This window comes from Pristis pectinata, chromosome 9, assembly GCF_009764475.1.
Source record: "Pristis pectinata isolate sPriPec2 chromosome 9, sPriPec2.1.pri, whole genome shotgun sequence".
Classification (NCBI taxonomy): domain Eukaryota; kingdom Metazoa; phylum Chordata; class Chondrichthyes; order Rhinopristiformes; family Pristidae; genus Pristis; species Pristis pectinata.
Genome location: NC_067413.1, coordinates 94,756,210 through 94,807,164, shown reverse-complemented (window position 1 = coordinate 94,807,164; position 50,955 = coordinate 94,756,210). Strand labels below are relative to the sequence as shown.

General features: G+C 41.7%; 1 protein-coding gene across 1 annotated transcript; it reads left to right on the top strand.

Moving 5' to 3' along the window:
• The first annotated feature begins 7,962 nt into the window (after positions 1–7,962).
• dscc1 (DNA replication and sister chromatid cohesion 1) lies at positions 7,963–50,738 on the top strand. Its single transcript, XM_052023352.1, has 9 exons — positions 7,963–8,166; positions 12,295–12,463; positions 22,796–22,930; positions 23,608–23,698; positions 26,109–26,247; positions 39,601–39,653; positions 41,490–41,647; positions 44,899–45,047; positions 50,092–50,738. Exons 1-9 carry the CDS (start codon positions 7,997–7,999, stop codon positions 50,195–50,197), a joined length of 1,170 nt encoding a protein of 389 aa, XP_051879312.1. The 5' UTR covers positions 7,963–7,996; the 3' UTR covers positions 50,198–50,738.
• Positions 50,739–50,955: the final 217 nt, after the last annotated feature.

The following is a 50,955-nucleotide window of genomic DNA, read 5'->3' as shown; positions in this document are numbered from 1 at the left end:
TCTGAGCGACTGACTGAGAAGAAGGAAAAGTGACGTGCACTCACTGCCAGAGCTCAAACACTTTTGTTGGAATTGGAGTATCACCCACATCCACTACCTGAGACTCTACCTAACTGCGGAGGAAACGTGACCAGTGAACTTGCAAAGCTGGAGGCCACAAGTCACTGCTCGCCTAGGTTGCTGTTTCAGTGGTCTGCAATGTTATACTACTGATATGATATTATGTAATAGTCACTTTTATATTCCCCCCCTGTGCTTCCCACTAAGATGCCATGGAAGGTCACTGACATTTTCAGGACAAAGCACTGTACATCTGATGTGGTTCTGAGTCTCCTGCTTGAGGACATGAGATACTGGCGTGTAGGTGTTACTACAGAGTTACCTATATGCTGAGAATGATCCAAGATGGTGTATATTGTCGATGTATTACTTTTATGAGTTGCATGGCCCAGAGTGCTTACACAGAGCTGTCTTTTACTAACTTGTGAGGCATCTGTGCCTTCTTCCAGGAACTGTGTTCTAATTAGAATCTGACCAGCAATAAGCCAGCCCGAATTCTCCTTGGAAAGAGTTGGCAGTCATCCTTTTGTAGCTTCTGCTCAACAATCCTCAACTCCCCAAGGTTGGTTTCCTGGTCTTGTTAAGAGTCATACAGCATGAAAACAGCCCTTCTGGCCCACTGAGTCTATGGCCACCTTTAAGCACCCATTCACACAAATCCTACAATAATCCCGATTTATCCTCCCATCAACTCTCCCCCCAGATTCTCCCACTTACTTACGCACTAACGGCAATTTACAGTGGCTAATTAATGTAACAACCAGCATATTTTTGGGATGTGGGAGGAAACCCATGCAGTCACAGGGAGAATGTGCAAACTCCACACAGATAGCATTGAGATCAGTATTGAACCTGGATCGCTGGAGCTGTGAGGCAGCAGATCCACCTGCTGTACCACCATGCTGCCCTGTGCTGTTTGAGTTTAGTTTGCACATTCTTCTGATGACCACATGGGTTTCCCCTGGTTCTCTGGTCTTCTCCCACATCCCAAAGACTTGCATGTAGGTTATTTGGATACTACAGATTACCTCTAGTGTGGGAGAGTAGCAAAAGAATCTAATCTGATGTCCATGTGAAAGAGGCTAAGTTAGAGGGTTGCAAAGAAATAAGAGAGGAATATACTGATGTGATTGTTCTACTGGACGTCAGCATGGACCTGTGTTTCAATAAATAAGTAGATCTGAAACTAAACCAGACTGATTGAAACCTTAACGTTGTAGTTGACCCTGAGATGCACTTGTACAATATAACTGGCATTACTGGGCCATCACCAAGGCCACTTGATTCCACAGAAGTCACCGCCTCACATTTACCTGTGTAGCAGAAGACTGAGTGTCAAGTATCTGATAGGCTTTGGAGGACACTCTGCTAGAGCGACAGTGTGGGGGAGGGGGAGGGGAAGGAGCACGATGAAGGAAACTCACGTGATAGACACCTGATGAGAACATAGCTGAGTCAGCTTTCGAGCTATGTGATTTGACCATGAGAAACAGTATGAACAAGATAAGGATGTCTGGGAACGGCCATTCTGTGAAGGGACTGTATGATGAGAAAAGATGGACAGGCATCCTTATAATTAAGAACTCTCTTGCCTGATAAGGAAAGAAGATGTGTTTGTTTACCCAGTCCTTGGATGAGTGACAACTTGAAATGATTGACTTCAGAATCGTGGTGTCTTGGGCTGGAGTAAGAAAAAAAGTTAGCGTTTAGAATATTGGAGGAAAAATCGTACAAAAGAAGGACAGTCCAACACATCGAGAGTGATAACTCAGGAACAACCATCGCAAGATGGAAGGCCCTGAGTTCGGAATTTGGAGAAGGCTGTAACCCTGTTGCAGTGAATCTGGCCAGTTTTATCTCACACAGGTAGCATTTAAATCCAAGCCATGAGTCTTGTGACTTAATATAAGAGTGATAAATTGGAATAGTAAATCAATTGTGAAGTTGTTATAACTCAGTGGTATGTATACATGCTTAAGTAACTCGAGTGCTAATAAAGATTAAGTTGTACCAAACCTTCATTTAAACACTTTTTGTTCAACGTGTCAGTTGATAACCTAAGAGGTAATAGGATAAACATCTATTATAAAACCCTTGTCCATGCCTTTACCTTCAGACATGCCAATTCTATTTTAATGCACTTGTGTCTGGTCTCCCATGTTCCAACCTTCCAAAACTGGAGTTCATCCAAAAATCAGCTGCCTGTGTCCTCACTCATGCAAATCTCATTTACCAGAAACACTGGTGCCTTCTGACTTTGGTTGTCTCCTAGTCTGGGAACATTTTCATTTTGAAATGTTTGTCCTTACTTTCAAATTTTTCCTTGGCCTTGACCCTCCCTACCTCTAAAATTTCCTCCAAGCCTACAAACTTGCATATTCTTTATCTTAATTGGTTCAATATGCTGACCTCCAGAACTCCCCCATCCCCCATCCACCCCCTACCCCCCACACCCCCCCCCCACCCGAAATATGTGTCTTACTATCTCTACCTGAGGCTAAAGCAGCAGAAAATGAATGGTTTATTTGTTTAAACGCTGCAGAGTAAGATTTGCTGCAATGTTTACTTCTGATTGTCAGGTAAGAAAATGATTTTATTAATGTGTTAACGCCCTCATGGCTGTACCTCAGTATGTCTTTTCTTAGTAACTTTATTTGGCTATCAAAACAAGGAACATAACAAACTGCTCCTTGTTTGGTAGAACAGTAAAACAAATGGCACAAAATTAATGGCACAAAATTAAACAATATTATTTGCATTTTCCACCACACAAGATGCAAAAGTCCTCAAGCACACTAGTGGACCCTGTGCATTCTGCTCCAGGACTATTTAGTCTCCGACAAGGCTATGGAAGAAAAGCAGGCAGACAATGGCAGTAACAGTCATCTGGTTAATATTTCAATTCACAATTTTTGGTTTACCAATCCAGTTCTACTCTTTACACTAGCCAACCATATGTCAGCAACAATGAAGGTATCAACTCAATATTTTTGAATGCAGAACACAAGATAACATTTTCTGGTCACCTCACTACAGGAAGGATGTGGAAGCTATAGAGAGGGTGCAGAGGAGATTTACAAGGATGCTGCCTGGAATGCGGAGCATACCTTATGAAAGCAGGTTGAGGTTGACGGCCTTTTCTCCTTGGAGCAACGGAAGATGAGGGGGGACCTGATAGAGGTATATAAGATGATGAGAGGTATTGATCGGGTAGATAGTCAGAGGCTTTTCCCCAGGGCTGAAATGGTGGCCACAAGTGGACATAGGTTTAAGGTGCTGGGGAGTAGGTATAGAGGAGATGTCAGGGGTAAGTTTTTTTTTACTCAGAGTGATGAATGCGTGGAATGGGCTGCCGGCTTCGGTGGTGGAGCTGGATACAACAGGGTTTTTTAAGAGATTGTTGGATAGGTACATGGAGCTGAGAAAAATAGAGGGCTATGGGTAAGCCTAGTAATTTCTAGGGTAGGGACATGTTCGGCACAGTTTTGTGGGCCGAAGGGCCTGAATTGTGCTGTAGTTTTTTCTATGTTTCTAACATTCTGAGGTTCAGAACATTGGTCTAAAACTTCCTGCCAGCTGTGAGCCACCCATACCTACCAGTGACCTAGGTAGTAAGCACAAACTTACCATTTGCAGATTGGACAGGTTGTAGTGGTTGGATGTTGATCATCTCAGCTACAGGACATCTCTGCAAGAGTTTCTCAGGGTAGTGTCCTAGACCCAGCCATGTTCAGCTGCTTCATCAATGACCTTCCTTCAACTGTAAGGTCAGAAGTAGGTATGTTCACTGATAATTACACCATGTTCAGCACCATTCGCGACTCCACAAATAATGAAGCAGTCCACATCCAAATGCAGCAAGACCTGGACAATATCCAGGCCTGGGCTAATAGATGGCAAGTAACATTTGCTCCACACAAGTGCCGGGCAATGACGATATCCAACAAGAGAAAATCTAGCAATCACCCCCTGACATTCAATGGCATTATCATCACTGAATCCCCACTATCAATATCCTGGGTGTTAACGTTGACCAGAAAATGAACTGCAGTAGCCATTACACAATGTGGCTACAAGAACAGGTCAGAGGCTAGGAATCCTACAGTGATTAACCCACCTCCTAACTCCCCGAAGCCTGCCCACCATTTACAAGGCTCAAGTCAGAAGTGTGACCCAATACTCTCAAATTGCTTGGATGAGTGCAATTTCAACAACACCCAAGAAGTTCAGCACCATGCAGAACATAGCAGCCCACTTGATTGGCACCCCATCCACAACTATTCACCTGCTCACCACTGACAAACAGCAGCAGCAGTGTACCATCTACAGGATGTCCTGCAGCAACTCATCAAGGTTCCTTGGAGACCACCTTCCAAATCCACCACCTCTCCCAGCTAGAAGGACAAGGGCAGCAAAAGAATGGGGAACACCACCCCTGGAAGTTGCCATTCAAGCCGCACACCATCCTGACTTGGAAATACATCGCCGTTCCTTTACTGTCACTGGGTCAAAATTCTGGAACTCTCTCCCTAACGGCATTGTGGGTATACCCACACCTCTAGGACTGCAGTGATTCAAGAAGGCATCTCACCACCACCTTCTCAAGGGCAATTAGGGATGGGTAATTAAATGGTGAATCAGCCCATGAAGCCCACATCCCTTGAATAAATTAAAGAGAGTATCAGCCTCCTGACCAAAGCAGCCCAATCCTCAATGGATAGCTCTGAGTTGAGGCAAGGCCTTGTGCATGTACTACATGTAATTTGAAGATCGGGGTGGTGTTGAGGGGAGGGGGAACAATCTTTGTATACAAAACAGCTGAAGAAAAACTGACAGCCAGATTAACCATGCCCCCTTCTACCAATCCTCACTTGCCCCAGTTTAGTCAGCTGTCAATCTGTCAAACACTTGAATGTTCTGAATGTCACTGACACTAAAAGAAACATTCAAAATCAATTAAAAATATATAATTAAAATGCAGAACACCAAAACACTTAAAAATAATTAACAAAACTATCTCCTACACAAAATCCACAAGCAGAGTTGCCCTGGCAGACCCATTGTTTCAGCCTGCACTTGCCCCACGAAACTTATTTCTTCCGACCTTGACTCTGCTTTTTCTCCTGTGGTTCAGTCCTCTTTACACTTATACCCATGACACTGCTGATGCCCTCCACCATTTTGTCTATTTCCAATTCCCCGGCCCCATCAGGCTCACCTTTATCATGGAAGTACAATCTTTTAACACCTCCATCCCGTATGAGCTTGGTTTGAGGACACTCTGCTTTTTTCTTGAACAGAGGCCCAACTAGTTCCTCTCTACCAACTCACTCAATCACCTGGTTGAACCTGTTCTCATATTGAACAACTTCTTCAATTCCACTTACTTTCTCCAGCTAGGCCTTTTTGTGGGATATGTGGAACTATCTTTGCTTCAGTTTTACCTGGGCCTGCTCCCACAAATCTTTTCCCAGTACATTGATGACTGCATTGATGCTGCCTCTTGCACTCATGGAGAACTTGACAATTTTAATACTTCTGCTGCCACTTTCCACCTTTTCCTCATCTTAACATGGACAATTTGACTCTTCCTTTTCTGGATCTCTGTCTCTCCTAACTACTAGCATCCATTACAAGTCTGCCGACTCCCACAGCTATCTCAATTACTCTTCATCCCACCCTGCCTCCTGGAAAGACTCTAGTTCATTCTCCCAGTTCCTCCATCTCTGTTGTATTTGCTCCAATGATTAGACTTCCTATACGGGTGCCACTGAAATGTCTTCCTTCTTCCTGACTGTGGCTTTCCCTCTGCAATTGTTAAAAAAGCCCTTGATCACATCTCATCCATGTCCCGCTCCTCTGTTCTCACCTCTTCTCCCCCATGACAGAACAAGGATAGAGTTCCCCTGGTCCTCACTTTCCACAACACCAGCCTCCATATTTAACAGGTCATTCTTGGCAGTTTCTGCCACCTTCAAAGACATTCCACCACCAGACACATATCTTTATTAGTCACATATATATCGAAACACACAGTGAAATGCATCTTTGCATAGAGTGTTCTGGGGGCAGCCCGCAAGCGTCACCACACTTCTGGCACCAACAAAACATGTCCACAAATTCCTAACCCATACGTCTTTGGAATGTGGGAGGAAACCAGAGCACCCGGAGGAAACCCACGCAGACACGGGGAGAACGTACAAATTCCTTACAGACATCAGCCAGAATTGAACCTGGGTCGCTGGCACTGTAACAGCATTACGCTAACTGCTACACTATCATGCCTTCCCCTTTCAGCATTTTGTGACTCCCTGGTCCACTTTTTTGTACCCACCAACCACCCTGCTTCATACGCACTTTCCCTTGCAACTACAGGTGATGCCTCAAGAGTGCAACATCCATTATCAAAGATCCCCACCACCCAGACTATGCCATCTTTTCACAGCTACCATCGGGTAAGAGATACAGAAATCTTAAGTCCCACTAGGTTCAAGAACAGTTACTTTCCTTCAACCATTCAGTTCTTGAACCAACCAGCAAAATCCTAATCCCTGCAGTTTAGCAACACTTTGCACTAAAATTGACTTCTTTTTTGTTCTAATTATGTTCTTTCTTGTAAAAACTGTGTATAATTTATGTTTAATTTGTTTTTCTTTCTGATGCTATGTGCCTGTGAAGCTGCTGCAAGCAAGTTTTTCATTGCACCTGTTCATATGACAATAAACTTGACTTTGACTTTGTCCTTTCACCTCTTCCCTACCCACCATCCAGGTTCTTCCAGGTGAAGCAGCAGTTCACTTGCACTTCTTCCAGTCTAGCATACTGCATTCGGTGTTCACAATGTGGTCTCCTCTGTATTGGAGAAACCAAATGCAGATTGGGTGACTGCCTTGTGGAGTACCTGTGCTCAGTCTGCAGGAGCAACCCCAAGCTTCCTGTCCCCTGCCATTTTAAATGTCTGTCCGACTCCCACTCTGACCTACCATTCTTTGGCCTTCTGTACTGTTAAAGTGAGGACCAACGCAAGCTTGAGGAACAGCACCTCACCCTTCAGGACTGATGCAGGGTTTCAACCAGAAATGTCAGCAGTTCCTTACCCCCCCCCCCCCCCCCAACACATGATGCCCAACCTACTGAGTTCCTCCAGCAGATTGTTTGTTGCTCCAGATTTCAGCATCTGTAGTCCCTTGAGTCTCCTGCTATCAGGTAACTCGATTTCATTCTGTAACAGACATCTGTGACATTGGATCAGCTTTTTTCTTTTTCCCTCTAGGAGTGGAGGACATGCCTTGTCTGACCTGCTGGCCATATCTTCCTGATCTGCACTTCACAACTACATTCTTTGGTCTACGTTCTTACTCTCTAACAGCTCCCATTCAAGTCACTTTGTTTACAGCTTCTCTCCATGGCCACCTTGGTTGTACTCTGTCGGAGACACCCCCCTCCTCTAACCTCCCTACAGCTTCACAACCTTCTTCTGCTTCCTTCCCAGTTCTGTGGAAGAATCAACTTCAAATCTAACTCTCTTTCTCTTCCCACAGATGCTGCCTAATCTGCTGAGCATTTCCAGCATCTTCTGTTTTCATTTTAGGTCCCCAGCAGCTGCAGCCTTTTCTGATTTTCATCTCCTAAATCCGGTTCAGTTGATCGTTGTTATGTATTTTCTCATAATTCTGAGGAGTGCCAACATGCACAGGAGGGTCACACTACAATATCTTCCTCTCTCTCAACTGAAACCACAGCCGACTAGCGAAGTGGCGCGCTTTTCTCTTGCGGAAGTATTCAGTTGTCCCGCCCTCGAACTTGATTGGATGCAGCCTTCCATGCCCGGGCCCGGCTCCATTTCCTATTGGCTCTGCCGGACGTCACTCTCCCGCAGAGGGGCTGAGGGCGCGTCGTGCGGCCGTGTCTTTTACTTCTGTGGCCGCCTGAAGCGATGAGGACTTTGGAGGAAATTCAGGCCACGTTAGAAGTGGCGAAATTGGTCCCGGCCGATCTCCAGCCGTCGGTGCAATGTATATCGTTCAGTGAAAGTGTCAGTTCGGGGGATTACTGCCTCATGGAACTGGACGAAACGCTTTGTAGATACATTGAATCTGGGCAGAGGTAGGATTCATGCTGTATGATGCTGCAGAGTCTAATCTTCCTAATTCCTCCCTGACAGTGAGAAATTAAAAACAATTGGGTTTGGGTAACTGAAAAACAAAAGCTGCAATTGCTGGAAAATCTGAAAGAAAAACACAGCAAGTTGGAAATACTCAGCAGCTCGGACAGCATCTGCGGAAAGAAAAAATGTCGAGATAAGATTTCTTTATTAGTCACATGTACATCGAAACACACAGTGAGATGCATCTTTTGCGCAGAGTGTTCTGGGGGCAGCCCGCAAGTGTCACCACGCTTCCGGCGCCAACATAGCACGCCCACAACTTACTAACCCACACATCTTTGGAATGTGGGGGGAAACCAGAGCACCCGGAGGAAACCCACGCAGACACGGGGAGAACGTACTAACTCCTTACAGGCAGCGGCCGGAATTGAACCCGGGTCGCTGGCGCTGTAATAGTGTCAAGCTAACCGCTACGTATTTCAGCTTTGCAGGGTTATTGACCTGATAAGTTAACGGTGTCTATTGTCGCCAATGCTGCCTGATCTGCCGAATGTTTCCTGTGCCTACTGTTTTTATTTAGCACTTAGGTAGCATCAATCACAAACTCAAGAAGCCTGAGCAAGATCGTACTTTCCCAGTTATGGTTGTGGAAAACAGGATAGTCTGCTTGCAGATCCCACTAATGGCAGTGTGATATCTTGAAAATCCTTCGAACATGACACATAGAACAGTACTGCACTGGAACAGGCCCTTTGGTCCACAATGTCTATGCTGCCCATGATGCCAAACAAAACTAAACAAATCTGACTGCACACTGGAATTGGTTTATTATTGTCACATGTACTGAGGCAGTGAAAAATTTAGTTTTGCAAGCCCTCTATATAGATGATTTCAAAACATAATTACATTGAAGTAGTACAAGGGAAAAGCAGTAACAGAATGCAGAATATGGTATTACAGTGACAAAGTGCAGTGCAGGTGAGAAAATGCATGATCCATATCCCTCCATTCCTGCATGTTTATGTGCCTGTCTAAATGCCTCTTAAATGCCATTATTGTGTCTGATTCGACCACCACCCCGCAGCACATTCCAGGCACCTACCCCTCTCTGTATAAAACAAACTTATTCCGCATATCTCCTTTAAATTTTTCCCCTCTCACCTTAAAACTATGTCCTCCAGGATTTGACATTTATTAAAGTTGAGATTATTGTTGTATGCACTAGTACATGTATGCACAGGTGCAATGAAAAACTTACTTGCAGCAGCATCAGAGGCACATAGCATCATATAAGCAGCATTTACAAGAAAAGCATAAATTAAACATAAATTATGCACAATTTTTACAAGAAAGAATACAATTAGTACAAATAAAAGTTCATTTTAGTGCAATGTGGTCATAGTGTTGCTAAACTGTAGTGATTAAGGTTGTGCTGGTTGGTTCAAGAACCAAATGATTGAAGGGAAGTAGTTGTTCTTGAACCTGGTGGTGTGGGACTTCGGACTTCTGTACCTCCTCCCCGATGGTAGCTGTGAGAAGATGATGTGGGCCTGATGGTGGGGATCTTTGATGATGGAAGTTGCTTTCTTGAAGCAGCGCCTCCTGTAGATACTACTGATAGTGGGGAGGGATATGCCCACGATGTATTGGGCTGAGTTCACTACTCTCTGCAGCTTCTTGTGTTCCTGTGTGTTCAAATTGCTGTACCAGACATGATACCTTCAACAGTACATCGAAGAAGTTTGTTAGAGTTTTTGATTAAGAGATTTAGCCCTTAACCTCCTAAGAAAGTAAAGATGCTTGCACGCCTTCCTTGTGATTGCATCTATGTACTGGGCCCAGGACAGGTCATCCGATACGTTAACGCCCAGGAATTTAAAGCTGCTGACTCTCTCCACCACCGATTTCCCCCAATGTAGACTGGCGCATGTTCACTCTCCTTCCCCTTCCTGAAGTCAACAATCAGTTCTTTAGTTTTACTGACGTTGAGTGAGAGGTTGTTGTTGAGGCAGCACTCAACCAGGTGTCCCACCTTGCTCTGGTAAGCTGACTCATCACCACTTGTGATTCGTCCAACAACAGTGGTATTGTTGGTGAATTTGTATCTGGCATTGGAGCTATGGTTAGTCACACAATCATGTGTGTATGGAGAGTAGAGCAGGGGGTTAAATACATACCCTTGAGCTGCACCTGTGTTGATGGTCAGTGAGGAGGAGATGTTGTTACTGATCCTCACTGATTGAGGTCTGCCGATGAAGAAGTTGAGTATCCAGCTGCAGAGGGAGGTACAAAGGCCCAAGTCTTGTAGCTTGATGGTGAGTTTAGTTAGGATGATTGTGTTGAACGCCAAGCTGTAGTCGATGAACAGCAGCCTGATGTACGTGTTCCTGTTGTCCAGGTGGACCAGAGCAGAGTGAAGAGCCAGAGAAATTGCATCTGCTGTTGACCTGTTGTGGCGGTAGGCAAATTGAAGCGGATATGGGAAAAAGACTCTATCTACGCCTCAATTTTATAAACATTTATCAGGCCTCCCTTCAGCCTCCAACACTCCAGAGAAAACAATTCAAGTTTGTCCAACCTCTCCTCATGAGCTCATACTCTCTCATCCAGGCAGCATCCCAGTGAATCTCTTTGGCACCCTCTTGAAAGTCTCCACGTCCTTTTCTGCAATGGGGCGACCAGAAACGGCACACAATATTCCGTGTGCTCTAACCAAAGTCTTCTACAGGTGCAATGTGATTTCCTGAGTCTTATACTCAATGCCCTGAGTGATGAAGGTAATTAGTGATGTTGAAAGAGGGAAATTTCCCAAAATATTGGGTATGACCTTCCTATTCTAATAATTAATAGCAAAGGAATGTTTACTTTCACAGGGAGAGAAGACCAGGCGCTGGTTAAAAAATCATCTGAAGGATGGATCTTGGGCAAAACAGTATTGCTTCAGCAATGAATTGCTGTCACACTTCTGGAGGGGGATTTGGACTCCAGCCCATTGCTTTCTGACTGTAAAGTGAGGAATGCTACTGATTGTACCATGACTGACACTAGAAGCTTATTTTTTGTTGTCATGGACTACATGGAGGTGTATGATGACCCTGTCTATAGTTCCCATGAATCCTTTTTGAGATCCAAGAAGAGCATTCAAAGGTTAAATGAATGCTCCCATTAATTGTGGAGTTAACATTTTGGAGGAAGAAACAGGAACAAAATCGTAGGTTGTGTATTTCTGTAATACTTTAAACATCAGCGCAAAATATCAAAAAGTGCATCAGACGATCAGTTCTAAACCAAAGCTGATGCCAGATCACATAAGGAGATAGCCAAGCATATGATGTAAAGTTTGAGGAAGAGTTGGGTTTTAAGGAGTGTCAATAAGGAACAAAATGGAGTAAAGAAGCAGCAATGGTTGGGAAGTAAATACCATAGCCTCGAGCCTTGTGGGGAAAGCAAGGACACTGATAGTGGAGTGATTAAGTTTGGGGAAGATCAAGAAGGTGGATGGGTGAAATTTATAGATACGAATGAGAATCTTAAAACTGAGGCATTGCTCTACTGGGAGTCGATGTATGCTGTCAAGTACAAGGCTGATCGTGAATGCAGTTGATCCAAGTTAGTATATAGTTTAAGAAAACATTAAGTTTGGACAGAGGAAGACCAGCCAAAGTGCATTGGAATAATTGAGAAAGGCACAGAAATGTTTCAGCACAAGATAAGCTAAGGCTGGAGCAGAATTGGTCAATGTTATGGATGTGGCACAGGTGGACTTAGTGATGGTATAAAATGCAGTTTAAAGGTAACTTCAGGGTCATATATCACACATGCATTCCAAACAATGTGATTCAGTTCCAGACTTTGCTTGGGAGGAGTTTTGTTTTATTAACATCAGTGTGGATGGGAGTTGGTGAAGGAACTTTATCATTTTGACCACCAACTCTTTTCCACAAATACCTGAAATAACCTATAGCCCATCAATGCAGGTTCTGACTTTCTAGGCCTCTCCTGCCTTGGATAGCTGATGAGTATACACAAATTTTATATTTTGATGTTTCCAAATAAGTTAGAAATGTTTGATTGAATACCGTTCAGACATTGTTTAATTAGTTTTCCATGTTGTTTCTTGTTTTTAGCTTGATTATCCGAGGTGATAAGGATGAACATGCTGTATTGTGTAGTGAGGATAAAACCTATGACTTGAAGGTGGCTGATACATCGAACACGCTGCTCATTATACCTGATTGTAAAACCCCTGATCAGCTTCCACCCAACACCAGCGTACAACATGTGATGCACTGTCAGGTGAAACTGTTATATAAACAAAAACTTTATGAAGGAAGAATTAACTGCATGCAGATTGTGAAACAGGTGTTTCTTAAAAAGTATCGGTCTCTAAGTGTGGATATTGATGGACCAATTCTTTTTTAATTTTTTTTCCCTCGTTATCCAGAGATGGTGGTGGGATGGCCAGTGCAAGCAGCTTGAAGTAACTGATGGGATGCTGGGCCTTTTCAGAGGACATTTTATGCTTTTCTGATTTTCATTTTTTGCATGTTTTTTCTTTTGCCATTGGTTTTCTTTAACATTTTGCTTCAGTGGAAGTTTGCATTATCAATCTGCCAGAGGTGGGAAAGCAGTCGTGCCATTGAATGAGGCTGACTGAGCAACTCGAGGGCCTTTGGTTAAAATATACCTGTATGACAAAGCTTTAAGGTCACCATCTTAATATCTGCTCTGTTAACATTTCTTCTGTTATGCTTCTGTTAAACATGTTGTAGTGTTAGAAAAAGCTAACGTAAATGCAAGTTGTAAGTCACGGTATCTCAATGATGTTGCAAGTTTTCAGTGATTATAGAGTGGCAATGTAGAGTTAATGAGCTCTTGTGTACTACAACTACTGCGCCAGCAGTGGAGAGGCTGGCTAATGATGTCATTGGGCAGGTGCCAGTCAAATAGATTGGCTTGCCTTGGACAGTATTCAGGACTTATTTGTCATAATACTCATCCTTTCAAGTGAATGTTTACTTCATCACAGTTCTGACGACTTTGATAAGGAAGAAAAAGCTTTGAGATGTCAAGAGGTGTTGTGGAAGAGCAGAGGTATTTTGGTTTATAGGCTTGTAAAATATTAAAACTACATCTTAAGTAGTTAAGTCTTGAAGATTGTATGGATGAAGAGCTACTCTGAGGTCAACCTTTATTCAATCTCAGTACAAGCATGAATGGCAGTGGGGAATAGTTGGGAGAGTCTTCCTTGATGTACTTTTTTTCCCCAACTCTTAAATACAATGATAATATGTGACAAGGTGATTAAAAACCCATCAGATGAGACTCTGACCATTTCTGAGCATTTTAGACTGGTGGCTGCAGAGCTTTCTGGGAGCTCCGATGATCCAATGCCTAAGTTATAGTCAGAGTGTCCCTCTTGGTATTTCCACATTACATTGGTGCCTAACTTTTAAATGTATTGTATCCCCGATACTTGATCCATTCATGGCTCAGCTACTTCCTATCAATGGCTGCTGTTAGCTATCTGGCACATTTCTCACCTATTTACAAACATTCATCCTTTGCTACCTTTATGTTTATCTCATCAGTGTTTCCTGGTTTGGAGTCTGTATCAGCCATCAAATACACATCTGTATAAATCCCATTTTCCAGCTCTTTGCCTGTAGCCTTCTATGTCGTAGTGTTTCAGATATTGTCCTGTAACTAAATACTCAGATGTTATGAGAGTACCTGCCTCCACCACCTTGTTAAGCATATGTTTCAGCTTTCAACCACCCTCTGGATGAAAATTTTCTTCCTCAAATTCTCTTTAAATCTCTTGACTCTTATCTTGAACCTATGCCCTCTGCTTACTGATTTTAAGGGGAAAAGTTTCTTGCTGTCTACCCTATTTATGCTCCTCATAATTATGTATGCCTCAGTCAGGTCCCTGTCCAACCTTCTCTGCTCCAAGGAAAACAAACTCATCCAATCTACTCTCTTCAAAGCTGAAACACTCCATCCCAGGCAATTTACTGCTGATTCTCCTCTGTACCCTCTCCATCGCAATCACATCTTTCCTGTTGTTTGGGAAACAGAACTGCAGCTGTGACCAAACCAATGTTTTATATAGTAGCACCATAACCTCCCTGTTCTTATTTTCCAACGAAGTATTCTGTATGCTTTCTTGACTACCACGTTGCTGTCTTCAGGGATCCTTTAGCATGAACAGTAGCATTTCTTCTGCATAGCCTAGTCTTACTAGTCTTCTCAAAATGCATCACCTCTCATTTTTCAGGATTAAATTCCATCTGCCATATCTCTGCCCATTTTACCAATCCATCAATAATGTCCTATAGTTTAAGACTATTCTCCTTGCTATCGACAACAACATCAATATTCATGTCGTCTGCAGACTTGGTAATCATCCCAGTCATATGTCCCAGCACCAGTCTCTGTGCCACACAACTGGTCACAGACTCCACTGGCAAAACCAACCCTCGACAGTCACATCTGCATCCTACCAGCAGGATGATTTTGGATTCAGTTTGCCAACTTGTCTGGATCTCATGGGCTATTACCAATTGGACAGTCTCCCATGTGGGACTTTGTCAAAGGCCTTGCAGATATCTATGCAGACTACATCAACCCTATTACCCTCATCAACCCTTGGTTACCTGTTTGAAAAATTCAATCAGATTAATCATACAGAATCTCCCCTTAACAAAGGCATGTTGATTCTGCCTTCCGAAGTACGGATTAGTGGTATCCCTCAGAATTTTTCAATTAGTTTTCTTAGCACTGGTATTAAACTCACAGGAACGTAATTACCTAGCTTATCCTTGCTGAACTCCAGTCATCTTGCACCTCCCCTGTGGCCAGAGAAGATTTGAAACATGCTGATGCTCTGACAAAAATCTTCTTTACCTCCCAAAGAAATCTGGGATATAGTCATCAGGCCCTGGGGATTTATCCACCTTTTAAGCCCATTTAAAACACCTAATACCTCTTCCTTTTCAATGGTAATTTGTTCTAGAATTTCACCACCTTCCCTGAATTCTCTAACCACACTGACCTTCTCCATAGTTAATATAGTTGAGAAATATTCATTTCGCATCACACCTACAACCTCTGGCTCCACAGACAAATTGTTACCTTGGTCCCTCATACCCCTACTCCTCTAGGAATCCTCTTGTCCTTAATACTGTATACTTACTGTCACCACCATCATAAACTTCATCAGCAAGTGTTTAGAGGACTGTACCAAAGAGGTCAATCCGGGTGTTCCCAAACTGGAAACCATGGATGAACTGGGAGATCCATTCCCTACTAAACTCCAGGACTGCAGCATTCAAATCAGTTAACCTTGACCGAACAAGAAATGGAGATATGACCTTCTTAAAGCTCTCAGGGATGCCAAGAGACAATACCGGTCCTAAATTGAGTCCCAGACCAGCCGCCAGTTGTAGCAGGGCTTGCATGCTATAGTGGGCTACAAAACGAAGTAGTAGAACATCGAGGACAACAGTGCGTCCCGTGCTGATGAGCTTAATGCATTCCATGCACGTTTTGAACAGAAGGGAAATTAAATGTCACCATCCACCCTGACTGCCTTCAGTGCACCTGAACTCACAGTCACCGTTGAAGATATCAGATCAGTCTTCTGCAGAGTGAACCCACAGAAAGCATCTGGCCCAGATGGTGTCCCCAGCCATGTCCTCAGATCCTGCGCAGATCAGCTGGCAGGGGTATTTGCAGACATTTTTAACCTCTCCCTACTTCAATCTGAGGTTCCCACCTGCTTTAAGAAAACCACTATCATCCCAGTATCTAAGAAAGACAAGGTAACATCCCTTAATGACTACCACCCATGGCTCTGACCTCCAACATCATGAAGTGCTTCGAGAGGCTGGTCATTACACACATCAACTCCAGCCTCCCAGACAACCTTGACCCACTGCAATTTGCCTACCACCGAAACAGGTCAATGGTGAATGCCGTCTCCCTGGCCCTACACTCATCTCTGAAGCATCTGGACAGTAAAGACACCTACGTTAGACTAATGTTTATTGACTACAGCTCTGCCTTCAATACTATAATTCCAAGCAAACTCATCTTCAAACTCCTAGACCTGGGACTTGACACCTCCCTTTGCAACTGGATCTTTGACTTCCTGACCAACAGACTGCAATCAGTAAGGATAGGAAGTAACACCTCCGCCACAATTATCCTCAACACTGGTGCCTCACAAGGCTGCGTCCTCAGCCCCTGAATCTACTCCCTATGCACTCATGACTGTGTGGCCAGTTTCTGCTCTAACTCCATTTACAAGTTCACAGATGACACCACTGTAGTGGGCCATATCTCAAATAACGATGAGTGGGATAAAGGGGTGAGTGACATGTTGTCATGACAACAACCTTTCCCTCAATGTTAGCAAAACAAAAGAGCTGGTCATTGACTTCAGGAAGAGGGGTCCACACGCTTCTGTTTACATCAATGGTGCTGAGGTCAAGAGTGTTGAAAGCTTCAAGTTCCTAGCAGTGAACGTCACCAATAGCCTGTCCTGGTCCAACCATGTTGATACCACGGCCAAGAAAGCTCACCAGTGCCTTTACCTTCTCAGGAGGCTAAAGACATTTGGCACGTCCCCTTTGATCTCCACCAATTTTTATTGATGCATCATAGAAAGCATCCTATCCAGATACGTCATGGCTTGGTACTGCAATTGCTCTGCCCAAGACCGCACTAAACCGCAGAGAGTTGTGGACTCAGCTCAGCACATCACCAAAACCATGGACTCTGCATACACTTCTCACTGTCTGGGTAAAGCAGCCAATGTAATCAAAGACCCCACCCACCCTGGACATTCTCTCTTCTCTCTCCCATCGGGCAGAAGAAACAAAAGCCTGAAAGCGTGTACCACCAGACTCAAGGACAGCTTCTATTCCATTGCAGTAGTATCACTAACCTGTGAGCTCAGACTGAAAGTTTGGCCCAGCTAGTTTTGTGGATTTGGATCCCATACCAGTCCAAGGTCAGCTTGGCCAACCTTCCCATGATTCCTAGCTCCCCGTTCTGAGGAGCTGCTTGGCCACAGACCTACTGAGTTTTGCCAGTTTTTTTTGTTTTTATTTCAGGTTTACAGCATCTGCAGATTTTTTTTTAAAAGAATCTTTGCTCATTTCCCTAATGGGATTTCCATCTGTTCCTTTTTCCTAGTTCAGCCTTGATGATTTCTGTCTCATTTCTTATCTGCGATAAGGTGTTGGCCAGAACTTGCTTCCATAACCACTTCTCTTTCCTGAGCAAATGTCTCTGGCTCTAACTCATCCTACATGGATTCCAGCTGAAATTTCACCCTTCACAATTATGATCCACCAGAGATCACATGTATATTTCAAACTATCTGGTCATTCTTCAGGCAGTGTTCTCACTGCATTCTGAGATGCACGCTTAATGCCATGCATCTGCACATGTGCTGTTCACCTCTCCCTTTGCCACTTTGACAGTTTCCAATTTCTTGGTCCCAGCTGGCTCATCTTTACCGCTGATGTACAATCTCTTTGTCCTTCCATCCCACACTTGGTTGGTGTAAGGCCTCTCTGCTTCTTATTTGAACAGAGGCCTAACCAGTTCCCTCCACCTATACACTCATTTGCCTGGCTGAACCCTTTATTACATTGAACAGCTTCTTCTTCAACTCCGTTCACTTTTTCCAGATTAAAGGTACCTATGGGAACTCAAAGGGGTTCAGGCTATGCCAGTTTTTTGTGGGATACATGGAATAATCTTTGTTTCAGATCTACTTGGTCCCCTTCCCTCTGCTATTTTACCAGTACATTGATGACTATATAGGCACGTGTAAAGCTGTCTTCACTCATACAGAACTTGAAGATTTAATTATGTTTGTAAAATTCCGCTCTGCTGTCACCTTTACATGATCCAACTTATTCTTGCCTTCTCCATCTGGATCTGCCTCCATCTCGGGGAGGGGTGGTGGAGATGGGTGCGTGACAAACATCCATTAGAGGCCTGCAGGCTTCCACACCCACCTGGACAATACTTCCTCCCATTCTGTCTCTTGCAAGGATTTCTCCACCTCCATCATATTTGCTCTGATGACAAGACCATGGTGCCTCTGAGATGTTTTCCTTGCTGAACCATGGCTTCCCCTGTGCCATGGTTAACAGAGCCCTTCATCACATCTTATCTAATTCCTGCCCCTCTGCATTCATGCCCTCTGCTCCCAAATAGAGCCAGGATAGAATGTCCTTGCTTTCCAACCCATCCACCTTGTTCTTTGGATCGTCCATCATAACTTCTGCCACCTTCAGTGAAATTCCGCCATCTCTCCCCACCCGTTTTATAGCATTTCCCTTCTCATAGCAATTTCCCATGTAACCACAGGATATGCAACACCTGTCCTTTTTAACTGTTCCTTTCCCGTCATCTAGGGACCAAAACAGATTTTCTAGGTGAAGCAGCGATTCACTTGTGCTTTTTCAAATCTAATTTACTGCATTGGTGTTCACAATGTAGTTTTCTCTACAGTGGATAAACCCAACACAGATTAGGTGATTGCTTTGTAGGCACCTACACAGGTGACACTGAGCCTCCTGTTGTCTCACACTTTAACTCTCCATCCCACTCCGACCTCTCTGTCTGTGGCCTCTTGCACTGTTACAACAAAAGCTCATCTTCAGTCTGAGCACATTGCAGCCTTCCAGACACTATACTGAATTCAACAGCTCTCCATTTGTTTCTGAACAGGCCAATTCATCAGTAAGTTTGGCTCTTTTTTTTCTCTCTCCATTAGTATGGCCTGACTTGCTTAGCAGTCCCTTCAGCGCTGCCTTTCATAGCTCCTGCATTCCTTTGTTTTTTTTCTGTCTCTGACTGCCCTCATTAATCCATCAACCAGGTGACCTCAACAACATTTTATCCCCACAGTGACCCTGACCACACCCCATCGGAGATTCCATTCTCCTGTACATCCCTCCCCCACACTCTCTGCAACCTAAAATTAATATTTTCGCTCTTTCTCTGTTCTGATTAAGGGTTGACCTGAAACATTAGCTCTAATCCACTAATCCAAAACCCTCCCTCCTACATCATCCTTTTTGCCACACATTCATTTAACTGCCCTCCCATTCCTGTACTCACTAGTACATAGCACCAGAAGTAATTCAAAGATTACAGCCCTCAGAGATCCTGCTTGTTAAATTCAAGTTGAAGGGCCTCATTCCTCGATTTGCCTATTTTGTTAATACCAATATGAACCATGATCTCTGACCATTAACCCTCTCCCTTCAAAATCCTGCAACCTTTTTCTGACATCCTTGACCCTGGGAGAAAGGAGCAACACACCATTCTGGATATGTCCATATGTCTGGCAAGTGGGAGGCTTTTACAAGTGAGATATCAAGAGTTCAAGATCTGCATGTTCCTGTTAGAGTGAAGGGGAAGGCTGGCAGGAGTAGGCAACCCTGAATGACGAGCAATATTGAGGCTCTTTTAGGTAAAGGAAGGAGGCATGGGTCAGGTACAGGCAGCTGGGATCAAGTGAATCCCAGGAGGAGTATAGTGGTTGCAGGAGTATACTCAAGAAGGAAATCAATCGGGCAAAAAGGGGACATGAGATGGCTTTGGCAAAGGAGAATAAAGAGATTTTATGTATTAAGGGAAAAAGACTAACTGTGGAAAGAATAGGGCCCTTCAAAGACCAAAATGAACATCTTTGTGTGGAATCGCAGGAGATGGGTGAGGTCCTTGATGAACATTTCTCCTGTGTTTTTACCACAGAGAAATACATGAAGACTTCAGACCTTGAGATAGTTAATGGGGAGGTCTTGGGATAGTCTGCATTACAGCAGAGAAGGTATTGATATCTTAAAACGCGTGAAGGTAGATAAATCGCCAGGGCCTGATCAGGCATATCCAAGAACACTGGGGGAAGCTAGAGGAGAAATTACTGAGATATATGCAGCATCATTAGTGACGGGTGAAGTGCCAGAAGACTGGAGGGTGGCTAAAGTTGTGCCTTTATTTAAGATGGGCTGCAAAGAAAAAACAAGGAACTATAGACCAGTGAGCCTAACATCTGTAGTCGGTAAGTTACCAGAGGGGATTCTGAAGGATAAGTTGTATAAGCATTTGGAAAGATAAGGGTTGATTAGGCTTTGTATGTGGGAGATCATGTCTCATGAATTTGACTGAGTTTTTTGAAGAAGTAACCAAGAAGATCGATGAGTGCAGCACTGATGGACTTCAGTAAGGCCTTTGATAAGGTTCCACATGGTAGGCTGCTGTGGAAAGTTAGATCACATGGGATCCAGGGAGAGCTGGCTGATTGGTTACAGAATTGGCTTACTGATAGGAAGCAGAGGGCAATGGTGGAAGGTTGTTTTTCAGACTGCAGGCCTGTGACTAGTGGTGTCCTCCAAGGATCGGTGTTAGGCCCATTGCTATTTGTCATCTATATCAATGATTTGGATGAGAATGTACAAGGCACGGTTAGTAAGTTTGCAGATGACACTAAAATAGGTGGTGTTGTTGACAGTGAAGTTGGTTATCAGGATTTACAGAGGGATTTTGATCAGCTGGGTAAGTGGGCTGAGGAATGGCAAATGGAGTTTAATTCAGATAAGTGCGAGGTGTTGCATTTTGGGAAGACAAATGAGGGTAGGAGTGAATGGTAGGGCCCTGGGGAGTGTTGTACAGCAGAGAGACCTAGACGTACACAGACATGGTTCCCTGAATCTGGATGGTGAAGAAGGCTTTTGGCATTCTGGCCTTTATCAGTTAGGGCATTGAGTATAGAAGTTGGAATGTTGTGTTGCAGTTGTACAAGACGTTGGTGAGGCCACAGTTGCAATAATATGTTCAGTTTTGGTCACCCTGCTATAGGAAAGATGCCAATAAGCTGGAAAGAGTGCAGAGGAGGTTTATGAGGCTGTTGCCAGGACTCGAGGGACTGACTAATGGTCTTTCCTTTCTCTCCTTACCTTCGACCCATCTCACGGTGGATCTGCTCTCCCCTCCTCCCCTGCACCTGCCTATCACTATCTCTTACCTGCATCTACCTATCGCCACCATGTGCCCACCCCACCTCCCCTCTTTTGTCCACCTATCACTGCTCTGCTCTGTTTCCCCTTTTCCTATCTTCAGTCCTGAAGAAGCGTCCTGACCCGAAACGTTGACCACCTGCTTTTCTCCACGGATGCTGCCTGGCCTGCTGAGTTCCTCCAACATTATTGTGGTTTTCATCTAGATTCCATCATCTGCAGTCCTTTGTTTCGCTCATAAATTATGGTAGTATTCAGAATCAGGTTTATTATCACTGACTTGTATGTCGTGAAATTTGTTTTGTGGCAGCAGTACAAAGACATAACATTGCTATAAATTACAAAATAAAAATAAATAGTGGGGAAAAAAAGGAATAACAAGGTAGTGTTCATGGGTTCATGGACCGTTCAGAAATCTGATGGCGGAGGGGAAGAAGCTGTTCCTATATCGCTGAATATGGGTCTTGAGGCTCCTGTACCTCCTCCCCGATGGTAGTATGAGAAGAGGGCATGTCCCGGATGGTGCGAGGTGTTTGAAGCTATGAAAGAGAGAAAATGGGAATGACTAAAATGATATTGATGCTAGAAATCTGAAATAGAACAATTGAAAATGTGAGAAAATCTCAACGGGCATCGGACATTTGAGAACAAAACAGATTTAACTTTTCGGATCGATGACTTTCCATCAGAAGTGGAAATTTTTGAACTGCTTTTTAGAAAGTGCCAGGATATGAGAGAGTGAGGACTGTTATTGCGGGGAGGGCAAAAGTGATAATGATTTGTAAAACAGGTTTGTAGCAGAGAAAAAGGGAATCACGAAAAAGAGGAAAGATCCTATAGCCCAGGGATATGGCAAACCAAAGGCAGACACCTCCCAGGGATGTGGGCCATCCTGCTGGTTTAACAAAATATTTGGCTGGAGAAAATTTTTGAGTAAGCAAATGGTTTAAAAACTGCAGATTGAGAACATAGAAGCAGGAGGAGGGCATATGGTCCCTTGTGCCTTCTCCAGTGTTCAATAAGTTCAACTGAGCATTTTCCTAGGTGTCACTTTCTTGTGCTCACCCAATAATACCCAGTTCACTCAATTTCAAAATTGAAAATCTAAATTAGTTACACTTAAGTTGTGTTAGTGGGTCTTTGAATATAAAGAAATGGTGCAGTTTTAAAAAAAATTCCTGCACATCTTTATGCTAGCAAAACCAGCATTTTTTGGCCATTCCCAGCCTGCCTTGGCAAAGTGGTTGTGAGGTGCCTTCCTGAATGGCTTTCTCGTCCATTTTCCTGACACTTAAGAGACTGCCACATTGCTGTGATGTACGTTAGTGAGGGCTGCAGGCTTTCTGAATAAAGGACATTTGTAAGTTAGTTAGGCTTTTATGCAATTGTTTGTTTAACTTAGAGATGTGTTTAATTAATTGAACTGAGTTTAATCTTCCATGGAGAGATTTGAAGTCTTAATGGATTAATTAACTGAGATTGCATATATTTATAATTCAAAGCTAGCCAGTCCCTTTCTTTAAGAAAGAAATGAAAATGCTATAATAGTGTTTAATTATATATGTTATAATTGATACAGATATTTGGTTTTGCTAAAAGTTATTGGGAGTTGAAGAGATCACGGCCCAAATTGAAGAAATTAAAGAAACTTCTAATGGAAAACCCATACAATGGACCATCTGGTGAGAACGAGAGAAATTTGGATTATCCAAAGGTATTACGTATGATTATTTTTTTTAAAAATTAATACTCTTAACAACATATAATCTATTTGACATCTGAAATTCTGACCAGAATGTCTTGTTGAAGTTGATCCTTTCCATGTCCCTGTGTTGTTGAGGCCAGATGTAGTGGCCCTACAACAGCTCAGTTTGACATCGGCTATCTGTATGGTCCAGCTGCTCTGGGTTGATCAGGGTGGGGGAGGGGCAAATCTGCTGAGCCATTGATTGTCCTTCAGTCAATTGTGCAAAGGCTCCACAACATGAACTTCCATCTACCCTGAGAAAATAATAATTGGATTTTTTTTTTGTTTGTAGTAGAATTAGTACTATGAGAGGTGCAATTGTACTGGAAGGTCTCATTCCAAGCTACTTCCCACCCTCGCTCTGTTTTATTTCTGGGATCGAAACCATTGTTGTTTACCCATGTGGCAGATGATAATTAGAACTTTGCACAGCCAGTGACCAGAGAATGAAAGTAACCTGTAGGTTGATTCTCCCTTTGATTTTTGGGTTATGTCAGTGCTGCTTTATGCAGCACTTCAACTCTCAGAAAATCAAATCTGTATCCTACTAGCCTGAGAGCAATGTTATCCTGTCCATAATTAAGTAAACCTAAAATATGAAGTATCAGGTTTTTGATCATTATTGCTGATTCTTTATCTTACAGTATACAATGGAAGACTTAATGGAGACCATTCAAGCTAGTGAGCAGGAGATAATGCAGCAGTTGCAGCTGTTACGTGCATGCAGGATTGAAGGTAAGTTGGAAGAGTAGGGACTGATGCATCATAGTGAATTTCTACCAAGGTGGGCATTCTCCTGCTTGTCCCCTGTAATTCTGACTTAAAACCGTAAAATATGATGTGACTCATCTATAGAATTTCTGTGATTCTTCTGTCCTGTTTTAAAATTACGGTAAATGAGCTGGAGAAGTCCTGCAGAAGACAACCTCTGTCTCCAAATCGCCTCTTTAAAAATAAAACCCAACCCCTGTGCGAGCCTTGGGAGAGGTGAAGGTCTCAGATTCCCACCATCATTGTTTCTATTGTGCAGTCAATTCATTTCCATCCAATGCTGTTACCTGTGGTGCCCTGTAACTTGGGTTTGCATGTTGAGAATCATTACACAATCAACTGTTTCTGCATCTTAGTTAACCAGATAAGACACGAGTGTAAATCTCACACACTCACTTGTACGTCATTGTTTTTAAATATACTGCAAATCAAAATATCATTTCTACCAAGCTATTCACTAGCTGATCACGTAAAAGTATATTACCCAGTTATATGTGGGCTATGTCTGCTCAGGTTTTGATTCCTGGACTTTCCTTCACTGGTTGTTTTGACCATTAGAGTTGTTATCAGGGCAGTTGTAACCACATCAGCCAGCATGTCTGTACTAGGGAATTTCTTCACTGTTAGTAATGATCAATCCTTTGCAGGAGCCCAGTTGAGATAATGAGCCGCTTTCTGCTGACAGCATTATAGTGACTGTGGTTTCAGGCAGCATGGTTTTACCTGTGACTGGTACTCATCTTCCATCTTCTGCTAATTTAGTCAGAACTCATTTTCTTAGCTGTAATGATTCTTTATTAGCCCGTCTATCTAATACTGAAGAATCATCCAAAGCAGATTAGGTGCCTTGTGTTAAGACCATAAGGCATAAGAGCAGAATTATGCCATTTAGCCCATCGAATCTACTCTGCAATAACATGCCTTAAGTATCAGTTGACTCTGCCAGACATAGCCAAGGCTATATTACATTGTGCATCACTGAGCCATCCAGGCTTCCTGGATGCCTTTCCTAGGTTTGTTAATATTTGGGAGATGGCACAAGTACAGTTGCTGTCTTGCAGTTTCAGCGACCTGAGTTCAAGCCTAATCTCCAGTGCTGTCTGTGTGAAGTTTGCATGTTCCTCTGGATACACCAACTTCTTCCCACATCCCGAAGATGTGCCGTGTGTTAAGTTAAATGATCACTGTAAATTACCTCTAGTGTGTAGGTGAGTGGTCTAATCTAGGGGTGGGGGGAATGGAGGGTGGAATATAGGCAGAATACAAAATAGGATTAGTGCAAATGGGTGCTTGATGGACATGGTGGGCCTGTTTCTATGTCTTATGAGCATGACTCTAACAATGGATGTACTAGGGCAAAACTTCACCAGGGATGCCCCTTTCACTTCCTCCTCAGTGATCTCTGTTTGAGTGCATGTGTTGGGTGTTCCATGAGAACAGGAGCATAACCAGTAATGTCTTCCTAATTTGGCAGAGTAGTTTAAGTAGCCAGTATCACTGGATTTATATCTGAAGAATACTGACTTGGGTGAATGGCTAAAAAGACTTACCTACAAATTAGTTACAGGCTTTTTGATGGAACTGATTCGGATATCAAACCAGGTAGCAAAAAACCTCAGAGAAAAAGACATCTCTGAGGTCAGATGACATTTTTAAAGTGAGCTTTGCAATCATGCTATTGGATTTCACCCAGTAGTATTGTATATTCAGTGATGAGTGTTAAAGCCCCTAATCTTGTCAAACAGAAGCATTAATCTTCAGTTGTGCAGTCACAGTGTCTGATATTTAACTAATGAGAATTCTTTCTGGTGAATTGCATTGAATGCAAAAACAAATCCCAGTGTTCTTTCATTAAAATTGTGAGTAATCTCTGATTGATTGCATTATTGAAGATTGTTATTTCTTGGTAGCTCATGAATCAGCTATTGGCTTGACCATAACATCTACTGGAAAATGTTTGATTTGCTTCTTAATACTATATTTATTACATAAATCTATTAAAAAAAGTAATATTGCAATATTTAATTAGTGAAGTTATTTTACATTAACTGCATGATCTTTGCTATTTCTCTTGATGACATCTCGGCTTTAAAGTTCATGTGATTTTTTTGTGTGTATGTGTGCAGATATTCCTTCTTTGTAGCATTTTATACATGTTTAATTGGTGAATTAAGTTTTGTCTGTAAAATATGGCCTTCTGTTGTGCCTCATTTCCTTGGAAAAACCAGCAACGTGCTGTATGGTAAGTTTTTTTTTACACGTTTTTTTAGGAAGCCAGAATATTAATCACAAATTTATAACCAAAATAGCACGTTGTAGACTGTGTTTTTGTGAGGTGTTTTGTACATCCCTGGCCTTTTTTCCCCTAAATTAGGGTACTGGAGAATTCTGGAACTTGATTATGAAATGAAGCTACTGAATCATGTGACTCAGTTGGTTGATTCAGAATCTTGGTCGTTCACTAAGATTCCTCTCAGTATTTGCCTTCAAGAGCTGGAACTTCTTGAGCCAAGGTAAGTGACAATTACTGTGCAAACAAACCATTGGGGATGATGGCTGAAACCAGGTTTTCCTGTGCTTTGGAGTGATTTATTTTCTGTTTACGTATGTGTCTGAATTTGAAGGCTCTCATTCAATTCGTTCTGTGCATTTTTATTTTTGTTTGTACAGCATTGTGAAAAGTATTTATTGGTCCATAATTTTATTTAAGCACTTGTTGATATTTAATTGTTGGTTAGTAAGTGTGTGCATTTCGTATCTGCACTGGTAGCAGAAGAGTAATCACAAGGAACTCAACAGGAGACAGTCAAAGACAGATTATCATTTTTTCCAGCATGTCATAGTTCAGGGGGTATCATTTAAACTGTGATTTAATTTCTACTTTGGTTGATCATTAAAGTTTCCTCTGTTATTGGAAAGAATTAATGATTAAATATACAAAGAACAACAAGGCATGTTTATGTACTCAAATGTCTTCTTTCCACTAACCTTGTGGCAGTGGTACTTGCTTCACTATTGACCTTAATGACAGCTTAGCTATGATCATTAATCTTCCAGGACTTGTGAATTTTAACTCTTTAAGTATTGTGCCTTAAGTTAAAAGGTAGTGATTCATTGTTATAGAGTCATACAGCATGGAAACAGGCCTTTCAGCCCAACTGGTCCATGCTGACCAAGATGCCCATCCAATCTCATCCCATTTGCCCACATTTGGCCCATATCCTTCTGAGCCTTTCCTAACCATGTACCTGTCCAAGTACCTTTTAAATGTTGTTAATATTCCTGCTTCAACCTCTTCCTGTGGCAGCTCATTCCAAATACATACCATCCTCTGTGTATTTTAAAAAAAGGTTGCCCTTTGAGTTCCTGCTATATCTTTCCCCTCTCAACTTAAAACTATGCCCTCTAGTTTTTGATTCCCCAACCCTGGGAAAGAGATTGAGCCCATTCCTAGCCTGTTCAACCTCTCCCTGTAACTCAGTCCCTCGAGTCCTGTCAACATCTTTGTAAATCTCTTCTGCATTTATTCCAGTTTAATAACATCTTTCCTATAGCATGGTGACCAAAACCAAACATAATACTCCAAGTGTGGCCTCACCAACGTCAACTGCAACATAACCTCCCAACTTCTATACTCAATGCCCTGACTGATGAAGGCCAATATGCCACAAGCCGCCTTCACCATCTGTCTACCTGTGACTCCACTTTCAGGGAACCAAGTACCTGAACTCTAAGGTCCTTTTGTTCTACAACACTCCCCAGGGCCCTAATATTTGCTGTGAAAGTCCTACCTTGATTTGACACTTCACTCTTATCTGAATTAACCTCCATTTGCCATTCCTCAGCCCATTTAGCCAGCTGAGGATCCCACTGTAATTCTGGATAACCTTCATCACTGTCTACGCCACCACCTACTTCAGTGTCATCTGCAGACTTACTAACCATGCCTTGTACCATCTCATCCAGTTAGACTGTCTAGTTAATGTTAAGTCAAGTTGTGTTTATTGTCACGTGCACAAGTACGATGAGGTAAAGGTACAGTGAAAAACTTGCTTGCAGCAGCATCATGAGTACATAGGCTCAGACAACACACAGAACATAAATTATACAAGATTGAAGAAAAAGAGTGTGAAAAACACAATATTAGTGCAGCAAACTCAATTAGAAACAAGTCCATGGTAGATCAAGAGGTGGTCTGTAGTGTTCCGTTGCTGATGGCTGTAGGAAAGTAGCTGTTTTCCTGAACCTGGTGATGTGAGACTTCAGACTTCTAGCTGTAGCAACGAGAATAGGACATGACCCGGATGGGCCGTAAAGCAGCACCTCACGTAGATGCTTTTGATGGTAGGGAGGGCTATGACCGTGATGGACCGGGCTGTATCCACTGCTCCCTGCAGCTGTTACATTTTCCCTCATTATATTCCATTTGCCAGATCTTCCTGACCGACAACAGTGATGAATACAATTCCTTGAAATTTGCTTGATCTTTTCTAAATTTATTAGAGTCATAGAGTTGTTCAACATGGAAACAGGTCCTTTGGCCCAACTTCTCCATGAAGACCAAGATGCCTAGCTAAACTAGTCCCATTTGTGCGCATCCGGCCCATATCCCTCTAAATCTTTTCTATCCTTGTACCTATCTAAATGTCTTTTAAATATTGTAATCATACCCACCTCTTTGTCCTCTGTGTGGAAAAAGTTGTCCCTCAGATCCCTTTTAAATCTTTCCCCTCTCACCTTAAATCTATGCCCTCTAGCTTCAGACTCCCCTATTCTGGGGTGGAAAAAGACTGTGGCCTTCCACGTTATCTATGCTGCTCATGATTTTATATACCTCTTTGATGTGACCCCTCGACCTCCTACACTCCAGGAAAAAAATTCCCAGCCTCTCCTTACAACTCAAGCCCTCCAGTCCCGGTAACATGCTCGTGAATGTTTTCTGCACCCTTTCCAGCTATTTATGGCATCTGTACTCTGAAGTTTGTGATTTTTATGTGCTGATATTCATTGCACCAGCAGCGGATTTCTCATGTATTTTAATTGGTAAATTAAATTGTGTCTGGGGAAAAACTGTCTTCTGTTTTGCCTCTTTGAAAATAAGCAGTGTGCACTATCTGGCAAAGTTTTTGATATGTTCAGGAAGTGAGAATATTAATTACATGTTTATTGCTAAAAATGAGCTTTTTAGTTTACATTGTTTTCATACAGCCTCGTCCTTCCATTCCCAAATTAGAGTACTGGTGAATTCTGGAATTTGATCATGAAATGGAGCCCCTTGGGGCATGTGAAAGAGTTGTTTCAAGGGAAGAATCATAAAATTATAACAATATGTAGACACTGAGATTATGGCTATAATGATTGAATTAAGAATAAGAGACCTGATTCCTACTCTTTGCAAGAGGTGGGTTTGGGGGTTGGGGGGGGGAAGGGGATGCTGACTGCTGGGGATTGTTTGGAAGGATCTGGTCCAAGTGCTATTAACCGTGCATGACTGAAATTACACAAGTGCCTTGTAGTTCATTGCACATTGTTTAATGCCATTATGCACACCAAGGTTTTTCATGCGTTAATGCAGTGGACGCACACAGAACTTTATATGTAAGTTACTGACTTTACAAACCACGTGGTAAATCCCTGATTTCCAACTGATGAAAGTTTCATAAAAGTGGTATCACCTAGCACGCAAAAATGTGCCCCTACACAATTCATTTTCTAGCAGAGCATTTTTGAAAAATATGAACATCGACATAGTCTCGGGTGAGAGGTATGGTCATAAGTCTTGTTGCTGTAAGCATGTTACAGCAGGAAGAGATTTTCCAGATGCTTTATAAGTGTTCATCGTTTATTGATAATTGATAAAGAACTAATTATAACATTTACCCTTTACCTCTGGTGCTTGCTGACCTATCATGGCACAACCTTAATTTAAAATCTCTCTATAATCCCCAGCACTTCTTTAGTTTTGACTCTGTCCATGAAATTTATCACTTGGTGGCCGTACCTTTGGTTGCTTTGGGCCTAAACGGTGGGATCCCCTCCCTAAATCTCTCTTACTTCTCACCCTTTCTCTTTGGGATTATGCTTGGAATTGACTTCCAAGACAAAATTCTGGTGATCTGCACTTTGGCTCTGTCGAAATTTTTATTTGGTGACATCCTGTAAAGGGTTTATAAGCACTTCTGTGTTAAAGGCACAATATGTTGTTATTGATGATTTTTCTCAATCATATATATCTGTGGTGCTGAAGTAATACATACTCTGATAATCTTGCTGATGTCTGGTTCCATATTTGAAAGACATCAAGTAATATATTTACAGAATGTGAGTCCATGTATTTTGTTGTTCATGGTGAGTCAGAGAGAAAGCTGTTTTGCTGTCCCCATGGCAATGTGAATGGCTTTGCGCTAGTTTACCTTGTGCGTCAATACTGACAGGAAAAATAAGGTAATTAAAGTAAAAGCTTCCTTGATGGCGTAAAATAAGAAAGATGCTCTTGCTTTGTTGTGACACAACATATTTATATAATTAAGTGCACAATACTTTATCTTTGTTCCTATTCTCACCAACCCTGGGTAATTTCGATGTCGTATTCAAATCTTCTGTGAATGCAGTCTTTGGAAGAGGATCCTGAGTTTGTATGGTACTTTATCTTAACAAAATGTAAAAGCATTTTAACAAATCAATGTTTAACAATTTCTTGATAGCATGGGCTTTGTGGAGAGTTGTTCCAGGCAACTAAGAAATATGATGTAAAAATATTGGCTCTGATTTATCTGAATTCCTGAAATATAAGTCACTATACCATAGTTAAAGTTCCTGTATTTTATCAATCATATACTGAATTTCTCCAGTAAGATGTTGGATTTTCTTCCATATTACAACAGACTGGTGAACATGTGTATGCTACATTGGGGAAAATGACTTGCAGAGACTGATTGCTGTGTGCATAGTTCAGGAGAATCTTGCATTATTGTTTTGGCACAGATTTGTTATTGGTTTGGAGTTCAGATCCTTATGTTATCCTAAGATGTTATACAAAGTGCAATAAGTGCTTTTCCTCACCCTCAAGTTATGCTTATTATGTATAAATTTGGCCAAAGAGGTTTATTTCATCACAGGACTTGACACAAGACTTGAAAACCACAAATGAAGTGTGTAAGATGTGCTATTGAATATAGGCAGTCCCCGGGTTACATGAGGGTTCTGTAGCTACACATATCATATCACTCTACAGAGACTTGCTATATTTTCATTTCATTGAATAATCACCCTGACCATAATTAAACTAATGGAATTTGTATTGTATTCAGTTATTAATGAATGCCATGAAACATTTTATTATTGTAACTATTATAGCTTGAAAAATGCTTTAAAAATGTATGGAGAATTTGTGTAAAGTCAGATTTCTGTAAGTCAGGTTATTCATAATCTGAAGAGCCCCTCTACATTTCTGTTGCTATTACTGATGAATGCATCTTGATTTTGTTTTGTTTAACAGGTCATTACTTATTGTTATGAGGCAGAAATTACTTGTAAAAGTCTCTGTGGGACAGTAATCCATAAATAAAATATTGCAGATGCTGGAAATGTGAAATGAAACAAAATGCTGTAAATAATCAGCAGGTCAGATAGGGTCTGACAGATAGTGTCTTCCATTCAATGCTGCCCGACCTTCTGAGTGTTTCCAGCATTTTCTGTTGCTCAGTAAGGCTGCCATTGTTAAAAATATTATAATTATTCAGAAATCGTTATCTAATTGCATCCTATGACAAAAGTAAGAGTGAGTGGATGCAGTGTGGGGATGAAGAAATTTCATTCCAGAGATGGAGGAGAGTGAGGCACTCCTGCAGTGATGTTGTGGGGCTTAGGTGATGGCCTCCAGCAACCACACAAATGTCTTCCTTCATGCAAGATCTGATACCTCTGCCACCCAAAACATTGTGTACAGAAAAATCTGGAGATATCTCATAAGAAAGGAATTATTTTACCCTTTTAAGGAATAGAATAACAGTATACAGTCAATATAAGCTAGAGGCAGGGAGAAAGAATCTCAAATTTATTTTACATTTGAGCTCGGATTAAATTTACTTGTATACAAAGCAATAGGCAGCAGAATTTTTTATGTACTGTATATGACTTTTGCACATATTTCAGTAATTTGAAGAAGCTGTTGGGAGTTCACTTGGCAAGTTTCAGGATTGCAATTTGAAGAACTTTCTGCAGGTTTTATTTTCTCTCACCTCTCTTCACAAATCCCTGCTCCCCAACTCTACTTGGCACCAGACAACTGACCTCTGGCTCTGCAGTGGTGAAGCATGTCAAGGAAAGGTTTTCCAGTGTATTGAGATTACTCAAGTTTACAACATGTTGCAGTGCTGCAGAAATTCCTTGGGGAATGTCTGCTTTTGATTGCAGAGCATTCAGTTCCATTTGCAATTTTTTACAAAACAAAACTGTGCCAGCATTCAAAAATATCACTTCATGCCGGAATGTTGTACACATCTCATTTGGGGTACATCTGTGGCAAGCAGTGGCAATATCCTATTTTGAATCCTTCCAAACACCAGTCTCCTTGACTTCACCACCTGCCTGCATCTTAACTGACCAGCCACATAAATACTATGGCTACAAGAGCAGGTTGGAGGCTTGGCATCTGGAGATGAAGCATTTGCTTCCACATTTCTCCACATGTTTTCACCATGTACAAGACAAGTTGGATGTGTGTTGGAGTACTCTGCACTTGTCTGGATGGGCACAGTCCAACAAAATTTGGAAAGCATGACACTTCTGAGGACAAATCAAACTCAGTGTGGTGACGTTCCTTAATATTTACTCTGTCCCCCACCAGCACAAAGTGGCTGCAGAATTTATCATTTATGAGTCGCACACTGCTGTAAATCATCAAGCCTATTTTGACAGCACATCCCACGCCTGTGGTCTCCACCACTTTGAAGGAGATGGCAGCAGGCACATGAGAACCACCTCTAAGTCTCCTTAAGTCACAAACCAGCTTAACTTCAAACTGTACATTCGTCACCTTTAGTAGGTTTGCGGATGACACCAAAATAGGTGGTGTGGTGAACGGTGAAAATGGGTGTCTAAGGCTACATCAGGATCTAGATCAACTGGGAAAGTGTGCTGAGGAATGACAGATGGAATTTAACTCGGATAAATACAAAGTGATGCAGTTTGGGAAGTTAAACCAGGGCAGGACTTGCACAGTGAATGACAGGTCACTGGGGAGTGTTGTAGAACAAAGACCTAGGGTACAAGTACATTGTCCCCTGAAAGTGGTGACACAGGTACACAAAATGATGAAGAAAGCAGATGGCACTTGTGCATTCATTCGGGGTGGGGAAAGGCATTGAGTACAATACTTTGGACGTCACATACAGCCGTACAAGATCTTGATAAGACCGCACCTGGAATATCGTGTGCAGTTCTGGTTGCCCTACCATTGGAAGGATATGATTAAGCTTGTGAAGGTGCAGAACAGATTCATGAGGATGTTGCCAGGACTGGAGGGCTTAAGTTATAAGAAGAGACTGGATAGGCTGGCACAGTTTTCCGGAGCGAAGAAGGGTAAGGAGTGACCTTGTAAAATTATGAGAGGCATTGACAAAGTGATTGGTGACGGTCTTTTTTCCCATTGTCGGGGAATTTAAAACTAGAGGGCATAGGTTCAGGTCAGGGGGGAAACACTTAAAAGGGACCAGAATGGCAAGTTTATCACAACAGAGGGTGGTGGGTATATGGAACAAGCTGTCAGAGGAGGTCATGGAGACAGGTACAATTATAATATTTAAAAGACATTTGGACTGGTGCATGGGATAGGAAAGGTTTAGAGGGATATGGGCCAAATGCAGGCAAATGGAACTAGCACAGGAAGGCAGTTTAGTTGGCATGGATAAATGGGGTTGAAGGGCCTGTTTCCATGCTGTATGACTCTATGACGTTTGGGTAAGAGTTCTGGAACTCCCTCCCTAACAGGATTGGGTATGCTTTATAAAACTTGCCTTTGAGATAATAAAACAGAGGAAATATTTCAGATTGATGACCTTTCATCAGAACACCATAAAGGAGTTTCTTGTTGAAGGTTTTGGAGGAGGTAAATCTAAATGTCAACATCAGCATATTCCATAATTTTTAAATTAAATTTTTAAAAAAATTTACATTTTTAAAATTTTTAATTTTATTTACAGTGTGGTAACAGGCCCTTCCAGCCCAACGAATCTGCACCGGCCATTTTTTTTAACCCCAAATTAACCTACCTGTATGTGTTTGGAATGTGGGAGGAAACCGGAGCACCCGGAGGAAACCCACGCAGTCACGGGGAGAACGTACTAACTCCTTACAGACAGCGACGGGAATCAAACCCTGATCGCTGGCGCTGTAATAGCGTCGCGCTAACCGCTACGCTACCGTGTCAACAAACTATTTGAGTTCATTCCCACATTGCAGATAAAGAGTTAAAATTTCTCATCAAGGATGAAATAGTTTTATTTATAAATCATTTATCTGTATGAGCTTTGAACAAAGGCTTGTTGTGGTTGAGATGAATAGTCCAGACACTACTGAGGCTCTGCTTTAGGAAAAAAGGGAGGCAGACACTGCACATAAGCAATTGGGAATGAGTGAACCTCTTGATGACAACAAGAAGTGTAGGAATGCACTTAAGAGAGAAGTTAGGAGGGCAAAAAGAGGGTATGAGAAGGATCTGGCAGGCAAGGCGAGGAAAAATCCCAAGAGATTCTGTAGGTATATTAAGAGTAAAAGGGTGGCTAGGGAGAGAATAGTCCCCCTAAAGATCAGCATGGCCATCTCTGTGTGTGGAACCAAAGGAGATGGGAGAGATTTTTAATGAATATTTCTCAAGTTTTACTGTGGAGGAAATGATGGAGGCTAAGGAAATGGGAGAAATGAGTGGTGATTTCTTGGACCACATACAAATTAGCAGGGAGGAAGTATTGGAGGCCTTAAAGTGCGTTAAGGTGAATAAATCCCCAGGACCTGAACTGGTGCATTCTTGGACCTTGTAGGAAGCTAGAGAAGAAATTGCGGAGACCCTCGCAGAGATTTTTGCTTCATCTCTGGCCACAGGTGAAGTTTCAGAGGACTGGAAAGTGACTAATGTGGTACTATTGTTTAAAAAGGGGAGCAAAAACAAGCCACAAAACTACAGGCTGGTGAGTCTGACGTTGGTGGTGGGTAAGTTGTTGGAGGGGATTCTGAGGGACAGGATCTATCAATATTTGGAGAGACAGGGTCTGATTCAGGACAGTCAGCAAGGCTTTGTGTGTAGGAAGCCTTATCTGACAAATCTCTTGGAGTTTTTCGATGAGGTAACCAGGAGGGTTGATGATGGTAATGCAGTGGACGTTGTTCATATGCACTTCAGCAAGGCCTATGACAAGGTCTCTCATGGCAGGCTAGTCTGGAAGGTTAGATCGCAAGGGATTCAGGGGGAGATAGCGGATTGGATTCATAACTGGCTCAGTGACAGGAAGCAGAGGGTGGTGATCGAGGGTTGTTTCTCAGACTGGAGGCCTGTGTCTAGGTGTGTGCCACAGGGGTCGGGGCTGGGACCTTTGTCGTTTGTAATTTATATAAATGATTTGGATGTAAATGTAAAAGGCATAGTTAATAAATTTGCAGATGACGCTAAAAAAGGTGGTGTTGACAGAAGGTTATGAAAAATTACAGGGAGATCTTGATCAGCTAGTTAGGTATGTGGGCTGAGGATTGGCAAATGGCTTTCAATCCAGATAAATGTGAGGTATTGCATTTTGGGAGATCAAACCAAGGTAGGACTTGTACAGTGAATGGTAGGGCCCTGGGGAGTGTTATGGAACAGAGGGATCGAGGAGTGCAAGTGCATAGTTCGCTGAAAGTGGTATCACAGGTAGATAGGGTGGTGAAGAAGGTGTTTGGCATGTTGGCCTTCCTCGGTCGGGGCATTGAGTATAGGTGTTGGAAAATTATATTGCAGTTATATAAGATATTGGTGAGGCCTCACTTGGAGTATTGTGTACAGTTTTTGTCACCCTGTTATAGGAAAGATGTTATTAAACTAGAAAGAGTGCAGAAAATATTTAACAGGATGGTGCCTGGACTTGGGGGCCTGAGTTACAAGGAGAGGTTGCACAGACTAGGACTTTATTCCCTGGAACGTAGGAGATTGAGGGCTGACCTGACACGGGTATATAAGATCATGAGGGACATAGACAGGGTGCAAGCACATCGTCTTTTCCCCAGGGAATGGGTGCTAAAAACAAGAGGGCATAGGTTTAAGGTCAGAGACAAGAGATTTAAAAGGTACATCAGGGGCAGCTTCTTCACGCAAAGCGTGGTGTGTATTTGGAATGAGCTGCTAGAAACTGGTTGAGGCGGGCACATTAGCAACGTTTAAAAGCCATCTAGATAAATACATGGATAGGCGAGGTTTAGAGAGCTATGGGCCAAACTTGGGCAGAGGGGACTAGCTCACTGGGCAACACAGTCGGCATGGACAAGTTGGGCTAAAGGGCCTGTTTCCATGCTGTATGACTCAATGAGTTGTACCATAGTGCTGTACTAAGTTACTTGAATGATCTATGAAGAGTTTGTCGCTGGGGATCTGAACCCCATTTGTTCCTTCAGTTGCGACCATCTTGGAAAAAGGAAGTATGCTGAAGGTGGGGCACTGGAGAGGGAAGAATAGAACTTAGAATTTAGAAATTGGTTTAGTGCTATATGATTCAATTACAATGCAAAATCTATCGTAAAGGATAATAAGGAACCTTAACAGGAGTTGCTCAGAATTTCCATCTGGATCCTCTGTGTGTGATGCGCTAAGATAGGAGGGATCCTGGATATATGCAGTGGCATCCAGCAATCTTAACTGCATGCCTGGGCACCTCTTCTGCTATTTTTATGTTTGCATGCATGGTACATGAACCTATCCATCCAAGTGCCAACTTTGGATCAGATTAGTTTATTGTCATATACATCAGGGTGCAATGAAATTCCTTGCTCACGTGCTCATAATAATACAGCGACAAGCGCAAAGTATGGCGGTGTAAAGTGACAATAACAGGAAAGGTAGAATTAGGGGTTTGAAATCATGGCAGCACCACCAGGAAGAGGATGTGTTTTCAAGATCTCTCCTCCCCACCCCCCCCCCCCCCGTCTCCAGCCACTCTTCCGCAATGCCGCCTGCCCCAGACAACCAGTTTCTAGCTCCTCAATGACAAAGTATGTGAAGGAAAGGTCTTGAAGTACCTTGAGGCCTAGTTGGCTGTGCACAACGCCTTGGGTCTTGTGCCTCACTGAATATTGCACCAGTGGCTTCTTGAACAAAAATTTGTTGACCTATCATGCCCTACAAATTCTAGGTCTAAATATTTATTCTGTGGGTGTAATGCACTGGTTAGTTTTCATTTAAATCATCAGCTAGTTGAATCCCCATGAAGAACTGACGATATAATTTATAAACTTGTGCTGCAATAGTGAAGTGCTAGACTATTTTTTCTGTTGCTTGTCAGTGTATCAACACAGATTAGTTATGGTTGGTTGCTTTGTAAGTTAAATGCTCTTTATTACATTTTGAAGAATAAAGCACAATTCATTTCCTTATTTATTACTCACATACATACAGTCTGACTTTAGAGTAGTTGGTGTAAACTAATGTAGAGATTGCCCATTTAAATCCTAAATGACCTGGTACTGATCATTCTGGAGTGCTGGTTTTGACTGAGAAATAAAAAAATGGCAGGTGTAATATTTACTTTTTATCATCGATTAAGCCTTGTTGTGACATTGTTCATATGGCTATCAAAAGTCAAGGATCATGTGTATCAGTCAGTTGCAGGACCCTTTGACCCATTACTGGATGTAATAGTGCAGTTTGCCATTAAATTTGCATCCAATTTATAGTCATGCTTTTGTGTGTGTTGCTGAAGAATGGCTTCATCTCACTTTGGTTGCCACTCGTATCTTTCTTGAGTTTCAGTATTACTTTATGCTCCTACTCTTAGCTCCAGACCCTCTGATTTGTCTCTTTCCATGCAGTCATCTCCCTCTTATCCAGCTTTGCTACAAGTCCCTAATCTGATAATTTATCCACTGCTTTGGACAAATTTATACACTCTGGATCCGGTACATTTTTTCTGTTTTTTTAATTTTCTCAAAGAAATCTTTTTTTTTATTGGCTGACATAACCATACGTTTAGAAAGCCATAACCCTGATTAACTTGCATTTCACCCTGTATTATGGAAACAACTTAACAGTCGCTAACGGAAATTCATAGTTTATCTGTTTCTTCTTTTGAAGAGTTGTGCAGTAATTTCGGTACTGGAGTCTTCAAGCAGTTTATTTTTAAAGAATTCTGTCAAATGGCAGTTACAGTACCTGCTATTACTTCCTTGGCTTTTGGTGGGTGGAAGCTATCATTGCGTTTTATGTCCCTTCAGATTCACTAACTTTATGCTATTTCTTTGTGAATAAAATGCTCTGTGTACGTTGGCTTTATTTTGGCTTTGTAATCGATTGATCAATTCCCTCTCAGAAAACTGAAGCAAATTATTTATTTACATCATTGCCCTTCCCTTGCTTCCCACTGCTAGCTTACCTTTTTATTACTACAAATTGCTGCCCCTAACTTGTCTATTCTCTTGTTGCTAATGTGCCCATGAAAATTCTTTGTAATTTTGTTTTCAGGAAAGATTTTTCGCATACACACTGACCTTTCCAATCTTCCTTTGTTTTGGTAGTTGTTCTGTTTTCTTTCTCAGCTTTTCTAATGATTCCTCTGAATCCTGTTCCAAATATAATCTTTCTTCCTTAGTCAACCATGGAACCTCTGCCTTCAATGATATCCATATTTTTTTTAAAGTTTCTGTTTGATAATGCCTTTGTGAAGCACCTTTTGATATTTTCATATGTTGGAATAAATAAACACAGAAAATGTTAGAAATACTCAGGCAGCCAGTATTGTTGATGAAAAGTCATTGACCTGAAATATCAACTCCATTTATCCCTTTCCACAGTTGCTATCTGACCTGCTGGCTGTTTCATTTTTTTTAAAAAGATTCAGATTTCCAAAGTCAATAGGTTTTTTTTAACCTTCTGATATAATTGGAAGCTATTTTAATTATGAACCCTTTCCAAATTTGGCATGTGCCCTTTGACCCTCACCAATTTTTATCGATGCACCATAGAAAGCATCCTATCCAGGTGCATTATGGCTTAGTATGGCAACTGCTCTGCCCGTGACTGCAAGAAACTGCGGAGAGTTGTGGACACAGCTCGGCACATCACGGAAACCAGCTTCCCCTCCATGGACTCTGTCTACACTTCTCGCTGCCTCGGTAAAGCAGCCAACATAATCAAAGACCCCACCCACCTTGGACTTCTCTCTTCTTCCCTCTCCCATTGGGCAGAAGATACAAAAGCCTTAAAGTACATACCACCAGGCTCAAGGACAGTTTCCATCCCACTGTTATAAGATTATTGAACAGTTCCCTAGTACGATAAAATGGATTCTTGACCTCACAATCTACCTCGTTATGACCTTGCACCTTATTGTTTACCTGCACCTTCTCTGTAACTGTAACACTTTATTCTGCATTTTGTTATTGTTTTACCCTGTACTACCTCAGTGCACTGCTGTAATGAATTGATCTGTATGAACAGTATGCAAGACAAGTTTTTCACTGTACCTCGGTACATGTGACAATAAAAAACCAATTTACCATTTTAAAAATATTTTCCATGCATAGATTGACAGTTTGAGGGTTTTACTGATTAATCTGAGCCATGTCTATTTTATCTAACTCAAGATTTATTTACCATAATAAGCTAACTGGTTATGCTTTTCCTCCAACAGGGAAATGATAGAACATTGCCTGAATTGTTATGGCAAACCATATACGAGTGAAGGTAAGACAAGGCTCTTATAGGTCCTATGTACAAAAATCATTTGCAAATAATAATTTGGTTTTTAACATTGAAATTTACTGTTGTGTGTGTGTGTTAAGCTGGTCCAATCAACTACATTTATGTCAATCACTTTCTTCTGATTTTCTTCCCATAATGCTCCTCTAAGCTACAGTGCAAATATCAACAGTTTGTTTGATCACTGAGAGTATAATGTTCATCCGTAACTCTGATTTGACCCAAAGTCAATTTGCAATTATTTCATGACCAGTGAACATGAAGTGATTGATCCTTTCATTTTTTTTACACCAAGGGTTGCTGAAGGACATTTTAACATTGTCTGTGCTGTTCTGCTTGAAAGTTGCTAACTAAATATAGGCCAATAATCAAATGACACTTTTCTTTTGTAACTCACTCCTACATCCCTTGTTGTATTTGTCTGATGATACTTCGAGCAGAATTCTACTTTTATAATTTGTAATAGTCAGGCGTGGTACTTTCTAGGCTCTTGTATTCCTGTGCAACTGTCCAGAAGGAAATATCTGAGGAAAAACTATATCTTCAAAAGTTTCCTTCTGACTTCACTTCCTTTACATAAACTGCTGCACTGCAACAGCTCAGCTAGCAGTGAACCTTCCAGTAATTTAGCTGAGATCTTTCTCATTATGTTCCCTTCGCTGCATCAAGAGCATGGATGTTCCTTGATGATGTAGTTCGAAACTGGCATCTCACCATGAGTGAATCAGGAGATAGCTGGGCTTTGAACTTTTGGTTATGGGACCGTTGTCTTAGTGTACAGTATGCTGCTTTCGCAGTTTGGCCTGTGTGCCTCTCTGTTGTAGCTTTGCACGATTCTGAGCACATTTTTGGGTGCCAGTCCTGTTGACCTCACAGTCAACCTTGTTATGACCTTGCACCTTATTGTCTGCATGCACTGCACCTTCTCTGTACCTGTAACACTTTATTCTGCATTCTGTTATTGTTTTACCTTGTACTACCTCAGTGCACTGTGTAATGAATTGATCTGTATGAACGGTATGCAAGACAAGTTTTTCACTGTACCTCGGTACATGTGACAATAATAAACCAATACCAATGTGTTTCATGTTAAGGCAAGGACTGTGGTTGATCACTTGGCATGAAGGTGATGCAGCAGTCAGACCATAATGTTACATAATGTGACACCGTGTAATACGATTGCCAATGGCTCACAGCCACACCATTTTGTATAATGGGATTCTTGCATCTTAGATAGAGGCCCATTGGACCATCAGGCCCACGCCAGTTCCAGAAATAGTGATCTTTGTCTCAGTTCCCAGCTCCTTCTTGTCCTTCCCTCATGTATCTGATAGTTGCCTTTTAAAAGTTAATCTACTTCATGACTGCCTGCTGCTTAAGAAAAGGTTTTCCCTTGTGTTATCCCAGCTCTTCTCCCGATCACACTAAATCTCTATCATCTAGTTCTCCTCACTTTTTCTTACGTAGCTTAGACTCTTTGTGATTCCAAATGCCTCCAACAAATTGCCTCTTGACCTCCTTTGCTCCAAGGGAACAATTCGAGCTTCTTCAGTTAGTCCGTGTAACTTGGGTCCTTCAACCCTGAAATCATTCTATGAGTTTTTTTTAGGGATAAAGTTTTTGGTCTTGGATGTTGGACTATTTTTTCTAGACCTGATATCATTTGACACTAAGTAGGTACTGTAGATCCATCAAAACTGAGTCCTTGCATCTGGATTTATACCATCATCTATTTGGTTAATGTATTATCTTGTCTGTGTGTACGTGAACCCTTTTGGAACACATGTTCTTAACTTACAAAATGCTCTACTTGATTTTTAGCAGGGGAAGTTTTTTATGCCTTGAGTGAGGATGAAGTCTGCAAGTCTACTGCACTGATGCTATTACAAAATGCTGTAAAGTTCAATCTGTCAGAGTTTGAGGAGGTGTGGCAGCAGAGTGTACCTGAGGGTATGTCAACAAGACTGGATCAACTCAAGGTAAAAATTCCTTGAATAGTTGCCATTCTGTTTAACACTTGATATGCTGATGTTTATCTATATGGCCCTGTGTCAGTTGGGCAACTCAATCTTATCTCCAGTGTATTATCCTTTTAAGATATTTGCTCAGACATCACTTTGATTATACACCCAAACCAGCTGAAGGATGAGAAAGGATCCAGCTCCCATAGTGTTGCTTGTGAGTAGGAATCAGCGAATTCTTCATCCCTGGCTGCTTTCTGTGCAGTGGAGTCTAAAGGAAAAATCATTCAAAAATTGCGGATGCTGACAATCTAAAACAAAGCAGAACGTGCTGGAGGTACTCAGCAGGTCAGGCAGCATCTCTGGGAAGAGAAACAAAGGTAATGCTACAGGTGGAAGATCTGTGGTGCCTAGATAACCAGGCCCACATGAACATGAGATAATTGCCATATTTAAGTATTTTTTTAAAGGTTTTTTTAAATGTCTAATTGTTCATTTGGTCCTTTTCATCAAAAATCTTGATAGCTAATTCTGATGAGAAATCGTCAACTTGAAACATTAACTCATTTTTTCTTTCCACAGATGGTGCCTGTCCTGTTGAGTACTTCCAGCATTTTTTTTTGTTTATTTCAGATTTCTAACAGCTGCAATTTTTTGCTTTTCATTTTCTTGGACCCTTCTCCTGACGTTACTTTAGCTCTACACTCAGTTGCTTTCAACAGGTTTCTTCTGCAGTTCCTAGCTTTTGTTCTCATTTAGTTCATGTGGTACAGAGTTCTTTTAACCCTTCACCCCTCCCCATTTCCTTCATTTCCCTCAGTTCTTTGACAGTATTGTTACCTCATATCGGACAGATTGCTTGTGGTACATTTGCTGGTATAAGAACTGTTAAAACTGTCTTTCTGTCACTAAACCCATTAGTTTGAAGAACAGATTTGTTGATATGTCTTAATGCCTGGTTTGTCTGTGTGTTGTTTGAAATAATAAGAGGCAGTACATAAGTTAGGCTCTCGCATATCATAGAGATTACCATGGAGACGGTGAAATCTGCATGCTGCTCTGCAGGCAATTGCTCCCACTATTACTTAGGTTTGAGTCCTCTGAATAAATGTAACCAGAATTTGAATTTGTTAGCAGTCACTGTGTGCTCTATAGTGCTGGTACTTTCTATGAATCGCGAATGATAAATAGTCAGAAAACAGGCTATGTGTTTTATTTTGGCAAAAAAGCAAAAAGTTCTTCCAAAGTTTGGAAGAAGATAAGAAAAAGAAGCATGGTAGGCCAATCAGCCCCTGCTCCTGACACCCCTGTAGTTCTAATGTGTCTCCAGCTCTGCCTTGAATATATTCAATGACTCTGCCTCTGCAGTTCTCTGGTTAGAGAATTCCAGAGATTCAAGACCATCTAAGAGAAGGATCTTAAGATCTTAAATGGATGACCCTTTATTCTGAACTCTGCCTGTTACTTCTACCACTAAAGGAAATATCCTCTCAGCATCTATCCTGTCAACCCTCCTCTGATTCTTTCATGTTTCAATAAGTTCCTCTCTCGTTCTTCTCAATTTCATTGATTATGGGCACAGTCTGCTCAACCCCTTTATCCAAGAAATCAACCGAGTGAACCTTCTCCGCACTGGTTTAAATGTGCATAGATTCTTCCAAAACTACACAGTGCTCTAGCTGCTTTTTTTTTAAAAGCTTTTTCTTCTCAAACAAAGCACAGAATGTTCAAGAACCAGAGACTTTACCAGAAGTCAGGAACTTGAAACACAGTACTTAATGAAACAAAATATGGCAACAAAAATAGCAGCACAAATTAATATAATCAGTGTTTTCTGTTTTAATCTACATTTGTGTTCATTTTTTTTTCTGTTCCTGAAAGGCATTGACTCTTCTGGAACATTGCACCTTGAGGATAACACTCTCTGCAGCAACTAGTTGAAGTGGGCATTCAGCTTTGGCTGTGAATGTTGGCAGCACATTCAATCTGCAGCGACATCACATTTAACCTTCCCTGCTTCCAGAAAGGTGACAACTCCGCCCCACTTAGCTCCTAACCATTCCCTACTTTGTGTCCCTCCATCAGCCAGGGAGCAGATCTATTTTAAACTCCTGTATCACTGGCCTTGCTGAGATCTCTAAACCAGCCAAAACTCTGGACAAGGTCTTTATTGGTCTATATTATTTATCATAACGTTGTGCGGTGCTTCAAACAGTAGAGCTTCAGACCAATAACTGAAGTGAACGGTGGCAAAAGGTACAGATTACTGTGTGGGGGAACGCACTTCCCTTCAGCTACTTACTGAAGTGTTGAAGCAGTAAAAGAACGGTGCTTCCTAGAGGGCTTGATTCAACAGAATGCTCAGCTGTGTTCCTGACAGTAGGAAATGTCAGCTGACAAATTGAAATTATGTATTTTGAAAGTTCATCTAATAGAAAAATACTCAACAAAGTGAGTCCTTGATTTATCAAAGTGATGATTTATTAGAAAACATTTTGTTAAAAATATTTTGTAAATTGAAAAGACTGGGCAGAATGCAATATGGGTATTTTGGTGCATTGAACTCCTGTGCACGAAAAGTGGTGTTCTATTTGTTAAAGTGAAATTATAGTTTCATAAATTAAAGATGTGTACCCCAAAAAGTCAATGCTATTGTGGTGAAAATTCATAACTTGGAACTACTGAATAAGGAAACTTGGTCTCAGCCTCTGCTGAATTCCTGATTTCAGATGCAGCCGTAAGGTAATGCCATATCCTGGCAAAAGTACAGGAAGATGATTGAGTAGGGAGTGTTTTTGAGATTACTTAACTTTTTCTCTTCTAGGATACAATAACTTGCGTCGAGCTGTTGCACTATGAATGTCAGCAGTTCTTTTCATCCCCACCGAGAATGAAACCTGAGCCCAGTCCTGTGCTCACCCATGAGCAGGAACTGTAGCTCACCTACTTCCCCTCCTAGGTCAGTAATGATGAGATCAGCAGAACTCCTCATCAGATACTTTGTTCTGTAGCAGTTCCACAATGAGGAGCATTTGCTTAATGGATTCTTGGGAACTTGAGTCCATTTGGACTGCTGAAAGCTATTTTGACAGCTGACTAATATACTAGAGTAGAGTGTTTTGCTGTCTTCATGGTGTGTGCTTTAAATTTAGTTTTAGGCAGTGAACCTTAGCTAAAGTTTGATAAGTGGTCTGTCATCATCCAATTGCGAATGAAACTGCTTTTAAAATTCACATTCTTGCACACCATTTGCTTTATCTACTATGTAGGGTGTTGCTCTTGTGGATAGAAATTCAAGGCCTCAAGTGATTTCCCAGTTAAATGTGGAGGATCTGTCAGAGAACATACAGGATCGTTTCAACAGTCTCTTTAACATCAGGGAGAAATGGACAGAAGAAGATATTGCTCCATATATCCAGTGAGTATTTTTGATACTGACCTTGTGTTGTCTCTTGCTGTTTTTATTGCTAATTGATGAACTCTGAACATATTGCAAAGGCTGCAGTGAGGATATTTGGACTCTGCAACAGGATACAGATAGGTCAAGTGAGCGGGTAAAAGCTTGGCAAATGGAGTTTAATGAAAGGAAGTGTGAGGTCATGGACTTTGCTAAAAGGAATTAAAAGGTAGTCTTGCTCCATTATTTAAATAGAGAGACACTGCAAGTGGGTGGACTACAGAGGGATCTCAGTGTTCTTGTGCATGAAACACCAAGTTAGTATACAGGCACAACGGGTATTGAGGAGGGCAAATGGCATATTGGCATTTATTGCAAGTGCTTTAGAAACAGAGAAGTATTGTTATAGTTGTATAGGGTATTAGTGAGGTTATACCTGGTGTACTGTGTACAGGTTTGATCCCTTTACTTCGGAAGGGATATATTAACATTGGAACTAGTCCAGAAGAGATGCATATGGGTAATTCCTGGGATGAAAGGGTTGTCCTACCAAGAACAGCCAAAAAATATATCTGTTTGCTTTAGAGTCTGGAAGAATGACAGGTGACAGTATTGAGGAATATAAGATCCTAAAGGGATATGACAGAGTAGATTTCAGAATCAGGTTTATTATCACTGACATATGACGTGAAATTTGTTGTTTTGTGGCAGCAGTACAGTGCAAAGACATAAAATTACTGTAAACTACAAAAATAGTACAATATAAAAAAGGAATAAGGAGGTAGTGTTCATGGGTTCATGGACCATTCAGAAATCTGATGGCAGAGGGGAAGAAGCTGTTTCTGAATCGTTGAGTGTGGGTCTTCAGGCTCCTGTACCTCCTCCCCGATGGTAGTAACGAGAAGAGGGCATGTCCCGGATGGTGAGGGTTCTTAGTGATGGATGCCGCCTTCTTGAGGCACCACCTCTTGAAGAAGTCCTCGATAGTGCGGAGGGTTGTGCCTGTGATGGAGCTGGCTGAATCTATAACACTCTGTAGCCTCTTGCAATCATGTGCACTGGAGCCTTCGTACCGGGCTGTGATGCAACCAGTCAGAATGCTCTCCTCCATACATCTACAGAAATTTGAAGGAGTCTTTGGTGACATACCAAACTTCCTCAAACTCCTAACAAAGTAGAGCCTCTGGTGTGCTTCTTTGTGATTGCATCAATGTGTTGGGCCCAGGATAGATCCTCTGAGATGTTGATGCCCAGGAACTTGAAGCTGCTCACCCTTTCTATCACTGACCCCCTCAATGAGGACTGGTGTGTTTTCACCCGACCTCCCCTTCCTGAAGTCCACAATCAATTCCTTGGTCTTGCTGATGTTGAGTGCGAGGTTGTTGTGACACCACTCAAGCAGCTGATCCATCTCACTCCTGTACGCCACCTTGTCAAGATCCTACCAAGAACAGTGGTGTCATCAGCGAATTTATAGATGCCATGTGAGCTGTGCTTAGCCACACAGTCATGAGTGTAGAGAGAGTAGAGCAGTGGGCTAAGCACACATCCTTGAGATGCACCTGTGTTGATTGTCAGCAAGGAGGAGATGTTATTACCGTTCCACACTGACTGATTTTGAGGTGTTTCAACCAATAGGAGAGTCTTGAATGAGAGGATGTAGTTACAAGAGCAGGGGAGAATCATTTAAAGCTGAGATGCATGGGAATTTTTTCTTGTGGAGATTGGCATATCTCTGGAATTTTTTACTCCAGGAGGTTGTGGAGGTAAGATCAGTGGAGGTATTTAAAGAAGTAGAGGTTCTGAGAAACTAGCACCGAGAAGAGGAGCTAAGGCCTGGGGCCGATTAGCCATGATCAAATTGAAGGACAAGGCCTTCTGCTCCTATTTTCTTGTATTCTTCATACTTATTACAAAAATATATCCAGATGATTACAGTTCATTTCACCCAGCAATTCTATCTTCTAGAGCTGTGGTTCTAGAAGTTGGGGGTATTTTTCCTGCCATTTATTGTAACTGCTTTTTACATCTTTGCTCACTCAGATTGCTCCCACTGACCTCAATTATTTTTCGGGGACGAGCTCTCAGCTTCTGTCTCAACTCTCTTGTTGCCCCTATTTCATAATTTTTTTTTTAAATCTTTTTTAAAAAGTTTGAACACTGCTCCAGTGCCTCTCAGATGAGTGGTCCACAGGAGTGTAGGATCTTTGGCCCATCTGCTGTTCATTTCCCAACATCTCCCATTGAGCTCGTATTGTCATTTTATTCTTAACCAACCACAGGACCTGTAGCAGCATCAGGCAAACTTGAAAATGAGGTGATAACCTACAACTAAAATCTGCCATGTCCAGTTGAACCTCTTAACATGAGGACAAGGCTGTGTCAATGCCCCATTATCTATGATGGTGGAGTCAGGCACGTGAATGTAAAAGGCAGGCCTGCAGCACTCTCATCCATCCTCAGCCTGAAGCACCTGGGTGAAGGATCCATCCCGGTTTCTTCTTGAGGTCCTCATTACTGCAGATATCAGTCTTGAGTCACTTTGATTCACTCCATATCTTATCAGGAAATGACTAAGCATTTGGGTGCAGCAAAGGTTAAGACCACATCTCAGCTGCAATATTTAGTACTTGTGACCCAGAACTAACCATGCCTTCATCCAAGCTATCCAAGTACGGCTGCGAAACTGAAGAACCTATTCCGTTAAGTGGTTTTGAACAAAAAAAGTGGCTACAGAGATACGCGATGCAAATAGTGACAATCTTCCAAAGTTCCTTAATTTCTGGAACAATCCCATCAAATTCAATGATAGCAAATCTAACACCACTCTTAAGATAAGATATCTTTATTAGTCACATGTACATCGAAACACACAGTGAAATGCATCTTTCACGTAGAGTGTTCTGGGGGCAGCCCGCAAGTGCCGCCACACTTCCGGCGCCAACATAGCATGCCCACAACTTCCTAACCTGTACGTCTTTGGAATGTGAGAGGAAACCAGAGCACCCAGAGGAAACCCACACAGTCACGGGGAGAACATACAAACTCCTTACAGACAGCGGCTGGAATTGAACCCAGGTGGCTGGTGCTGTAATAATGTTACGCTAACCGCTATGCTACCATGCCTGACCAAGTATAGCTTCAAGTTCTATAGACGAGTTAACCTGATATCAGTTGTCAGTAAAATGCTGGAATCCATTAATAAGAGTGTGGTAGCACGGCACTCAAAAACTTGTGATATGATTTAGACAGAGTCAACATGGTCTTATAAAGGGAATATTGTGTTTGACAGGTTTTGAAGATGTCACTAGCAGAATACACAGCAATACTTGATAAAGGAACAAGTGAAAGGTTGTCACATAAAATGAGGGCTCATGGATTTGTGCTGCATGTTAGCACAAATGGAGGATTGCTTAAAGGACAGTAAATGCCAAAGAGGTCTTTACAGGCTGTTCCTGGGTTATGAATGCCTGACTAACGGACACCCTATATATGAATGAGCTCCCATAATATTAAATCCAAAATTCTGATTAATGTATAAATGTTCGTTCCTATGAACTAAGGCAGCTAGGGAGTTTAAACTCCTGTTAAACCTCAAATAAGAAGTGAGTATGAACATTGGTGACCATGAAATTAATGAAGAGTTGCAAAAATCTTTCTGGTTCATTGATGTCCTGCAGAGAAGGAAATCGCTTTCCTTGCCATTTTGGCCTGCATGTGACTCTCTGTCACCATTTGTTGACTCTTGACTGCAGTTAGGAATGAACAACAAATACTGTTTTGCCACTGAGGCCCAGTTGCTGCAAATGAATGTACCCACAAAAGACTATGGGACCAATTGAAAAGACAAATGATGTGTTGCCTTTATTTGGAAGTGAGTTGGAGTACAGGATTAAGGAAGTCTTTGTAAAGCTACACCTGGAGAACTGTGTGCTGTTTTCATCTCTGCTATTAGGAGGAGGCCCATGTTTTGGAAGACTTGTAGTGTATTTTCACAAGATTTGATTCTCAGGATGAGACTATTGTCCTTTAGAGGTTAGATTGAGTAGGATTGGCTCACTGAAGTATGGTTGAGAGATGATCTTTTTGCGATCTACAAGATTCTGAGAGAGATGGATAAGATAGATGTCTGGAGTCTGGTTCTTTGGCCTGCAGAATTTAGAACAAGAGGGCATAGTCTCAGAGTAAGGGGTTGGCTCTTAATATTGAGCTGAAGAGAAGTTTAATTGTTCAGATGGTTGTGATTTTTTTGGATTTCTTTATTCCAAAAGATGTAAATGCTGAATCAAAGAGTACAAGGTTGAGATTAATAAATGTTTGAGTACCAAAGGATCAGGATATGATAATCAGACTGGAGAGTGGACAAGGTACAGGATCAGCCTTGATCTTACTGTGTGATAGACCAAACTACTGCTCCTTCTAATGTTTTTGCTGCCCACAAGAAGCAGGCTACAGCCAATCAGACCACTTGTCACTCCTTGTAGCCAAACATGGACAAAGGTGTCATCAACAGTGAGAAAAATGTCATTGTCTGTTTCACATCAAGTGAAACAGATCAAGAATAGGTGATCCACTTTCAGTCTGAGAAGGAAGGTGATGAAAGCAATATTTATAATTATTTATTGAAAGGTAAAATATAACGAATATTTTCTCCATTGTATTAAAAGTTTCTATGTCTGAAATTAAATTGTGAAGAATACTGACTGTGCTGAACCTTCCAGTGGGTTCATTTAACAGTTGCTCAGTGATCCACAGAATTCCCCCTGTTGTCTTCATGGAGATGGAGAGGCCCAAATTGCTGATTCTACAGAAAATATGCTGAAAAGTTAGCAGTAACTCTTTAATTGGTAGACTTGTAAGCTTATTCCAGATGGTAAATGGGGCCTGAATCTCGCCATAATATACTGTACATAAATCTTATTCCACATTTGTTTCACTCCCTCGAAGCTAATTCAAAGCCTTATAAATATAAGAAAATATGGATTTTTGCTTAGTACCATTTGATGTCTTTGGAGACTTTCAACCTTTTTACAACTACTTTTTGTTCTATTTCTCACTTCATTAGGGGTTTATGTGGAGAAAAACAGACCATTGGGTCTCTACTGACCAAATATGCTCGTTCATCTCTGCAGAATGGTGTGAAAGTTTTCAGCTCAAGAAGGCCAGTTTGAAGGTGAAATAGAACACACAAAACCCATCAGAAAGATGTGCATCAAATATCACAAGTGCTTGTGTTCCTCCTCAATCTTCCATGGTTATGGAATTTTAACATTCATTCTTCCTTAGAACTGTGTTTATTTTTCTGGAAAACATGATAAAGAGGCAGAATATGTTCTTGATATGGTGACAAAAATAAAAGTTACACCACTATTAATTATGTCAAGGAGCAGGTGGGTACTTTGAACTTTTATCCCGGATTGCAAAAAAAAACTTGATGAAGTTTATATTTCTTTATTGCACTTTCTAATCTGCACAATTATGCCAATTTGTATATTTGACAGTGGTTGCTTAATGAGTACATTATTTGACACCAGCTGATCATGGATTATTGCATTGTAGTGCATGGCAATATAAGGTGTTCTAAAGTCCATTTACATCTGAATTTGTTTGTTTAATAAAGTAAAAAATGCTTTCTGGGCAAGCATTCTGACTGATATGATTCCATTGCTCTCCCAAGTTTTTTTTAGTGAAAAGTCAACCAAATTATTGATGGACTGTGAATGACCTCGAATCGGAGAGCCATTGAGCACAGAAACAGACCCTTTTGGCTCACCTTGTCCATGCCGACCATGATACCTCCCATTTGCCTGCATTAAGCCCATATCCCTCTACACCTTTCCTGTCTAAGTACTTGCCCAAATGCCTTGGAAACATTATAATTGTATCTGCTTTTACCACCTCCTCTGGCAGCTCATTCCAGATAAGCACC

Bases quoted from the DNA above. Each gene is read 5' to 3' on its own strand.
- dscc1 (XM_052023352.1), top strand. From the start codon at position 7,997: ATGAGGACTTTGGAGGAAATTCAGGCCACGTTAGAAGTGGCGAAATTG. The intron at 12,464-22,795 runs GTGAAACTGTTA...TAATTGATACAG, and splicing joins AACATGTGATGCACTGTCAG to ATATTTGGTTTTGCTAAAAG. The intron at 39,654-41,489 runs GTAAGACAAGGC...CTTGATTTTTAG, and splicing joins CAAACCATATACGAGTGAAG to CAGGGGAAGTTTTTTATGCC.